A 71,783-nucleotide genomic window follows, 5' to 3' on the forward strand; every position below is an offset into this window, starting at 1 on the left:
ATAGCAGGTGGCAGGTGGTTAAAGACTTCGAGGAGGACCAGGAGAGGGGGTTGTGTCTTAGCGGTGCTAAAAATCCACCCGGAACGGAATACTGGGCCTCTTCCTCCTGGAGGCCCCCCTGCCCCACAGGGAGGGTCACAAGGGTCACCATCTCCCTGCTGCCTCCTGTCATTGCTCACGGCTGCTAAGTCCTCCCCGGAGCTTCCCTCAGGTGCCCCTCCCTGCACCCCTAACTTCTCCTGACCCGCTTAACGCCTCTGACCCAGGCTTCTCTTGGAAACCAAAGTGTCTGCCCTCTGTACTGATGGAGCATCTCGGCTTTCTCCCTTGTCTCATGCTGTTCATCCCCTGGAGGCGATGTGAGCCTGGCCCAAGGCACTAGAGTGCCATCCGCCCCCCCAACCCAATGAACAAAGTGTTCTCTTCTTCAGGGGCTTTGGATTTTTGCCTTCCTCGAGTGTTAACTGGCTCAAACCTCAATCTGCTTTTTAACAATATACAATAAAGTTATTTAAAATATATCGTTAGACTACGTTCCAAAGGACCCTTCTTTCAAAACAACTTTTCACCTCTTCACCATGAGTTTTATATTTTCCGGTGGCCCTCTGAGCCGAAATATTAAAACAGAGAGTCCACATCAATATCGCTTTAAGAATGAATACAAAATACACTGCTCCGTTGCCTTCAGAAAAGTTTATCTTTCCCCACAGGGGTCGGAGCCAGCTTCTGACCATCATGGTCAACACCCAGTGTCCAGGAAAGAACGCTAGACGGGGAGTCCAGGATTCGACCATCGTGTGGATCTTGACCCCACTGTGACTCAGATGCTAGGTCTGCTCTGACCCACTCACGCAAAGACAAGGCCTTGGCTTTACTGAGTAAGGCATTCACCAGCATATCTGGGCGCTGGCCTGAGCGGAAATGAGTTAACTTATTCATATGAGTTCGTGGTGGCACTCAAAAAAATGGCAGAGCTTGGCTCAGGATGAGATTTTCCTGGAAGTCAAGTATTTGTTTCTCGAAACCAGAAGCCTCCCGGGGGCAGAAAGGCAGCGGAAAGGAGACTGGACCTTCAGCCGTTTTTCTTCTGGCTGTAACGGTGTGTGTTAGGTTTCAGCCTGACCTTGTCTGACCTTGCTGTCGACAATTGATAAGCATCCCAATGTCGCTTTCTCATCCTAACCCTCACCACAGGGGCAGGCTTGGGTTAGGAGAGGGATATCGAAAAATGGCATTGAACGGAGAGAAGCTTAAGGTTTGTCTTTGCTGTGAACTCCCTGTCGATTGCATTCTTTTTCTTATTTATGTTTTTTTTTTTTTTTTTTTACATATATGGCCATTATTTCTTTCATGGTCATGGTGCCCATGGGAATTATGCAAAACGCACTTACTGCTAAATTTTAGGTCTTCACTGACCACCTCCTTTTCATCCAATTGTGTTACGGCTCCTGCTCGAACTTGGATTTGCTTAGAGAGCAAATAATTACAGTACCGTCAAGAGAAGAAAGACCTCATTTCCTAGATTCAAAGAAACCTTTCAACCTGGTGACATAGAAGACATGAAGAATAAACACCTGTTTTTTGATCGACGCTCCCTAATGTTCTTTTTTTGTCTGTAAAGAGACAGAAACCAGAGAGGCACACACCCCAGCAGGAGAGCTCAACGCAGCGGCAGACGATGAGAATGATTCTGGGCTTGGTTAAGCTGCTAAATTGTTGCTTGACCTTGGACAAGTAGCAATGTAAACTGAGGGATCTGATCATCCTATTGTTCTTGCCTCTAAAAAAGGTTTCGTGGCTCTGTAATGAGGGTGGTAACATGATCACCAATAGCCAATTGGGCCGAAACTCAGGAAATTCCCTGCTGTAGTATGTTAGTGAGACCTGTATGTTCTAAACTTCTTAAAGGATCCACAAACTGTAACAGGGGTAGAGGAGCAAAGACGGATCCTTTTGCCTCAGATTAACATTTTCCCTATTTCTTGTCTTAGATAAAAATAATACCTTACCGTCTTAATAACAATTCTGCTGTACTGATCAGTGCTGGAGAAGGCTAGAACAATCTGACATCAAGCTTCTCAAGGTAATAAGTTAATCCAAACTATCAGTTCTGATTCACTTATTTTCCCTTGGCCAGGTTCTGCAGAATTTCCCTTCTGCCACCTTAGAATTCCTTTAGTAACAAAGAATCCTACGAGGTTGGACCTACAATGAAAGTCTGACCTGAGCTACTTTTCCAAGATGAATTTAAGGGTGTGATTATTTTGCCGGTAGGATACAAAAGTCAAGATGATCTTAGGGGTCACAACATAGTATATGAATCTAAACCCACTTGTTTTCCTCATTTTTTTATTAAAAAGATAAATGCGCCCCCTCCCCCCTTTTTGTTCTGGTTATTTCCCAGAGTTTCTTGAATTAAGTGCTGATGTATAAGATTTAGCATAAAGATTTGCTGCCACCAAGACAGGACCGAGTTGGCTTTGAAGGTGTGTTGTGGTTCAGAGCTGCTAGATTCTGGGCTCTGTCTGCTTTTCTGATCGCGGACAAGTAAGTTATTTAGCCTAAAACCCAAGGTGCTCATCTGTAACGTGGAGATAATGTCCTCCTGCAACGTTATTCTGAAGACTAAATGCAATAACAGATGTAACGCACTTACCACGGTGCCAGGCACATAGTAACTGCTCAATGAATGGCAGCTCACCCTGTAGTAAGGTTCTCTTTCTACTCTGCCCTTCAAGACAGGCAGGAGGGAATTATTTCCACCTACAGTGTCTCTGTGAGGATGCAGAGACTCAGAAGCTCTGTCCTGCTCCAAGCACACGTCAGGTAAGACCACAGCGCCAGGACGCAGCGCAGGACTGGGCCCCACCTCCAGAGCGCTCTCTAGGTCTCACACCTTTCTGCCCTTTAGATTCTAACAAAGTGATTGTATTGGGAGTGACGCACGTGAGGGTGTGGGGTTTAAAGGACCCACGTTATCCTGACCCCTCTGTGTGAGGACCTCAGTGTGGAAAGTAGTAATGAACACTACAGGGAAGAAAAAATTGAAACGGAAAAGAATAAGTCCAAGTTCCAATATCTTCACCCCGATCTCATCATGAAGTAATAAAGCTTTCTCTGCCGAGGAAAATCCCTCTCATCCTTTAAGACTTGGCTCAAGAATTACTTAGTGAGTTCTTCCCCTCTGCATATAGCCAGGGCACATCGCTCCAACCTCTGAATGTCTGTAGAACTTTTCGCTGCCTCTTCTGGTGGGTTTATTAATGTTTTGGGGGGAGGGTTGCCATAAATATTAGAAAAATACATTCATATTTTTTGCTATATATAAAATGACTCTCCCATCTCTCCTGTCCTTACAACCTCTTTTCTACCCAAATGTAACCCTCAAATACACTTTTTCCCAGCCAAACCGCCCGGTGTGGATGAGCACGTTAAATTGCGTTAAAAGACTCACACTCAAACGTCTGCAGAGACCGGTGAAGGAGTAGAAATGGGTAAAGTAGGCCCAAGCACGGGACAAGGCAAAGTGCCTCACCTGTCTCCCCTTTTCCACTCTTGGTTGGCCAAGAAAACTGATATTTTTCTAGTATGAGAGAAATTGTGCTTGATGATAAATGGTAACATCCAGCCTCAGTATTGGTGCAAAAATAATAGGGAATGATGGGAATTGTGGCAAACTGGGAAGTGCAAGGCCTGTTTATGAGGGCGGACGTATTTTGTTCCAAGTAACTGTTGCCTTGTGGAAATCAAGGACAGTATTGATAAATATGCTCTGTTTTATTTTCAAGTAAAGCCAGACATTTTAATTTTCATAGAAAACCAGTTTTTACATTTTGACTTAGAGATTGTTAAAATTCTGTGCTGCCGAGTGAGTCCTAAGTGGCCCCAGTCTGGCCAGTTTGCAGCCTCTGATTTAAATAATGGGTCGAGACTGGTATCAACAGCAAGTACTGCTTTGAGAGATTTTGAGAAGAGACTCTTGCCCTAAAGACGTGGGGCTTATCTCAGAAATTCCACTGCTGAATTAAATAGATGCTCTGTATTCAAAATGAATCTCTCTCAGAAAGTAACATATTAAGTTATTATTAGTGATGTAAACCTTAATGTAAATGATAAAATTAGATCCTTTTAAACTATTGGATAGCTAAGACAGGTGAATAGGAGAAAACTAAGCAGAGCATATAAGATTTCAGGAACCCGCTGCCCAGGATAGGAAATAGCTAAAAACCGCATGAGAGGGTCTAAAATTAAATTTCTATCTCATGATTTGGTTTTCAGCAGTCCTTGACCTTAAACTTATGATTTTTCCAGTAAGCAACCATTGTTTTATTTTCATAAATCTTAAAACAACAAAAACAACAGCAACAAAAATATGGAGCCCTAGCGGGTGTGGCTCAGTTGGTTGGAGCATCACCCCATAGACTGAAAGGTCGCGGGTTTGATTCCCGGTTAGAGCACATACAAAGGTTGCAGGATGGATCCCTGGTCAGGGAGCGGGCGTACAAGATGGTAAGCAATCGATGTTGCTCTCTCACATCAATGTTTTGCTCTCTCTCTAAAAAAAGCAATGGGAAAATGTCATTGAGTGACGATAAAAAATTTCTTTTAAAGGGAAACTTTCTTGCTTTTGATGGAATGTTATTTCCTTTGATTAGTTCATAGTTTTCAGATGACAAGATGTGAAGAAGGGGCAAAGATTACATATAGATTTAAGTTCATATATGAAGCTCAACAAAAGCCCACCATATAAATTTCTTCTGACAGCTGAAATGTAGTATCTGTTCTCTTCCTTAGTTAAGTATAGAATCCTCGTAAAATGCATCTAATACTCCATTAATATTAGGTTGGCGAAAAAGTTTGTTTTTTTCCATCAGATGGCTCTAGTAAGTGCTTAGTTGTCTTTAATTTCACTGAAAACAATTCTGCTAGATTGCTGTTGTATCAGGGTGCATTTAAAAAAATCAAAATTGGTGAATTTTTGTGCAGCCATTTTAATATTGAAGATAGAAGAAAACACACATTTGGGGCATATTATGCTTTATTATTTCAAGAAAGGTAAAACGCACCTGAAACGCAAAAAAGAGATTTGTGCTGTGTATGGAGAAGGTGCCATGACTGATCAGACGTGTCAAACGTGGTTGACAACCTTTTGTGCTGGAGATTTCTCACTGGTCAGGTAGACCAGTTGAAGTTGAGAGCAATCAAATAGAGACACTAATTGAGAACGATCAACATTCTACCATGTGGAAGACAGCCGACATACTCAAAACGTCCAAATCAATAAAGTTACTGGTGAAAGTGAAAATTTTTTCTTTTATTTTACAGAAGAAACTAAATGGACTTTTTGGCCAGCGCAATATTTCAGCAGAGATGTTGGACTTTCCTGTGAAGCCTTGGGCCCTTGTAGGGGCAGCTTTATCTTAGGATATTTAACTTTTTTTATGGAAGGGCAGAAGGGAAGCTCCCAACCAGGAATGGAGAATTGAAAGAGTTTAAAATTACCATGTTTGTCCTTGTTTTGCTTGTGGTTAGTTTTGTGAATAGATAGGAAAATACTGTCCTTCCCTCGCCTATTATAGAAGAAGAAAAATAATAATGTTCCTTCTACTCTTCGAGCTGGTCTAATAATCAAGTTGAAATGAGACAGATGAATAGGAAAAATAATCGTTTTATTATGTATGTCCATGTGGGGGTTCTGTAAGAATATGGGGCTGGCAGGACACATCTGGTATCGGAGGCTTTGATGCCGTCTTGGGCTAAGGAGAGGCGGGCTGTGGTTTCCTCTTCTGAAAACTGTTGAAAGGCCAATTACTTTCCAGAGCTTCCTGGGTGACGGTTCCATTGCACAGCACTGCGTCTCCTTCTGCACCCATCACAATCTAGTAACATTCACCGTTCCCTCTGCACCCATCACAATGTAGTAACATTTACTGTTCCCTCTGCACCCATCACAATCTAGTAACATTTATTAAGGCCTTTGTCTCAGAAAATGCAGATCCTCCAGCGCCTCCCGAAGGCTCATAAAATGCCTTCAATAAATACATTTTAAAAAGAAAAGGAAAGCAGCCAGGGAAGATGGACTGCATTGGAGCTAACTCTCAGCGAGCTCGGACGTCAGGCCCACGTCTCCCCGCGCCTAACTGATGCTCGGCTCAGACCCACGTGGACACAGGATTCGGAAATCCTTGACATCCCGGTCGTCAGTTTCCTTCCGCTTTCTCTCCATGGCGCATGCGCGGCCCGCGGGGCGCATGCGCAGTGCGCGCGCTGCCGGGCGGGGCGGGGACCGGGCGGCCGCGGGCTGGGGGTGGGTCCGTGCGCCATGGCCGAGGGCAGCGGGGAGGTGGTCGCGGTGCTCCCCGCCGGGGCTGCCAGCGGCCTCAGCAATGGGGCCGGCGGGACTTCGGCGCAGGCCAGCAACCCGCTGTCGCGGAAGCTGCATAAGATTCTGGAGACGCGGCTGGACAATGACAAGGTAACCGGGGCTGGGAGGATCGGGGACCCCAGCGCCGCGCGCGAGGCTCGGGAGGGGGCCGCGGAGCCCCGGGGAAAGCGGCCGTGTCCTGGGCGTTACTCCTGTCTACGGAGTTTCCTTGGAGACCCTGCCCTCGGACGGTTCGGGGTGCGGGCAGGCGGAGGCGGCGGGGAGCCCGGGCAGGAGGAGGCCGCTGCGAAAGAGCGAGTGCAGACCCCAGAAGCCGCGCGCCTGGGGGTGATCGATCGCTGGGGAAACGCAGCGTTCAGGGTATCATTGCTCATCTTGGCGACCCCGGGCCGTTGTGCAGCGAAGAACCTCGCGCACAGGCCACGGCCCCCGGGTCCGGGCCCCTGGTGGCGTTTCCGGGAGGCGTTTCCTGCTAAGGGCTCCTTCGGTATTGGGGGGGCGGGGGGCTGTTTCATGGAAACACGGGGTTTGAGAATGATGTCATCGAGTTTTGGCTCGAGAGGAGGGAAGCATCTGACCGTGGACCCCGGTCCTTTTCTCGTTCCCTCCATTGCTTAGGAGATGTTGGAGGCTCTCAAGGCGCTTTCCGTCTTTTTCGTGGAGAATAGTTTGCGGACTCGGAGAAACTTACGCGGAGATATTGAACGCAGGAGCTTAGCCATCAACGAAGAGTTTGTAAACATTTTCAAGGAGGTGAAGGAAGTACGTAAGCTCTTGTCATCAAACGTGTATTGAAAACGTGCTATTTGCCTGGCTCTGCGCTAAGGGTTTTTATGCATTCGTTCGGCGTGTTTGCTCTCCATGTCCCGTGTTCTAAGAGAAAATGTCACTGCTTATTCCGGAGGCCCCTAGGTGTGTTTTCGGATTAGTATGATTTCTGGATCTGCGACGTCTGCTCCTCCTGGTTCTTAGGACGGACGTTACAGGAGTTGTTCTAAGTCGGGCAGGGAGACCGAAAGTGGGTAAGCGCTCAAACAAGCCTGGTCACGCGTTCATTGATGAGATCAGGTCATACGTACATAGCCATGCATAGTATCTCGACTTCTGGATATTTTTTAAAATTATCCATAATGAAAATTCAATGCACTAGGGGTATAAAGGATAGGGCTTAGCAGCCAGTTAAATTCATATGCATTTAGCGGGGCTGGAGGTGGGAATAGAAGAGTTTGCCTATGAGCCTGTCACCTGGAAATAAAACTGTTGGTAGTATTTTATTGTATGGCCTTTTCTGCATTCTTTTGCACATTTATATGTATTTTTTCTAAAAAATGGGGAGGCATTATGTATTGTGTCATAACACTTTTGTTTACCTTATATAGACATCTTTCCATGTCAGTAAACACACAGGTACATGCCCACACAATCAGTGTTAACGTGTGCACAGGTTTCTAGTGTGTGGTTGGAAGTGTTTCACATTTTCCATTTGTTTTAGGCAACACTGTTGATTGTATATTGTTGCACATTTATCTGATTAATTCCTTAAGATAAAGTCTTAGAATTTCTGAATAAAGAGATATTAATATTTATAAAGCATTTGCTGTTTTTTACTGTTGTACCCTCTACAAAGAAATACTAGTTGTTTTTTTTAACATCTTTTCTAACACTAGATGTACCTACTGTATTTTTCACACTACAAGACGCACCTGACCGTAAGACGCACCTAGGTTTGGAGGAGGAAAACAAGAAAAAAAAACATTCTGAACCAAATGGTGCACTAAAATATTTAATAAAATATAACAGAGTAACATTTCAACCATGTAAAGTGAACAGCAGTCAACAGCGGTATTAAGAACCATCATCTCTGTCATTAACAAATGAGGAAAGACTTTAAGGTTCAAGTGCTCGTCTAGTTTTCTGGGAACACCAAGAGCTCATCATCGCTGGTGTCAGAATCTATGAAGCTCAGTTGCTCACAGTCACTGATACCACTTTCTTCGCTCTCTTCATACTGACCAGACGCCCTGAGATTCAGCAGTAAAGAGGGACATTTAAGCGTCTCCAGGGGGTTTGCGTGGGCCCACTGCTTCCTCTCCTAGCAGCTGTCACTACCGCTGACAGGTGATACACATTATGGTCTGTGATGCAATATTTGCTCCATAAGACACACAAACATTACCCCCACTTTTGGGGAAAACAAAAGTACATCTTATGGAATGAAAAATACGGTAACTTTTTAAAAATTCATTTCCAGTCTTAAATGTGTGACCTTTTGTCAAGTTTTGGCAAAAGTATTCATGGGTGAAAAATCAGGATTTGACTAAGAAAAGAGGAATTTCTTTAACAATGTATTTAATGATGTTACTTTTCTCCTTTCTAGGAACTTGAAAGCATAAATGAGGATGTTCAAGCAATGAGTAGCTGTTGTCAAGATATGACAAGTCGCCTACAGGTTCTGTATAATGGCTTGGTTTAGCATCGCTCCTGGTGCAGAGTGAGCTTTGAAAAATTATTAGATAGGTTTACAAAATGTATGGATATCTACTACACAATGCTCTGTAGGAAGTTTGAATATAAATATGATGTTTTTCAAAAAGTATAGGTGCTTTGTATTTCTTTGGGTGATGGTTTACTAATATCGTTTACTCCAGAAGCCTTTATATTTTGATCTTGCTGGTAGAGAACTCACTGTGTAGCATTTTGATAAATCTTTCCTATAAATATCCCATAAGTCCTGCAGAAACGAATTGAGAAATATAGTTTAAAAAATTGTACAAGGCAAGGTAGCGTGGAGGTGGATTTTTAAAATAGAATGTCATCAAGAAAGATAAGCTGGCCCTGACTGCTGTGGCTCAGTGGATTGCGCGATGGCCTGCGAACCAAGTGTCGCTGGTTCGATTCCCAGTCAGGGCACATGACTAGGTTACACGTCAGGTCCCCAGTTCGGGGCGCGAGTGAGATGCAACCACACAGTGATGTTTCTCTCCCTCTCTTTCTCCTTTCCCCTCTCTCTAAAAATAAATAAATTATTAAAAAAAAAAAAAAAAGAAAAGCTTTTGAAGGAGTTATTGGGCCCAAAAAGTAGTAATTTTAGGAGCGTCCCATGGGGGCCGTCACGCTCAGCTCCATGCATCAAAAGTTCGTGATCTGCTGAACTATGTTGGTTTGAATTTACTTTCTTAAAAATATTGACTGGTTGCTGGGCACTTAGTTTGGTTGCAGGGAACACAGGCTCAAAATAGCTTCACTAGAGATGGGGCTGCTGCTCTGTCGTTTTCTGATGGGAGGCGGATCAGTCAGCGAGGCAGAACATTTATTTGACCGTCTGGATTAGGCCTCTGAGAACCCAGACTTGGTGGGGGTTGTTTCTAGATCTATTTCAGTTACGGCTCAGGCGTTTTATGAACGTGTGAGTTCTGGAGTGTGATCTCATTTGCTATATGTCTGAACTCCAGTAAGTATCAGTGTTAGTGTTTAGAGGTATAAGAAAAATTGAAATGTACTGATATTAAATATGTTTATAATTTCAGGCAGCAAAGGAGCAGACCCAAGACTTAATAGTAAAAACCACTAAGCTTCAAGCTGAGAGGTAAGCTTTTCCTTATATAGTCACACTTCATTGATTTGAAGATTAAATGGGAAGAAAATTATAGATAAAACCAAATCAAAGTTAGAATAAAAAACATGATTCAAAATTAATACAACATATAAGGTTCTAAGCTATTGTCCAAGAGTCAAATAAACATAAAATAGCAGCTTAGGAACATGAAACTTGATTGAGGTTAAGGGATTATTCCTTTTTTGGAGGCGACAATGTATTTATTGTTTGCTGCAGAATTACAAAATGACTGCTTTTAACAATGTAGGTATTTTTAGATTTTTAATAATTTTTTGATAATCACTATCTTAGTTTTTTAACTGATTAATCTTCTCTGGTATAATCGGGAGTTAGCTGTATCGATCCTTCTTGGCGTGGTTCACAGGCAGGCACACTGATCTCTGGTGACAATGAATGGGCGCGGGAGGGTGAGATCTTATGGGCGCGGGGGTTGCGGTGTGTATTAGTCTCTCAGTTCCTGTGCATTTGATTGTCTCTCTTCCTGTTACACTGGGAGCCCCGTGAGAACAACGACAATTTCTTGTTCTCCTTGTGTCTGCTGCCTGCCACACAGGTCCAGTAAAGTTTTTGAATGCATAAATACAGAGTGCAACTACTTTAATGCCAGGAAAGGAACATAAAACCTGAAACGCCAGCGCTGTGTTGGCGTTTGTAACATGTGTGGGATTCCGGTTCTCTACAGGAGGCAACATTAGAACATTGTGCTTATCTTCATACTTTCTCAAAACTATTTAGATCAGCTTCTTTTATTGTTTTTTATTTTTTTAAACAAATAAGGATTTATTTTTATCTCCTAAAAAGAAATTTGGATCTTAAGGTATATAATATTGTTAAAAGTAACCAAATGTAGTATGAGTCTGATTCAAATAAACCAACTGTGGAAAAAACGATCAAGAAAATTAGAAACTGACCGGTTCCTGGGTGATACCAAGAGGTGCTAGAACTCGCTGAGCGGCCGCAGTAAGTCCTGTTCCCAGCCAGCCGCCCGCCCCGGGCGCCCCTGCCTTCCCGGCCGGTCCTCGGGGGGCTTCCAGAGCTTCAGCGCGAGCTCTGCGAGCGTTTCCGGAACGCGTGTCCCTCGGCCTTCGCCCTTCTCCACCCAGAAGGGGCTGCTGGCACTGGACGCCGCGCGTCCGTCCGTCAGTGTGCCCCCGGGGGTGCTGGGCGGGCGGGGACGAAGGCCCCCCGACGCCGGGACCGCGCCGCTCCGCAGCCCCTGGCTGCCCGCCTCCCTTTAAGCTCCACGCCTGCTTGGCGACGGGGCCCTGGGTGGGCTCAGATTTGCTCTCATCCCTATTTATTTGACTAAAATCCAGTTTCTATATTTACGTGAAATAAAACAATGTAAAAAGGAGTGTTAACAAAACCTGTTAGGTAACTTTTCATCATCACTAATATGATGATCAAGGACGCACGCCAGTTAAGTCTATAAATTTAATGAGATGGTTCCTGTTACCGTTTGATATAAACAGAACGTTACTGCCACCTGGAGGACTTCTTCTAACGTTTTATCTTATTCGGCGGGAGCACTTGACCTCACACGCCAGAGCGCAGACCAAGCAGAGAGAACACAGGTTGTACTGTCCCCCCAAATAGCGTCCGTGTTTCTCTCTGTTCGGTGTCTCTGGGTGTGATTAGGCTGCGGGACCTTGCTGCCTTGGGATTACTGCTAGGGCAGCGCCTACGTTTTATCTGCGCCTCTGCACACCGGCGCTCCAGCAGCCAGGAGCGGCGAGGGTCTGCTCGGGCAGGTGCACCCCTCACCGGCCTCGAGGGGGTCCCCCTGCTCAGGCCTCCAGGGCCTCCTCGCAGGCTGCGTTCCAGGCCAGAGCACGCCCGTCCCCGTGGGTTGCATTCAGTTGATATATTCTAGAAGACCTTTTATTGCCAGAGTATGCAGAAGAAGCCGCGAAGGCGAACGTGGAGAAGTGACTTTAATTAGTGAGTTCTTGACTTCTCTCTCTCACCTGAAACAAAACAACGAAAACAGTAGGTCTGGTATTGGGGGTTGTGTACTTCATGTGAACGCTTCCGAGGCTTAGGAGTCTTTAGTGCCTGAGAAGAAAATAGCTGAAAATGGGCACATTGGTGAGACAGTCTTACTCTTATGAGGTGACCTATTGAGGTACCTGTACGTGGCTGAGCACTTGTAATGTGGGGACCATTTGTGAACTTCCTTCTTGTTCATAATGATTCACTTCTTTGTGCACGTATGCGAGGCGGCACGACATCAGCTCATTTTATCACCTACCTCCCTGGTCAGCTGCCAGTGTCGGAGGCAGAAATGAGGCTCTCAAAGGGGTTGAGCATCCTTCACAGCTTTATTTTAAAATTCGAAGGTTGGAGACAGAATTATTTTAAAGCCAGGCAGACGCACGGTGTGCGGGATTTTTATTGTGTGTTTCTGTTACTGTTCTAGCCAAAGATTAGAAATACGAGCTCAAGTGGCTGATGCGTTCCTGTCCAAGTTCCAGCTCACTTCTGCCGAAATGAGCCTTCTCCGCGGTGTGAGAGAGGAGCCGATCATTGAGGTGGGTTACAGTCATTGCGAGTACAGCAGTTGTAGAAGCTATCCAGAGAATTGTAAGGCTCTATTTTACCCTCTAAAGGAAGAAACTATTTTTAAATTTGGAAATGAGATGCATATTTTGTTATTTTAGTTTATTTTATTTCTTTCAAAGCAATATGTGTACTTTTTAAGAAGAAGCCAGAGTACAAGGCTTAGTTAAAAAACCTACGTTACCTCTTCCACTCCTGCCATCTCTAAATCCTTTGTCAGCCACTTTTCACCCCGTTAACTGCTGCTTTTGTAAATTGTGTTCTGGATCTGTAGTTAAAAAGAAGGTGCTTTAATGTAGTGGGCACGGAAAGGCGGTAAGTTACCCAGGCAGACACATTTCATGATTACTTTTAGTTCTATGTGCTAAACTTGGTGCTTTTCTCCTCTTGTTATTCTGGGAACAGGGGCTGTATACGATATTGATCAATTATAAAAAATAAACTCTACGTTCTTGTTAAAAAATACGTTTTGCCTGCCCTACCTGCCTGGTGCGGCTCAGGGGACTGAGCACCGGCCTGTGAACCAAACGGCTGCTGATCTGATTCCCGGGCCAGGGCACAGGCCTGGGTTGTGGGCCGGGTCCCCGGCTGCGGGCCTGCGAGAGGCAGCTGATCCGTGTTTCCCTCCCTCTCTTTCTCCCTCCCTTCCCCTCTCTCTGAAAGTAAATAAAATTCTTGAAATACTTTTCAATTATCTCTGCTAGCTATTTTCCAGTGCTTTCCCATCACGGAGTGTGAGGGTTTAGCCCCTCTCCTGTGGGCACACGGTCTCTTCCTGTCACCCCTCACCGTCTGGTGACGTGCGTTCTCTGTCTTCAGTGCAGTGGCATCCCAGTGGCCGCGTGCTCTTCCTTTGACAACGTTCTGTCCTTCCTGGAATTAGAAATTCCTTTTTTTTCTTTTTCCATTTAATGAATGTTCTAACCTGTGCCATTCTCTCCAGACTGGCCCAGAACTATAAAACCTCTCAAAATGCTAAGAAAACAGGGAAAAGCTTTATGTATTTATTTTTTACTTGAAAGACATTCAGTTTTTCCGGGAAGGAACCTCTTATTCTCCTAACTGGGAGGAGCTGTAAACCTACCCGCTGTCATCCGTGTGGGGTGTGAGGTCAGGGGAGTTCTTGAATGGGGGGTGGGGGGGGTCTCCCTGAGTGGCTTCTGAGAGCTTCCATGTCCTCTTGCCGTCGAGACTGGGATGTAACTGGTCACCTACGTGCGGGGAGTGGGGTAGGTGAGAGACTTGGCAGGGACCTTATTTATCAGTATTTGCTGCCCTAGTTGTTCAGGGAACTTGACACATTTCAAATATTTGACATCTTACCTTTTCTACACTTGGTAGAATTAACAAGCAGTATTGGAGGAGATGTTTTTTATTTAAATTCTATTCGTCAAAGAAAAAGATCACATTCATTATTTTTATGTTTAGAACACCATCTGGCTACCTGGAAACTAAAGCTCCAATTATGCTTTTAAGAAGTAAAAGCAACTTGGGGTTCAGCGTCAGTCCGCTCTGATGTATTTAATGAGCATCTTTTGTGCGTCCAACTTTGCAGTCTTCTCTTGGATGTGAGGGCAAGACCACGACTGTAAAAGACACATAAAACCTCACCTTCATTGATGAGAAAGCCATGCTTAATTACGTCATAAGATGAGTAATGCACAGCACAGTTTTCTTTATGTAGCAGTTTTGTATTTGCGTTTCTCTCACACTAGACTCTGCACTCCCGAAGGACACGGGTTTTTCAATATACATTCTGTATCCCTGGCAGCGAGCACACGGTTTGGCAGATAGTAGACCATGAGTTAACATAGGTTTTAGAATTTGAATCGCTATATACACTTGATGTAAAAATTTAGAGGAAGTAGAGACCAGTATGGAAAGGATCCGAGCTCGCGAAAGTGTTTTTCCTTTGCCGTGGTGCTTCGTTTTAGAGTAAGGTAACTTTACCGGAAACGGGGACATTTGAAAGTCGCATTCTTAATTTTACAGGATTTTTTCAAGGCATTGGGGAGAGTGAAACAGATTCATAATGATGTCAAGGTTCTCCTGCGTACAAACCAGCAAACAGCAGGGTGAGTAACCGTTCCCGTTCATACTTGCCTGGCCTCTTTTATTCCAAAATTTGAAGACATCCTTTTTGGAAAAGTTTAGTCTTTATGTATCTTTGAGTAAGGAGCGTGTGATAGCCCGATGTGCTTAGAGTAAAACCGCGGTTGGATGACTGAGGGACAGTAATAAAATTTGGCATTCGTTTAATTATAAAAATTTTAAACATTATTTCGTAAAATGATAAAAAGCTGACATGAGGTAACCAAATCCTTCTGTAATTAAATGAAATAATTAGGGTCTTAGATGTAGGCTGTTGGCTCAAAGTTTAAATCCTGATAAATTCTTACTTACTTTTTAGTTTAGAGATCATGGAACAGATGGCCTTGCTTCAGGAGACAGCGTACGAACGGCTTTACCGATGGGCCCAGAGTGAGTGGTGTCTGTCCTATGGTTTGTGAATGTCAGTGTTAGAGGTTTTTTTTTTTTTTTTTTTTTTTTAATCTTACTGGATCTTTATTTCACATAATATTTTCATTTTAGTTATCAAAAAGGATTTTTAAAAAGAAAAACAAACTTTACCCTTGAACATACTGTCTTTATGTTTGTATTATGAACATCTAATATCAGTCAAGCGATATGTTGATTAAGGATGGAAATTAAAAAATCAATATTTCTAGATCATTTTTTCTAATCTACATTAGATTGTTTTAAAGTTGATTAGACACCTCTTATTATTTACATAAATTTATTATAAATGGTGAAATAATGTTTTGTTTCTACTGTAACAAATTGCCACAGGCTGAATGGTGTGAAACAACACAGATTTATTATCTTGTAGTTTGGTAGGTCAGAAATCAGACGTGATTCTCACCACACTGGAACTGCATTGTTTCTGGAGGCTCTGAGGGGTCGTCTGCTTCCCCCCTTACTTGGTTGGTTGGCCTGATTGAGCTCCCGGAGCCAGCAGCACTGAGGCTTGAGCATCCTTGCTGGCTGTCACCGAGGGCTTTTCCCAGTTATCGGGGGCGGCCTGCATTCTCTGGCTTGTGGCCTCTTCCTCCAGCTTTAAAGCCAGCATTGGAGGATGGAGTCACTCCTCACTCTGCATCCCTCCTGACCCTTCTTCCATCTGTATCTCTGACTGACTCTTCCGCCGGCCTCTTCCACCTTTAAGCCCTGTGTGATTACCTTGGAACCACTGAGGTCACCTGGGAAATGGCCCTGGTGTAAGGGCTGTCACCGTAATCCATCTGCACAGTGTCTTTGCTGTGTACGGTAACCTGCTCACAGGCCCCAGGGACTGCGGGTCTTTGGAGGACCATTACTTTGCCTACCACACAAGGCTTATTTGCTTTAGTTTTGTTTCAGAATGTTTCATTCAATAAGCTCACAGAATTGCCTGGTAGAACCCAAGAAGGTAGTGAAGACAGCAAGAATGACCAGGAGCACAGACGTTTCAGTAGGGGTTAACCCGCTGACTGCTGGGAGGGGGAGGGATCAGACCCAGTGACCCAGTGACGCGTGTCCAGTACTGTAGTGTGGGACCGTTTCTCTGGTCCCGACGATTTCCTCTTCACTCCCAAACACGTTCTTTCTCCACCTCCCTCGTTTGCGGGTTCACTCCTATTTGGAAGGTGGTCTCTTTCCCTGTTTGTACCCAAGCCCGACCCCAATCGTCAAGGCTGAGCTTAGGTTCTGTATTTTCCTGGCGCTCTCCATGACCGCGTTTAGTCACAGTGCCTCTACCCCATCTCTGACCACTAACTGGAGGAAATGCTTACTTGACACTCAGTGATCTACTGCTCTGTTATTACTCTGTGTTTAGGTGTATCTTTGCTCTGCAGTCAGACTTCTTTCTCAGAGGAAGGCTATTTCCTCCCATTGCTTTGCGCTCCCATGACTCTAATGTAGTGGTTCCAGACTGTGGGCCTTTGACGCATGTGCAGGGACTTGAAGATGTCTCCATTTCCGTGCGTGCATATCCGTGGAAATCTATGTGCGTGCTGAGAACACAGTGCTGGTGGGAGGGCCTCGTACACCAAAGGCTGGGGGTTCTTGAACAAGTTTGAAGCTTACTCTACTCTTATTAAGTATAGTAAAATAGAGAAAATTTGGTGTAAGGACTTTTAAACGTTTAGAATCCAAACTCTTAAAACTGATCTTATTACTATATATTGGTTATCCATGTAACTAATGCCTCAGACATTCCCATGTGTACAGCAGTGGTCAGTGAATATTTTTTCATTGATTAGTTTTTAGTTTTAGAGATGTAGTTTTTTAAAACAATACTGAATTAGAATTTTGGGGTGTACCAGACAGCATAGGTGGTCATCTAAACTTACATAAATACTTAAGCTTAAAATTTTTAGTTTGGTTGACAGCATAAACCAGTTCCTGATAGGCATCTTCTCTAGGTTTTTCCAAGCCATTTCTTAGTGCGATATTGGCTGTAGACTCTAGACTGTGGGTGCACACCAGGCACTCTAAAGCCCTTACTGGAATTTAACCGGTTGTGGTGTGACTTATTTTTCAGGTGAATGCAGAGCACTGACACAGGAGTCATGTGACATATGTCCCGTGCTAACTCAGGCAATGGAAGCCCTGCAGGACAGACCTGTCTTATATAAGTGCGTGACTTTTCCTACTTAAAGAAGAAAAACGCTGCTTTTACTTGGATAACTCACATTAACTTTTGCTATTATTACATGCAGTAGTTCGCGTGGTATTTATAATAACTTACGAGGATCGTTTTATCTCGTATTATGTGTATGGATCGATGCTGGCGTCAGTTTATTTGCATGTTATGTGCTAAAGAATGCACTAGGGAGGGGACACCAAGGCGTCCCTGTGTGCAGACTTCTTCTTATACTGAGGCAGAGGTTAGAGGCTTTTCCCCCGTCTGCCCTCTCATTCGCTGCCTCGGAGCTGTGAGTGGAACTCCTGTAGCCACACTGCCCTGGGGGGAACGCGGTCAGAAAGAGCACTGAGAGGTGAAGAACGTGTAATTGTGTTAATGGGGTTCCAGAAAAGAATGGGGCCAGGTCTGGGCTCCCGCAGGTGTGCGGGCCCGTGACGGCGCTCTGGGCAGGGACCGGCGCCTCATTAACTTGCTTACGTGGTTTTTGTCATTCTGCATTTTAACTTTATTATTTTATTTCTCACATAAAATAAAAGGAAATGCTTTTTGTTTTTAATGCCTTGAATTGTATGAAACTAGGGGACCCAGTGGAAGTTAGGGTTCAGGAAACAGAAGGGCAGGGGCCGCCCTGAGTCGGCCTCTCAGTGCTGGTCACGTTTTCAGGAGACTTGCCCCTTATTCTGCTCTCTCACTGGAACACGGCCTCGCCGGTAATGAGGTTCTGGAGCACAGAGCTGGGACAGCCGTGTGGAAAGAACACGCCAGTGCTCTTCACGGAGCCCTTCCTCTGTCCGGCAGAGTTTAAGTGCGGGGGACGCAGCACCTGTAAAACGCGGCCCCCAGTTGCTCTGTTTTATGAGACCAGCTAGAAGCACGTCCATGTTGATGACCGTGTCCGCTGCTGTGTAGAGGTCACGTCTCAGGGGCTGCAGGGCTCCGGTGTCCGCGGCAGGGACAGGGGCGAACATTAGGGCGAGTTGCCGCCGGGGAGCAGGGCAGGCGCGTCCTGAAGGTGGAGTCCGGCTGTCCAGGAAGAAGGGGAGCGGACAGCGTCCTAGGCTGGGGGCCCAGCAGCTGCGGAGACGTGCACCGAGGAAGCGCGTGCAGCTGGGAGCAGCAGCGGCCCCGTGGCCCTGGCCCCGGGGTCAGCAGTGTACACGTCGCGCCTGTCCCCGTGACAGCGGACGTTCCCCGGGGGTCTCCGCCTGGACGGCTCTTCCCCAGCTGCTTCCCTTTGAGACGCTGGTGTTCGGTCATGAGTCTCACGGTCCTGACAGCACGCGGTGACCGGTTTTAGGTGGCGTGGCGTTGGCCACAGGTTCCTATCTGTGCACAGGGTTAGCCTTTCTTTTTAAAGAGAACGCCGTTGTGTGTTGTGCCCTTCGGAAAGCTCGGGTGACTTCTGCCGCGTAGACGTATCCTCACTGAGGATTGCCGTCTGACCGGCACCGCGTGACGGCGCAGGCCGTGGCTCTGAGCTGGGGCTCGGACGAGCTCTGCGCCTCGAGAAGCGTCCGTTTCCGTGGCTGAGAATGAGGGTAAAGACGGCGCCTGGCTCACGGCGCTCTTGGGGCAGAGACGCCAGGTCGTCCGCAGGGGTGGCGGCGCGCGCGCTGCTCATCACTGGGTATCAGCTGCGTTTTCGTTTTGAAAAGTGGTCAGCGGGCCTGTTGTCAGGAAGGAGGAGTGTGTGCGGGGTCTGCATGCAGCCAGGCAAAGCCCGGAAGACCGCGGGAGGAGCTGGGACCGAGAGGAAAGAGGACTCGTCCCCGAGGGGCACAGGCCAGGGGGCGGGGGCAGGAGTGCAGACGGGAGGGCGACCTGGAGACCAGGAGCCGGTGCCCAGACGCGAGAGCGGGCCTCTCGCTCAGCAGGACCGTGGGTTCTCTAGTGGTTGCTTTGACTGTAGGAAGAACTTAATGCATCATGTTAACCACCAGAGGGCATTCTACGAGCTTCATTTAAGGGTTAGGGTTCACTCGTCATCATTGTGTCCCGCGTGCGTAGGAACCACGCGTAAGAACGCGCGCGGCCCGTGATCGGAGTCCCCGGGGAAAGTTGCGATACTCGGTTTTTGTGAGACAGCATATATAACTGGATGCCGCCGCCGTATTAACTTCTGATAAATCAAGTATAGAAACTTCTTCACAGATACATTTATCACATGTGGAAATGGGAAGAATTGATGTCTTCTTTCCTTTGGTGGACCTTCAGAATATAAATTATTGAAGAGGGTAATAGGTACAGTACTGCATTTCTTAGAGAGGCTTTTACACTCTTCTTTTAGTTTTTAATTTGTTCTGACCAAAATTTTTTGTCTCTTAATTTGTTTTTGGACCAGAATTTTTCTTTTTTTTACTATAGGCAGATGTAATTTAAAAATGAGGATTTTAAATTATAATTTACCTAGAGGCATTTTAGAATATTCACAAAATTTCATTTCACTTTTGTAAATGTAGCATTTTGAGTTTTTGACTTTTGTTGGAGAAGAATCTGTTTTGGGTCAGAAAGTTTTCTAATGTCTCTGGGAAGAGATGTTTCATGTCTGCGGACACCATTGAGCATTTATGGTAGCTCATATTGTCCTCGCTTCAAATTATGCCCGTTATTGTAGGTAGCTAATGTCGCTGTTAATGTTTATTGGTGTTTCGTAGCATTATACAGATCAGTTCACTGCTGGTCAGGCGTGATGGTCCCCACACCCCTTTTAAAGTGTCACTGGTTTCTGATACAACTTTTGGTCACAGCAAACAGTCCTAGAAACAGAAGATGTATTGTTGTCTGTTCGGTCCTGAGAGTGAGGATTAGTGTTCCATGTTTAAAAAGTCGGAAGTCTGTGGATTTTGTTCTGTGATACGCAGCCATTTGATCGAAATCATTTGTTAGAATTGGTGATTATTTAAAGGGAGGCAGTTTTCACAATACAGCTTTTCGAATTGAAGAGCATGAGGGAGAAGATAGAAGTAATTGTTTGGGCTATAATTTGTTTTAAAAAATAGAAAGTGAACGCAAGGCAGTCGTATCCTTTAACAAAACTCAGCTCGATACTGTTTTCATGTTGACAGATTCTAGGACGTCACTGCGATTGCAAGGCTTCCCGTTTAACTGAAACCAAATGCAAAGCACCTGCTGAGTGGCCTTTTAAGAATTTATAGCCACCGACTACTTTGCTACGCTTCCACTTTTATTTAAAAATATTCCCTCACCAACTTGTGTTATAAAAAATCAGCAGTATATTAAAAGAGGCATTGTAGTTTAAGAAGTTCTTTGGAAACCTGTGAGAAATTCTGGTCACTTTAGTTTATACGTACAGTAATAAAATAATTCTTAATATTTAGTCTATGTGAGTCCTGTTTAGGGGTTTATCAGTTACTGGGTCTAGAATCTGCTGCCATTGATGGGACTGTGAAAACAATTTTTGTCTTCCTGGGTACTGTTAAAATAGAGAGACCTTTACATGGGGCGCTGGGTTTAAGGAACGGGGGCGATAATGGGAAACAGAAACTCATTTAGTCAAAGAAATGGGTGCCCGTGGTAGCGCCCAGTCATCCTGTGATTTTACCCCAAATGTTTGATCTTCCAGTTCAAAGCTTCCCTTCTCTAAAAGCTCCCTCACCTTAGAAAGCCCCACCCCCCCTTTTACCTACAATTGATGATGTGTAAACATGTGTAACAAGGTAGTCGCTGTGTATGCGTAGGTGGTCGGTGAATTTAAGACACATCTAATATGGCGTCAAAGGAAGCAAATTCTGGTGGTAAACTGTGATAACAGGTATAAAGCAGAGGTTTGTAATGTGGAAGGGAAAGGCTTGCTTCTGGACTGCGGAGTCGTAGTCGCCCTGAGAACCAGATACTGTGGCCTCAGGCGGGCAGGGAGCGTCCTGGGCTGGCCCGGGAGGGTGATGAAACCCGGACAGTCCAAGGGTCCCACCTTAGCCTTGTTCTTGACTTTGACCAAGTACCACGGGGTTTCTTTTCTCTTCTTTTTTTTTTTTTTTTTCATTGCCACTGCCCATGTGATTGATCCCAGATCCCAGCATTCTTTCCCAAGAGGAGTGAAAATATTTTGTTGTAGTTCACAAACGGTGGCGCTTGAGAGAGCTGTAGGAAGAAGCTTTAGCTGTCTTGCCTGTCTTAGCAATTGCAGGAATAGTTTGGTGCAGCCATTGGGAAGACAACCAACTGTCCTTCATATGACTGTTTCTTCTAGGTATACCCTGGATGAATTTGGAACAGCCAGAAGGAGTACGGTGGTCCGTGGGTTTATTGACGCTCTGACGAGAGGGGGCCCAGGGGGCACCCCTAGACCCATTGAAATGCACTCCCATGACCCTTTGAGGTACAGTAGTCAGACCGTATTGGAGTCCTCGATGTTTTTCTGAAGGAAATCCTGACTCATACGTGGTTTTTTCCATTAGGTATGTAGGAGACATGTTGGCTTGGCTCCATCAAGCCACCGCTTCAGAAAAAGAACACCTGGAAGCTCTCCTAAAGCACGTGACTGCCCAAGGTGGGTCCTCCGTTGTTGCCGCTGAGGCCCAAATGCAGAACAGAACCCCAGATGTCCCTGTTTCTGCGCTTGCCCTTGCCCTCCCCGAGGTCAGCGTCTCACGTCTGCAAGGCGCAGTGAGCACCTCAGCGCCTTCCTCCTCCGCTCTCCCGTTTCTGCGGGTAAACTGGCTTCCCCACGCCACCCACACTCTGACAGGGGCCCCCTGCCGCCCGCCCCGTCCAGGTCAGGTCCTCCCTGCCACCACTGGGGAGGGAAAGGTGGCGTCACCTTCCTCCCGGCAGGGAGTGAACAGCTGAATGACTGGCTTACGGTCACGAAGCGGCGAATTCTTCCGTTCACACTGCCCAGCCCCCTTTCCTTCTCCGGTGATGGTTTTAAAGTGTTTTTGATAATAAGGGGGTTGTGGGCAGCTAAGATGTTCTGGGGTGTCTTTCGTTTTTAAGATTTTATTTATTTGTTAGGAAAAGGGGAAGGGAGGGAGAAAGAGAGGGAGAGAAACATCAGTGTGTGGTTGCCTCTTGTACGCCCCCAACCGGGGACCTGGCCCACAACCCAGGCCTGTGCCCTTAATGGGAATCGAACCGGCTACCTTTTGGTTCATTATCCAACGCCCATCCCACTGAGCCATACCACTCAGGGCAAGGTGTCTGTTTTGGATAGGAAGGGAGAAGGAACATTGGGAGTGGCGTCGCTTCTGTTCTGCGCGGCGTGGCTCGCATCCCCTGGTTCTGCACACAATCTGCAGGAGGGGCCGGCGTATGAAGTGACAGCAAAGCCTCCCGCCTCGTTTTTGACTCCTGGGTGTTGAGATTAGACGAGCGTGCCTGTGAGATTGACGCAAAGCCTGTGCTTTTTAAAGTTGTTTTCTGTGATCCTAAGGACCCAGTTTAGGAGAACGTAGTTCTCAAAAGATGTTGCGGTGAGGTTAATGTGGGAGGCAGCCTTCAGTGGTGGGAAGAGCACAGAGTGGAGTCGGATGAAACAGGTTACCTGCGGGAATGGCTTCACCGGTCTGAGACCTGGTTCCACCATCTATAGACATGAAGTTGGTGAGGCCCTGGCCGGGTAGCTCCGTTGGTTAGAGCGTTGCCCCCAGTGCGCCAAGGCTGCAGGTTCGATCCCCGGTCAGGGCGCAGGGCAGCCAGTGAATGCATAACATCATAACCGATGTTTCTCTTTCTCTCTCTCTCTCTCTGTCTCTCCCTCCTTCCCCCTCTAATCAATTAAAAAAAACACAAAGAAAACAAAAACGAAGGTGGTTGTAAGCAGTGAATGTCAGGTGCCCAGTACACAGCCTGGTAACTAGCCAGTGTTTGGTAACTGCCAGCTTTTCCACGAGCTCGCGAGCGGTGGCTCTCACCTTCGTGCCTCAGCTTACGTTGCTCCGCGCTGCGCAGAATGACATGGTCGTAGGACAGAGGCCAATACGGCCTCTCCTCTGTGCCTCCAGCGAGTGTATTTCACAGTCTGCTTTTCCTGGGACTCAGATGTTGTATTTTTTCACAAAAAAAATAATGTTCACTTTATTAATCAACAGTCAAACGAACTAACATGGCTCGACGCCCAGATATGAACATAATTAGCAATGTCCTAAGAGATACTGAGCTTTGTAATACGAGTGAAGTTATTTTAAGTCTTCGTTATTAGTGCCAGAAGTAGTCACGTGTTATTGTCTGTTAGTTTTTTAAGGATATGTGAAGCAAAGTATAATTGGAAAAATTTTCCAGTAATGTCATAATTCATTGTAGATGTTGAAGAAAATATTCAAGAAGTCGTTGGGCACATCACTGAGGGTGTGTGCAGGCCTCTCAAGGTAAAATATGTTGTTTTTTTATATGTTATGTGGTATCTGGTTAAATTGTTGCCTTATTATGAGATTAAACGCACTGAGGACAGCTTGAATTAAAGCTGTAATTTTGTCAAATTAACACATCAAGGTAGGATAATAAAACACATCTAAAAACAACTATTGTCAGTTTTCTCTCCAAGAAAGGACATTGGAAACATGCTCAGTTTGCGCAGATTCCCTGTTACGCTTCCCATAGCTGTCTGTCAGCTGAGAAAACCTTGTAGCTAGAAACATCAGCATTAATGGAACGAATCTGTTTTTCAAGCCCATTTAAAACGATCCTTCTTTTATGTGAATGTTGTAGCCAATATTTGTGAATTTGTGAAGCGCCAGTATTTGAACTTGATCTCTTTAGTAAAAGTGGTCCCTGTGAATGAACCCTGGCGTGTGCGCGAGGCACCTGGCCTTCCTCGGCTGGGCGGGGTCTCTGAGGACAGGTGCGCACAGAGGTGGGTGGATGACCCGGCGCTGCCTGGTAGTCAGCGGGCCCTCGGGTCCCCAACGGGGGCGTGGGGGCACCGAGCAGCGCTCTGTGATGGGTGGGGAGGGGGTTTGTCATCGCCCCTTTCGGGCTGCCCCCTCCTGCAGTCCTGTCCCCTCCCCTGGCGCTCTCGCCACGGCTCCTGCTCTGGCCGCCTCTCGGGCCCCGGGATGGAGAAGCCGCTGCTGGGCCTTGGCTCCTCCCGAGACGGTGGCCAGCTTGCCTCGCTGCGTCTGGTCGCTGCCTCGGTCCCCTGTGCCGCTTCTGACCAAGGTGCGCTTTGTGGGGGCGTGTGTTACCTGCCAGGGGCCGTGCCAGGCGCTTTGTACCTGGGCCATTATCCCCGTAACTGCTTTTTAGCTCAGCTAGTAATTTTCGAAAAAGACTATTCTTCACTGTCGTCCTCGCTAGAGTCCCAGTTAGCAGCGGCTGCCAGTGCATCTGTAGTCTGTTTTACCCTTCCTGCTTCCTTATTTCTGTTTTCATATCCTGTTGTTTTTCCGACGAGTGTTGGCCTTTGCTAGACGTGGCTGGCCTTTTACACGACCGTGTGGCAAACGACCAGACTCGGTGTGTCCCACATAAACCTGATTTCTCAGCCTTGCCCTGCTGTGTTCATTGACGCTGGAAGGGGGCCCCTTCTCCTCAGAACGTGTGTGTGTGTGTATGTGTGTGTGTGTGAGTGTGTGTAGGGGAAGGTGGTTCTTTTTTCTCTTCCTTCCTCTCCGCCCTGACTTTCTTTCCATCCTTCCTCCCCTCCCCTCCTTCCCCACCTTCTTTCTCGAGGGAGTTGGAGTGAATAGGGTTTCCTTGATGCTTCACAGGCAGGGAGCCAGGTAGCTGAGATGGTGGGAGTCTGCTAGGGCAGAGCCATCTGGTTACAGTTAATATCCTCTACATCGTGCCCGAATTACTATATTAAAATTCAGAAAACATCATGTTTTAAAATTTAATATATAATTGAATTACTTTTGGAGGCCTTGGAATTAGAAACTGTAATATGGTTCTTAAATTCAGATGCTATTTATGACATAAAATATTGTGGTCATTGCAGGGTCATAAACATTAATGTAAAGACCGTTTAATTTCTGTAATGGGAGCAGTTTTGGTATGCTCATATACATACAGTTATAATCACCCTGTTGACATTGTGATGTATTCCAAAACCTGAGTACAGAGGAGCCCCAGCTTTCAGAAGTGTTTCTTGAGCATCTGTTGTGTGTGTACCATTCAGCCAGGGGTAGAGAAGTGAAGGAGGCGGAAGCGCAGGCTCGTGTTTAGACTCTGGTTAGGAAACCAGAAGGCGCGGTGCGAGCAGCAGCTTAAGGGCAGACACAGGAGAAGCTGTGAGTGAGCAGGCGTCAGCGTCCGTGCGTTCTGTTCACTCATCAGGGCTGTGGAGTAAGGGGAAGGCAGCGAGGGACCAAATTTACTTACGGAAGGTTCCCACTTAATCTGGAGACAGATCAGCCTGATCTCGAAGGAGATCTGATAATGCCCTGCTAGTCTTCTAATTAGACAACTGTGTTGGTCCTAGTTTAAGGTTTATCTGCTCTTCTGAAATTAATATGAAAAGAAACTGGGTATAATAGTTTAAAGATAAAAGTGCCTCCATTTTTACCTGAATAGTTGCTGAGAGAGCAGCACATTTGCACTGAGAATCTGTTGGGGGGATGTAGCAATTTCTTTGCAGTTAAGTCTAAAGTCCATTATATACTCGGGAAAACCCCCCAAACGACCTTATTATTGTATTGGTTACTTCTGGTAACCACTGCCTTGTACCTAATTCTGTACGTAATGGGTAATGTTTTGTAGAGTGTATCTGTGTTAAAATGTTTCTATTTTACCATCCCCTCTGATTTAGTGTTCAGAAATCCTTTACTTTAGAAGGAATTTTGTGATTTCTGCAGCAACTGTATCATTTTTTAATGCTTATAAGACGTGATTAATGAAGAAAAGTTATGCTTGTAAGAAACGTGTAATATTTTTCTCACATGTTTTAATAGGTTCGGATTGAACAAGTAATCGTTGCTGAACCGGGGGCAGTTTTATTGTATAAAATTTCTAACCTCCTTAAATTTTACCATCATACGATCAGGTAAGCGGCCCGCTTGAGTGTGCCTGTCAAATCCTGGGACCCCTCGTCTCCGTCAGAACAGAGGGAGGTTTGCTTGTATTTTCCCTGTTTCACGACTCAGTTTAACGGGGAGGACTCCACGTGGAGGAACGAACCATGTGAATTATATGCACATTCTGTGTGCGATTCTCGGGGCTCCATTGCTTCCTTTGCCTTCCTCCTGCAAACATAATTACACACATGGGCACACACGTGCACACACACACACAAGTGCGGAACGGCATGCGTCTGCAATGCGTTAGCGAAAAAGGTCCCTGGCGCCGAGAGCAACTGTGTGTTATACTGAGAATAGGGCGTGAGGCGTGACGAGCCTGTTCAGATGGAAGTAACATAAAGTCGTCTTCACCACTTAGTTTTCTGTTAGTGACGAAACAGGACCATAGCTTTATCTTCTCTAAGGAAAGCGACTTCAGCGTCTCTAAATAAAAGCTACACTATCTGCTTTAAGACAAGTGATTAGGAACCAGTTGTCTTATTTAAAATTTAATTTTGAGTCCAGAATTCGCAGTCATCTCGTTTTGCACACACTTGTGGGTGCTGTGCACTGCGCTTTCTCATAAGTGTCACCCTGAGGAGGAAGGGCTCATGGGCGCAGGCTGCAGTGGGGGTTGCTGGGGTGTGTGTGTGTGTGTGTGTGTGTGAGGGGCCTAAATGGTAATGGAAATAAAATACAGGGAAGGTTTTTAAATAGGCTGTGTTATATGTGCAGCTGTATTAAAAGTGTCCTTTCGAGCTTTATTTATGATAGTTTGCATAGTATGTTAAAAATGGTTTAAAAATCTTATCTAGTGTGACAGTATCAGGAACAGAATGGCGTTTATTAAACTCCAAGAGCATTATTGTAACTAACAGACGTGGGGGAGGTGCGGGCATCACCAGCTTGCAAAGCGCCAAGGGACCATGGCGGTGATGCTGCTGCCTTCTCGTGACCGCCACTAACCACCCGGACGCCTCCGCCATGAGCTGGGTCTCCTGTCCTGGCTGTAGGTTTGCAGTCCCAGCTAACACACCACAAAGGTGATCAGAGACAGGGTTTGGGTCAGTCCTCTGGAATTTTAAATATAAGTTTATTATCATTTGCCATGACTCAGAGGTCATCAGTTAGCTTCCATGGTAAGGTACAGGCTTCTAAAATGAGAGAATGATAATACAGACTTAGCGCTGAAAGGAGCCAACACACGGCTTATGCTGTGTTATGCAACAGCCGTGGGAAAATAGTTTTTAAGTTATCTATTTAGTAATGCCCATGTGGTACTGTGTGAACTTCATTATTCAAAGGCAATGATAACTCAGTTTCTAATGTAGAGAATGCTGAGATTAAAGTCATTTGGGTTCTGAACACAAAGATTGGTTTTTACGGCTCTGACAATGATAATTTCCCCATATTTGAAGATGATAATTTTGAGGGTGACAGCTAAGATCTTTTGATACAGTTTTGCATGTACTTTTGTACTTGTTCACACGTTTTCTCCTTTAGCTCATTAGAAAGATGACGATGAGCGCCACTCTTCCAGGTTCTAAGGCAGTGGCGGTGCACAGAACCGTTTACACTGACGTTCTGGTGGCAGAGACCAGGCGAGTGTGACGTGCTCTTGGCGAGTGCGGTGAGGGCTGAGGAGGAGGAGGCAGGTCGGAGGGGTGGAAGGTGGGAGGGGTGACTGCAGACGAGCAGGTATGTGTGTGTGTGTGTGTGTGTGATTCGTTTGATTGTGCCCTTTGAGGTACAGAAGTTTTAAGTTGTCTTCTGTGTGTGTGTGTGTGCGCGCGCGCACGTGTGTGTGTGATGGTTTTTGAAGGTCTTTCGGTGGAGGGGGTGTTTAAACAGGGACCTGAATGACACAAAGGAGCGGGCGTTGGGAAGGCCTTGGGGAAGAGGGCTTGCCGTCGGGTGTACCCCGGCGCTGCGGCCGACTGGGTTTGCCCTGGAGGGGACCTGGCGGGAGGCTGGCGGCTGCAGTGGGACAGCTTGGAAGGAGCAGGGGGTGAGGGGGGGACGAAGTCACAGCGGGAGGCAGAGGCCGGATAATGGCTTTGTAGGCCGTGGTGAGGAGTTAGACGTCACCCTGAGTGGGTGGGGAAGACGTGGGAAGGTTTCGGGTGCCTGGAGGGGATTTACGGAGAAGGTGGCTCGGGTACCCTGTGGGTACTCTGACATGGTGACTGGGTACCCTGCGGGTAGGGGAAGGTAGTGACTCCGGGTACTCGGTGGGTACTGTGACATGGTGACTGGGTACCCTGTGGGTACCGTGACTTAGTGACTGGGTACCCTGTGGGTACTGTGACATGGTGACTGGGTACCCTGTGGATAGGGTAAGGTAGTGACTCCGGGTACTCGGTGGCTACTGTGACGTGGTGACTCCGGGTACTCGGTGGGTAATGGGAGGTAGTGACTCCCGGTACCCTGTGGGTACCGTGACTTAGTGACTGGGTACCCTGTGGGTACTGTGACATGGTGACTCCGGGTACCCTGTGGGTAGGGTAAGGTAGTGGGGCAAAGTGGGAACAGAGAAGGTATCTAGGAAGCAGTTTGTGGTTCTGAACAGGGATGATGGTGAGTTAGACAAGGATGATGGTCTTGGAGGGGGTGAAAAACAGCTGGGTCTGGAGCTATTTCGTGTTGTGGCCGGTAGGACTGTATATGGACTGACGAGGGAAGGGTGGGGAGTCCAGTATGACTCCGTGGCTTTTGTGTTAATCGGGTGGGTGGCTGGCATTGTCATTTGCCAAGCTGGGCGGTGCTGGAGAGCGGGTGGGTAATGAAGAATTCAGTTCACTTTGGGCCGTGTTAGATTTGACGCAATTTGAAAAGAAAATAATGAAGCAAAATAGTAAAAGATGGATTTACATTTCGATGATAAATCAGAAATAAAAAACAAAATCGATTATGTGTTGAAAAGAATCACTAAATTGATAACCTCCCAACAGTTCTTCCACCCAGGAAAAAAGTAATAAAATATAATTTCAGAGATAAGAGTCAGTTACCAGAGATGAAGGGTAAAGCCTGCTAGAGAGCACCATATTAAAATTTATTAATTTTCTGCTGCAATAATCTGAAAATCTGATTAAAAAGAATGATTTTTATGCCCTGGCCTGGAATGTTGTCCAGTACACCAAAAGGTCGCTGGTTCGATTCCCAGTCAGGGCACATAACTATGTTGCAGGTTTGGACCCTGGTCAGGGCACGTACCAGAGGCAACCAGCCAGTGTTTCTCTTTTGCATCAATGTGGCTCTGTCTCTCTTCCTCATCCACCCTCCAAAAATCAATAAACATATCATTGGGTGAAGTTTATTTTTTTTAAGTGATTTTTAGAAATGTAAATTAACAAAAATGATTTGAAAAGAAGTGGAAATCTCATGGACATGGGCAATGGAGTAATTGTTTTTAATTTATAGGTTATTGTCTGTATAAAAACCTTTATTTAAGTCTAGATCTTTCTAAAGAATTCCTTGTAAAGAACTGAATTGTTTTAGCTGTTTTGCAACCTGAAATATTCTTTGCTTTTAGTGGCATTGTTGGAAATAGTGCAGCTACACTGTTGACTACCATTGAAGAAATGCATCTGCTAAGCAAAAAGATATTCTTCAATAGCTTGAGTCTTCATGCAAGTAAATTAATGGACAAGGTATGTTTGAAAAATGCAGTTCTTACACTATGTGAATGTATAGCTTTCACATTTAACGTTCTGCTGTTTTTACGCGGGTAACGATTTTTACCCATTCCATGCATTGTTCTTTTGGGTTCTTCCTACGAGCAGCAGGATTCATTCTGAGAGGGCTTGCTGGGTCTAGGTTAGTAGTCTGTGTTCCTGGAAGAGTAGAGCATGCAGTCATAAGTGGAGACAGAATCTCACGCCCTAGTTTCATGACCATTTTTCTGTAACCAAACGTTTGTAACTAAGTCAAACTTACTGTATTTAGGTCAGGGCTAAAGTGACATACAGATCAGAAACCTGGAACTCGTACTAATGTGTTTCCTCAGCAGCTGACTTGTGTTTTTACTCCTTGACGATCCAGCTTCGTCCTTTTGAAATTTATGCTCCTTTGAGTTAAATGCTATAATTAATTATGAGAACCATCAAGATAACAGCCCCTCCCCCAAGGAATAAGACCGAGTGAACACGCCGACCAAACCCTGAGAGAAGGCTGCGGGAGCTGGTGTTTGAACTTGGGCCGCGTGTGGCGGCAGGACCGGAGGGGGTTGGCTTGTCACGATCAAATCTTTCATTTTGTTTAATAATTTTTTACATTCTTTTAAAAAACAACTTTGATACAGCACATACCATGTAATTTTTAAGGACTCAAGTTTTTAAAGGATACGTCATGGTCACTATCCTGGTTTCCTGTTCTTTCTCACAGCAATGCTGTATCCCGTAGCTGCGTCACGTCGGGCACAGGTGTGTAATGGAGTGCAGCTGTCAGACTGAGGGTCACTTCCCACACCCCTGACCCGAGAGCCTTAAGCAGTGCTCTTTCTGACCCCCATACACGACTCAGAGTCTTTTGGAAAAGCAACCTGAATTGGTAGAGCTGGAGCATTTATCTAATATTTTTTCCTGCTTTCTGTATTTGTCTTTGCCCAAGCTCACTAGCAGTCATTCAGCTCTGGTTATGTACACATGTTCATAAGCATTTACTTGTACGTTAATAGTTAGTGGAAGAATAGAAGCAGTGGATGAACCGTACCTTATTTTAGGTTGAACTGCCCCCACCTGACCTTGGACCAAGTTCTGCATTAAATCAGACGCTCATGTTGTTGCGTGAAGTTCTGGCCTCTCACGGGTCTTCAGTCGTGCCGTTGGATGCCCGTCAGGCTGATTTTGTGCAGGTATGTTGTCAATTTATTCTTATGATTGCTTGTTGCTCCTCTATTGTAAATTCTGTTGAAATTCTGTGATTTTTGGACCCATGTATTTTGGCAGACCCTCTCATTTTTTCTTCAAATATTAAATCAGTTCTCTTTAAAAAGTTTTTATCCAGTGATGCTCATTTGAAAAACTAATCTGATTATTGTACCATTTAATCTTTTTTTATGTGCTTCTGTGAGTTGGCCCCCTTCCAGTTATAGTTTGGCCTTCATTCTGAAGCGCCATTAATGCAGGCCTGTATCACTGTTTGGGAATTAAAGAGTAAATTTTATTTTATTTTTCATTTATAGGTTTTATCATGTGTCTTGGATCCCCTCCTCCAGATGTGTACGGTGTCAGCCAGCAATTTAGGCACAGCCGACATGGCCACGTTCATGGTCAATTCCCTCTACATGATGAAGACGACATTGGCTATGTTTGAATTTACTGACAGACGTCTGGAAATGCTGCAGTTTCAGGTTAATTTTGCCCTCCAGTGACTGCTCACTGGGATGAAATCTTTTTTCTGGATGTGATCTGTAACTGGCTTTCTGCCCTAATTCCCATAAAGCCTTTGTTATAGCCTGATGGAAGGCCACACAGTTGTATATACACACACATGCTATAAAGCCTTTGTTATAGTCTGATGGAAAGCCATGCACAGTTGTGTATACACATGTGGGCACACGTGCTATAAGGCCTTTGTTATAGCCTGATGGAAGGCCACACATAGCTGTGTATACACACGTACACACACGCGCATTTTCATCATTTCAGGTTTGTTTTGGAGAAGTCAGAATATGCTGTGAGTAAGATAGTATATTCGATCCACAGTCTATGATGGTGCACTGGAGCTTTTCTGAATAATGTGAGCATTTACTCTGTATGCAGGTTTCAGTTTCTGAACTGTGAACAACATGCTCTGTCTTTCAAGCTGCTGGGCTAGCGCAGGGGATGTTACCAAGGACAGATGTGTTTTCATCTGTGTGTAAACCAGTGCCAGGCAGGACGTGACACTTTGTTATACCAATCGCTGTCCTTAAACCAAATGGTACCTCTTAGGGGCTCATTAAATGGCTAAAACAAAGCCTTTTGTCAAACTTACCAGATACTTGGATTCTGATTTTGAAATCGTGATTTTTGGTAGATATAATTTTTTTTAAACTTTGTGCTATCACAAGTATATAAACAGTTTGGCAGTGGCTGTAGTACAAATTCATTTGTAAAGTTGTGGGGTTTTCTGAGGAATGAGTATGATCCATCTAAATTTGTGATATTTTTTATTTAAAAAGAAGTATAATGGAGTATTAGTTTTCCTTTTTGCATCACTTTCTTATATAGAATAAAATCCTTTTAAAAAAATTATTCGTTTTTGCTGTGTTTATGATTAGTTCAACTCCATATGCTTCTGTTTGTCTAAGTCTTTTCTCAGGCTGTCCGGGCACCAGGCGACCATGCGTTCTGTCCCCAGTTACCTGCGTTCCTTAGACAGCCACAGACATTGTTTGCGTTTCCGGAGAGCAGGCCCCGCTGTGTGTGTGCCGATGAAGCCTGTGCCGGCACCACGCTGGTTGGTCTTGGCAGGGAAGGCTGTCTCTCCCTTTTGGGAAGGACTTCTTCTGTAGGGAAGGAAGAGCCTAGTCTCCTGGCCACTTCAAGGAACAGCGCCTCGGTGAAGAACTGAGTTGTCTGCTTCTCCTCTCGTTAGGCTTACAGCTCACACTATTCTCTTTCTGCTGTGGTTTATTTTAGATTGAGGCGCATTTGGACACCCTTATAAACGAGCAGGCTTCTTACGTTCTAACCAGAGCGGGCCTGAGCCACATCTACAACACCGTGCAGCAGCATAGACCTGAGCAGGTAAGCCCACGGGCGCTCCTGGTTAGAGAACTATTCCAGCCTGCAGTGCGGGTTCCAGAGCTGGACTCGGGTTCGAATCTTGCCTCTGCCACTTCACAGCTGTGCTTCACTCAGGAAATGTCGTAGCTCTCTGTAGGCGAGGGATGATAACGTGTGTTTCATAGGGTCGTTCTAAGATGGGGACAATACACGTGGAGTTCGTAGATGATTACCATAGCGCCCCAAACTGTGCGGTACCCTTCTTATCATAGACAGCTTGGGTTAAAAGATATGAAAATATACAAAAATTAATATTCTAAAGTATGTGAAGACTATTCATTCTGGAAAAGCTTTAGGGTCATGTCGCTGCCAGTTGACTGCATGCATACAGGGCCGTCATCCCTTCTTCATTTAGCAGAGCATGGGCTGTTACTTCGGAAAGGTGAACTCTTCTGTGGCCAGCGCGTGATCTTGGTGTTACAGGACTCCAGTACGGAGTGGTGGAAACTGGAAATCCAGGCAAACACCTTTAAAATCCAAAGGACTCTTTTAAATGATACCAACACGAGGAATATTTTACAGTCTAGGAATTCGTAAATGAAGCTCTCAAAAATCACAAGGTCTGAATTTTTTCTTTCGATAGAGTAGTAAGCAGATTTCTACCAGAAGGAACCAACTCTGTTGTCTTGTTTGTCATCTAAAACTATCAAAGTTTAACCTGAGAGTCTCCGTGTCCCATTGCCATTTTTTTCTGCTTCTGGATCAGTCTGAGATACCCTGGTTTTCCCGTTGTTAATAAACGTACGTGCATTTCACTCCCTCCAGCAAATGCTGCTGAGCGCTCCTATGCTGCTTGTGCGGGAATGAGCAGACCACGGCGCTGCTCTGACCGGGGCTGGGGAAACGCCTCGCGTTCTTGGGGAGTGAGCGCAGCTTCCCAGTGTGGGCAGTCCACCAGTGGGCTGTGTTTCACAAATGACGCGATATGCATAGCTTGTTTTCTGCATCCTGTTTTCTTCCCTCTTCTGTCTTTGTTTTTTTAGGGTTCTTTAGCCAGTTTGCCCAGCCTAGACTCTGTGGCACTGAAGGCTGCAATGGTGAGTGCCCATAAAGCATTTCAATGGAGGTTTCCCTAGGGAACTTTATTCTGTTTTAAAATTTTATTTTTAAATTACAGTTGACATTCACTATTACTTTGTATTACTTTCAGGTGTACATCATAGTGGGTAGACAGTCATATACTTTGCACAACGATTCGCCTGATATTTCAAGTACCCCTCTGTATGATCCATAGTTATTACAATATACTCCCTGTGCTGCGCTTCACGTCCTCATAGTTAACAAAGCCAGCGGACTTGAGAAAGTTCCGTAGACTTGAAATCGGACGGCTTTACTTCTTGTTAATATTACTGCTCAGCAGCTTGGCGAGGGAGATGAAGATGAGTAGCCTAGACTCAGAATTTTAGAAGGAGGTGCTGCTGGCTGGATGTGACTACTTTACACAGTTGACACTCTCGGGGAGTTTAGTTTGAATGTTTAAGAAATAGTTCATTTTGATCACAAAGAACTTGTTGTTTGGAATATGGGCTTTTGCCTAAGACTTAATCCTTAGAAGACATGCTAATATATTCGAGATGAACTGTATTTGACACTTGGCTGTTTCGTTCAGGTTCAATTTGATCGGTACCTGTCGGCCCCGGACAACCTGCTGATGCCGCAGCTGAACTTCCTTCTGAGCACCACCGTGAAGTAAGTGCACTTGGGTCCCAATTAGTTGCTGAAGAATCACATATTTTTAAATACGAAGCACATTTCTTTGAAAAAAAATTTAGTTTTATGACGAGGAGATTTACCATTGAAGATCTGTAGTTCTCAACCTCTTTTTCTGCCCCAACACTTCTAAGAGATTTATGCCTATTTCTTGCATGAATATAACTCCAAAATCTTTACTTAGTGAAGGATTTTTAAAATTAACACGAATATAATCGGAGCTCTGTAGCCATACTACCAGATGTTCCCTTATGTTGACTAACGTCTGGCAACGTTCCATGCCAGAACGACATGGAATACGTCGTGGAATAGCAATAGCATATTCACCGTGCAGTGCAGATGAGCTACTTATAGACTGTTTTGGACCTCTGCCGTCTCTGTAGATATATTATAAAGTTGTTCAGTACCATATATTTATCAGGAATGTGTTCAGGACAAAGAACTCCGTACGTTAAAATATTAGGATATTACAGTTGGGCGAAACTGGGAACAGGAACTCGGGAGAGGAAAACACGGTGGGTCAGTCAGATGTGGGAACAAATCAATTTATATTAAAATGTACAGCAAGGAAAGAACTCTCAGACTTGAAAAAGTTACTTCAGATATCCCAACGGAGGTAACGGCACTTGTTTTCCGTTGTTTAGAGGGTAGCCGACAGCAGTAAAAAAAGTAAGGAGGCAGATCGTCACCCAGCACGGGGGAGAATTTAATATTGGTTAGAGTTGGCGGAAAATGGGGTGGACCGTTTCTCTCTCAGACATAAGGAAGTCCCCCATGAAGTGTGGTCAGAGGAAATGTGATTAGAGCCAGTGACTAAGGTTTTTTAGTTTTATTATTCTAAATCACCTCATACTATCTACAAAACCAGAACTCCGAAGGCCTGAGAGGTTATAAAGGAAACTGCTTTGCCATGTCTCAAATTGTTTGTGTCTTTCTTAAATTACTTAGTTTTTAAGTCAAGTACATTTAACTATTTTAGGTTTAACCATGTTTCAGTCAATACGTAGTATGTGAATGTTCAGTTGTATGAGTCATCACCGAATATAAAAGATGCCATTATTCTTTTCATAATGTAGTGATTGAGGGGACATTTTAGGGTGTTTTAAAGAGTGGCACGTAGCCCAGATGCCGCCGCCATGAGGAGAGGGGCAGGTGTCGCAGGGAAGCGAGTCAGAACCCTCCTTCTGGTGGAGGGTTTTCCCTTCATTTTATTCAAGGGCAGCGTCTGTGAAGCACAGTGAGGCAGAGCACACAATGCAGCGAGGTCTGTGGTGTAAGTGAAAACAGTTTATCGTGACTTATTCTGAGATCCGAGGTGCTAATAAGTTTGGGTAACTCTTAGCCTCTTCCTTCAATGTGTCATCGGGGAGGTTGGCGAAGCCCGTACGCTGGTGGTGGGTGACAGTTCTGTTTCCCGGTCAGGGACCCGCTGTAGGTCAGGCTCTCCGCCGGCCCTGAGGACACAGCAGTGGGCAGAACGCAGGGCCTGCCTCCTGAAAGCTACACACTGATGGGGAGATTTAACAGAGAAATAGCAAACCTAAGAAACATTCTTACCCCCAACCCAGATAAGTGACTTGCGTGGAGGTACAGTGGCTCTTTAGGGCTACCGATGTATAATTATGAAAATGAAATGCGTAGGTTCAGAAATGACGCTTTCTTACCATCCTGAGTATGGGAAGGTTATGTTTTCACATTTTGCGTGTTTTTCGGTAGAGAGCAGATCCTCAGACAGTCTACAGAGCTGGTCTGCAGAGCCTACGGGGAAGTGTACGCTGCCGTGACGGACCCAGCCAGCGGCTACAAGGAGCCGGAGGGCATCCTGCACCGGTCCCCGCAGCAAGTGCAGACCCTCCTCTCCTGACAGACGGTGCCCCCCCAAAGGGCTGGGGCAGCTCCTCAGCGTGCGGTCTGTTAGTCTTCCCCTTGGAATTTGATGTTGCGGTTTTCTTTGTATCATAACATCGTAAGTCCCGATCATTGCTTCACTGGGTCCCAGGCACGTGGCAGGAAGGGACATACGTTGACCTGCATTGCTGTTGCTCTGTCTGCTCTGTGTAGAGATGCTCTGTTCTCTGCAGGCCGCCTCTCCAGCTGGGCAGGCTCCCTCTCTTCTGGGATCTAATTATACGGGGGAAAGTGGGATGAGAGGTTGGAGGGGGTTTTAAATTACCTATACATAAAAGATTAAATTTAAGAATTAGTGTGAGGATATGACTAATAAATACCTCTTTCCCTAAAGATTCATTTGCTTCTCATCAGTTATTAATGTGAGTAGGTATAATTAAACTGAGCAGCAGAAATATGCACTCAGGAAAAAGGGGGGAAAGAGAGAGAGAGAAAAAAATAATTTAAACAGAGTGCATTCCACTCTGTGTCTGCCCTGGGCTGAGTCCAACATGAAGTTTAGCTGTGTAAGCGTCCTGTCTAATACTCAAAGACACATATTTGTCATAGAGTGCAGACGCTAAATTCGGCCAGGTACAACTTTCGTGTGATGTTCAAACTGAAGACATAACGATCTCCTCTGACCCTGGGGGGAGGTGCCAGAGACGCGTTGCTGGTGGGCAGAACTGGTGTCGGTCCCCGGGGCGGCCCCTTGCCAGGAATGGTTGGGGTTCTCACGTTAGAATTTTCCATGCGACCCTGCTTTGTTGGTAAGATTTTGAGGAGAATTCTTATTAGCAAAATATCTTAATTTCTGGTAAATCAACATTAAGAAGTGAGTCCCTAAATTATAAATGAGAAAACTGAGGTATAAGGAAGAGTTGACTAAGTTAAGATATTTTGAAAAGTAGTAAGATGATATTAATGCTTATGTAACAAATATATAACAAATTAGCATTTATAAAACATACTGATTCATCTATCTGCAATTTATTATCATTTATATTAATATGATTCTTTTGGAGCAAGAAGAGTATATAATATTGTTATAAATCTGTAGTTTTAGTTTTTTCCTTCAATGACTTTGTGTAATGTATAAAAGACAGAAAATTAAGTATGATATAAATCAAGAGCTTAAATTTTATATAATTTATTTTTACTGTGAAAAAAGATGTCTATCTTATTAATAGTGAATTCCCTTGTTTTCTAGGAAAAAAGATGTATTTGACCTTTTACCTAGTTTTCTCAAATAAAATATTAAACTGCTTCTAGACTAGCAATCATTACAGCATTTTTAGACATCTTTTTATAGTGGTTTTAGAAAATGTCCCAATAGGAAGAAAGTACAGTGTAGGGTCAGACTGAGATAACCAATGGAGGATGGATGCAGAGAATATGGTATCAATGTGACCTTGATACGAAGTCACAATAAGAGATTATAAGTGTTACTCCATCCGTGTAACACTTATTTGCCGTAATACTTCCTAGTTTGCATTTGAACTGTTCTGATGTGGCACAGGTACAAGCTTAGACGGTGCACGCCAGCCTTTTCCTTCAGAGAGAAAAGGTATTTAGCAACACCCCCTAGGTGAACTTTTCCATTTCTGCCTCTGAACAAGTGAATGTTCACTGTAGGGGCTCAGCAGTAGGTTTGTGCAGGCAGAAGAAAGAATCAGCAAACTTGAAGGTAGGTCGTTGAGATTATCCAGTCTGATGAAAAGGAAGAAAAGGTAATGAAAGAAAATGAACAGGCCCCCAGGGACCTGTGGGATATTATCAACAGTATAACAGTTTCCAAAGGAAGAGAGGGGAAGAAAAGAGCCAAAAGAATATTTGAAGGAATATTGAGAGGAAACTTTCCAAATTTCATTTAAAAAAAACATTAAAATACATATTCAAGAAATTCACCAAACTCCATGTAGGATAAACTCAAAGAGAGTCACACTGATACATACAAACTGTCAAAAGCCAAAGACTGGGAGGGAATCTTGGTAACAGTGAGAGAGGTAACCATCATGTCTAAATGATTCTCAGTAAGATTAACACCTGATATCTCATCAGAAACCTTAAAAGCCAGAAGACATTGGATGATACGGTCAAAGTGCTGGGAGAACAGAACTGTTAACTTAGAATTCTATATCCCACAAAACTGCCTGTGAAAGTCCAGGCAAAATTAAGACATTCTCAGATAAAACATGATTAGACCTTGCCTATATGAATGTTGAAGGGAGTCCTTGAGGCTGAAATGAAATGATATTAGAAAGTAACTAGAATCAATAAAACAGAGAATAGCAAAGAAGTAGACGGGCTAGAGTTAATAGATATCTATATAGCAACAGCAGAGTACACATTTCTCTCAAGTGCATGGGCTACATTCTCCAGGATCGATCAAATTAGGCCACAATCCACATCTCAATAAATTTAAAAAGATTAAAAATTGTATCAGGTATGTTTTCCAACTACACTGATAGGAGAAATCAATAATGAAGGAAATTTAAGAATGCATAGATATGTGGAAATTAAATAAGACACTTAAATAGCCTGTGGGTCAAAGAAGAAATCACGAAGGCAATCAGAGAAAACTTTGAGATGAAGGAGAGCTTGGTGTGAAACAGTGTACCAGTTCTTACAGGATGCAGCAAAAACTGCCCAGAGGAAAACGTTTAGTCTACATTAAAGAAAGAGAAAAAAAAAGTTACTTTAATCTTACACCTAGAAACTACAAAGAGAAGAATAAAATAAACTGAAGGCAAGAAGGAGATAAAATTGTAACAGACATAGGGAAAATATAGAATAGAAAAGTCACATTTCAGTGAGTGGGTGTTTTAACCATCCTGTAACACAGGTAGAGATGTGTTGGAATACAGCTGTTTGAACACATGTAAAAATGTTGTTAAATTTTTCCTGCACAGTCTATTGAGAAGAGTGTTATCTTTGCGACTGTCCGTGCGGACCATCGTGTGATGCAGACAGACAAGTGTCTACAGACACATGTGAGAGGCTGTTTCCAGGAGTGCTCCCTGCTCAGTCATATTGAGATTGGTGTTATTTCAGTTACTGGGTGTGCTTACTCTCAAGCATTGCATGTAGAAAGGTGTTGAAATAGGTACAAAAAAAAAGAATAGGAAATTTAGTGCTTTGAAATGATAAAAAAAAAAAAAAAAAAAAAAATTACTAGCCTTTAGGTAGACTGACCCAGAAAAGAGAGCAGACTCATATTACTAAAATCTGGTACGAAAGAGGGGACATTACAACAGACCTTACAGAACTAGGTAGGGTGACAGAACCATGAATAATTACCTGTCTACAATTAAATAATACAGATAGAATGGATGAATACCTATAAAAACTCAAACTAAACGGACTCAAGGAGAACTAGAGACTAAACAGACCTGTAGCAAAGAGATTGAGTCAGTCATCTACCTTTTCAACAACAAAAAAGCTCAGGTTCAGATAGCCTTACTGGTGAATTCTACAAAATAATCAAAGAAGTAATAATATGAATCCTTATCAAATTTCCCCAAAACAAGAAAACCCAAAAACAGAAACGGGGAGCACATTCTAACTTACACTGTAAAGGCAGTATTTGTTATCCTTAAAGCCAATACAGGCATCACAGGGAAACTACAGACCAATATCCCTTACGAATGCACAATCCGTAACAACGCTAGCACGCAGGATTGTTTGCTACAGCCACGTGGGTTTACCTCAGGAACGCAGGGTGGGTTGGTCAATTTAACATACGCAAGTTAATGCCTTAACAGAGTAAATGAAAGAATGATTATTTCAGTAGGTGAAGAGAAAGCATTTTATAAAATCTAACACTTGTTTCATGAACTAGGAACAGAAGGGAGCTTCCTCGAACTGTTACAGGACATTCAGGAAAAGCCCGTAGCTCCCATCGTGCCCAATGGTGAAAGCCTAAATGTCCCCCTCCTGAGATCACAGGTGGGCTATGATATCCGCTCTTGCCACTTCTAGTCTGCATTGTAGAGAAACTCTAGTCAGGGTGATTAGGTAAGAAAAATAAAGAAAAGGCACTCACGTGGAAAGGAAAAAGTAAAACTAGGTCTATTGCAGATGACAGGGAAAATACACATAAAATCCTAAAGAAGAAGAAAACTCTTCTCACTAACAAGTATAGCAACATTGCCGTATAGAAGACAAATATGCAAAATCTTGCATTTATGTACACTAGCAAAGAACAATCTGAAAACTAAAGTAACAAAACAATTCCATTTCCAGTAGCACCACAAAGAATAGAATATTAGGAACAGGTTTAACCAAGAAAGTGAAGTATTTATCCACTGAAACCTACAAAACACTGTCGCAAGAAATTAAAGGTGACCTGAATGAAAGGAAAGGCATTTCAGTGTGGATTGGAAGACTTACTATTGCCAAAATGGCAATACTCTCCAAATTGATACACAGAGTCATGCACTCTATCAAAATTCAAAATTCCATCTGCCCTATTCTTTCCAGAAATGGATAAGCTGATCCTAAAATAAATATGGACATACAGGGGAACCCGAGCAGACAAAATCTTGAATCTTCTCAGTTTCAAAACTTAAAAAAATGCCACCGTGGTCAAAACAGGGTGACACTGGCCTAAGGTAGACACACAGTTCAGGGGAATAGGATTCAGAGCTCAGAAATCACACGCACCTACTGCGGGCTGATTTTTCACACGGCCACGAAGACCATGGATGGGAGAGAATTGTCATTTTAGCAAATGGTGCTGGGACAACTGGACATTCACGGGCAAAAGATTCAAGCTGGAGATGTATCTCGTCCCATACACAAACATTAACTCAAAGATCTAAATACAAATTTTTATACAAACCACAAAACAGAAGAAAACGTAGATATGAATCTTTTTTGGCCTTGGCTATCAATTTTATCTTTTATACAATATGGGTTTAATAATAAGTAAGTAAAAAGCAGCCGCATAATGTTACAGACTTGGCAGCAATCTGTTTTGATATCGAGTTAAATGTGCTGTTTAAAATATTACAGCTAGGCCTACATATGGTTATTTGGAGGATATAATTGTATTTTAAGCACAACTACCTTGAAAATACATATTTATTTCTCCTCAGATGTGCTTTTGGAGATAGATAATATAATAATGTATTTTTACAGATCCAAATATAAAGTTACTATAAATGAGCTAAGAAGTGAATATAATAATCATATTCATAACAGCACGCTAATCTTTCAAATTCAACTAACGTAAATGCCAGTGAATGTGAAAAGTAAAAACTTCTGTAGCAATGATAATTGAATCAGTAAAAATAGCTGCTACTAAGCTTATAAAAATGAGCTGAATTGGGGAAAATTTTTGATCGGGCCAAAGGTTTGCCCATGAAATGCTTGATTTGACAGAGCATTTTGTCATTGCACACTTTAAACAGTGACAGTCCAAGCCAATCTAGGATTTTCAAAGTTTATAGCTTTGCTGCCAGGCAATGAATTCTTAAATTCTATTTCCATCAGTGCCAAGATCTGAAATTCCACGGGAGCGAGCATTCGATTTTTGCCTGAGAAAATCAAAATCACAAGACGCAAGAACGGTTTTTCTTGTGCCAGCTGCCATCAGCAGCTGGGCCTCCTGTGCTGAAAGGCCACTGGCCTCTCAGGACCTGTCCCCTGTCGGAGTCCCATCCGCAGGGCTCAGACCAGCACTGGCGCTGTGGGTAGCCGGGCCGCGGAGGGAAGGCAGAATGGTAACGAGGACTGAGCTGAAGTAGAAAAACGCATTTGCTGTAGAAGCCAAGCCTTAAAAATGGAACCCAAAGATTTGATTAACATTCCACGGACTCGGAATGTGTATTTAAGAGCAGACCATGAATCTTCTTGCTTAAAAAAAAAGTATTAGTTCCTTTTCATAAAAATGTAAGCAAAGCAAACCTTCAAAGGCAAGAAAGCTGTGGTTAAAAATCAAAATAAAAACAGCCTATCGAGGTACCCTGCCTTTATTCTGCGTCTTACGAAGAAGAAAATCACTCACCCAGCGTGTATTCACAGGTGACTGCTGTAATGAATCATATGATACTAAACCATAATGGAGCATGCAGAAACCAGAAAATGGGCCACTGCCCCTCATGGTTGACTGAAAGCCTCTCTCTTTGCAAGTGGTAAAGCCTTAGCCATACGTGGTCTCTGGGGATGGTGCAGAATTAATGTGGCTCCCGACCTTCTGTGACAACTGGGTGGGGAGGCTCGTGCCATCTCTGTCATGAATCCAATTTCCATGTGTGTGGAGACTTTTCTGGATCTTTTCTGCATTCTTCTTATAGGTTTATGTATCCCTGCAGCAATGACAAATGTCTTAATTATTATACAAGCTTCATAGTCAGCCTTGGTATCTGGCAGGACGTTCCACTTTGTTTTCTCCGTCTAGAGTTCCTCAAGCGTTCTTGGCTTTTTGTTCTCCACTTAGGTTTTCGGGCCACTTCTATTTCCCAGACAGCGATAGGGAACATGCTCGGGATGATTTTGAATCAATATATCGATTTGTGTAGAATTAATATCTTTATGATATTACATATCCAGTCATCGATATGTTAAATTTTCCCTGTTAAATTAAGGTAGTTGTGTCCATCAAATATTTTCTCCGTAGAAATCTAAGAAAACTTTGGTATATTGATTCCTAAGAAACTTATAGTTTTGTTCATAATGTAAATGGTATCTATTTTTAATTACGTTTTTAAATTCTTTGTTGCTGTCTATAGAAATGGAACAGACTTTTGTATATTGATTATATTGGATGCAAACACCTTTCTAACTCACTTATTCTGATGATTTTGCTTTGGGTTTCCTGTAGAGGCATTTATACGACTTGAGACTGGAGATAACAGTTTTCTTTCTTTCTTTGCACTCTATATGCCTTTTATTTTATTTCTTAATATACTGGCTATAACCTCCCACACGATTTTAACAAACAGAAGTGATAAGGGACATTTTTCTTAATTCAGACTTTTTGACTTATTTATTTTTTGACACTATTGCAGATGTTCCCAATATCTCATCATTAAGAATGACGTTTGGCTGTAGGTTTTCAGTATATTACCGGATGGAAGCCACTCACGGGTATATGAGCTATTGGCAGCTCTGATTGCTTTGGTCCCATGATAAATCAAGCTAAATCCTCATAGCATATTGAGACACCATTCATATTATTCATTTCTATTGAGGCAGAATAGGAAGAAGCTAGGAAAATCTCTTGGCAAGTGGAATGGGGAAGCTGAGACACACCCAGATGCAGAAGGTCACCAAGCTGAAAAGCCCCGGGTGCCTAGCAACAGGCAAAGCTGGCACTGGACCTCGACCCCGGGGTGGCTTTTCCTCCCCTGGCGTGTCACTGCTCTAGCGGTTTAGACCTCTGAGCTTTCCTCCCTAAAAATAACGTCTGGGCCTCCGTGGTATTTCAGCGCCAGGCCCAGAAAAGCAGCAAAACCAGGACCACCTGCAATGACGAACGGCCCCCTGACCTGGTGCAGACCAATCAGTAGAGACCCTGACCCTGAAGGGGCGCACCTGGAGAACTGATGAATATTCTACTTCAAGATAGTTTCTTGAACAAAAAAAGGAGGCAGCTCTCTTGCTTGGTAGATATTCTGCTGTTTATAAAACTATCTTTCATATGAAGTATAAGCTTAATGTAAAATTCAGTTTGGTTTATATCCAATAGCTTCTGAGAAGCTTTCAGAGAATTTTGGTGGTCGAAGTATTGGAATAAAAATATCACAGCTTCTGTGCTGTGTGCAGATACTTACCCAAGGCGATGAAGGAATTGCTCTTTAACCGGGCAATTAGGCGCAGTGCCAAAGCCATTGAAGCCCAAATGCCAAGTGCCTGCAGGGAGGATCTGTTACAGGACTCTGCCACCAGCCCCCGGCTCACTTACCAGAGAGCGACTCTCCAGGCTTCCTGACATCTGTGCCAGCCTGGCTGGGTCTCAGCCCTGCCACCTGGCCACGGCTAGCGTCTCGATCCTCTCCCCAGCGCCGCCTCTGTCCCCGCTCTTCCTGCCCATCTGCCCACCATGCGCCTGCCGCTCCAGCAGTGGCTGCCCAGTTGGGGACAGTGAGCACATGGAGCCGTGACACCCAGCTGACACACTGTGCTCTCCTTCAGTGTGCCTCCCTCTTGCCTCCTGAGGCATCCAGACAGCCAAGGAAACTGGGCACGGGGTGACAGACATCCGGGTTCCCCTGCCCTGCACCCATACAAACCCTGGGGGGGACAAGAGGAGCTGACATCTCGTTCTGTCGTTTTCCCATCCCTGACCCACAACCCCCCCGCCAAAAAAACAAAACAAAACACCAGAGCAGTGGAATAGCTTAACAATTTGACTTTTATCCAGAACTGAGGCTCTTTATTTGTTAGAGCTAAGCACTCGGTCCAAGATTTCCTACTTCTGTGGGAACCTGACTCAGCATCCCGTCCCCAGGCTCCCACGGAAGAAGCAGATGCGGACTTTGGCAAGGCTGAGGAGTCTGGGCCTTGGACAGGTTCGGCGTTCTCGTTGCCAGGCTGAATTGCTTGTAATTAAAAAAGCTTATACTCCTCCTTTTGTGCTCTTCTGAACTTATCTGAGGGATCAAGAGAGTATTTGATAATGCACCAAAACAAATCTGTCCATGTACGTGAAAATCTGCATTTGAAGTCCGGGGCTTACCAGTGGGGGTGATCATGGGGCACACGCAGCTGGCGTTGTGCCCCCAGATGAGGGCTGGCTGTGGACCGTCCCCTGTCCCCCTGTCTCCTGCCTCCATCTCCTTGCCGGAGTTGTGCCTTCACTGAATACTCCGGACCGCGGGACTCTGACACAGGTTTCAAGTCTCATTCGTGACACTGTCACCAGACCGTTGACATTTATCTGCTTTCTAATCGTGAAAAGAAAACACATCACTCGTCTTGACATTTTCAAGGTGCCAGGGTTCTCAGACGAAACTTGACTTTGCTTCTTCCAGACCACGTGGTTCTTCTAATCGCCAGCCTAACCACCGGAGGACCAAGCGAGGCATGACCATTTGCGGCTGTTGGCCTCATGCAAGGTTATTTTCAGGAGAAACTTCTTTTTCCCTTAAAGCTGGGATTTTCTCCATTTAGGAGCTCTTAGATGGGGGGTGGGCAGCGTGGGGGAGGCAGTGGCAGGAGGTGTCGGACTGAGCACACCGGCCAGGGATGAGGAGCATGACTCCACTGGGCCTGGCTTGGCGGCACTCGCTGGTGCGCACCCTTCCGGCGCTCGGGTGGGCTCCGTCCCCGGTGGGCCCGGGCTTGCGCTGGTGCTGGGACCCTTGCCCCCGCGGTCACGCTCTGATTTTTAGGGTTCCCTGTCACACAGGCAGGCAGCTCCAATCCCCACTCTGAGTTCTGCCTTGAAGGCCACCAGTCGTGAAAAGCGCCAACTGGACAGCTTGCTTGGGCAGCCGCGCCGGGTGGACCCCAGAGACAAGAAAGGGACAGCACAAAGTCTTTCCTGCACAAGACTAGAGCACATTCATTTCTAATGATTATGGAAAATGGGAGCTGTTGAAATGCAGAGTTGCAGCTGAGACTGATAACAGTGAACTATCAAAGCTCAGCCTGGGGCACAGCCATGGCCATTCCTCTCCCGGCCCTGAGAGTCCCCTTTGCTGAGAGGCCGTGGGGTGCAATGAGCTCCCAGACCTTGAGCCCCATCCTGCCCTCCTCACATGCTGCCTGAGGTAGGTTACCCCGGGAAAGTAACATAGTCTTTTGGTGCCTCAATTTCCTGTAAGGTGGGGGTGATGGTTTTGTGACTCATACGTCAAGATACAGAAAAAGGGTAGAAGAGTGCAGGGCACAAACTAATTTAGATGGGAGAAAAAAGAAAAAAAAGACACCCATCAGCTGACCCTCTTGTGTCTCTGGAGGCTAGGTTCCTCGTCACTAACATGAGAGGCTTGTTAGAGGGGCTCCCTGTTCTCATCCACCTCTGACACCCTAAGATCAAGCTCGCATGTCTCAAAAACCCTCATAACTGAGTTATTTTTAAATGTAGCATCCCATTTTCATGTATCAAACAAAGATAAATCATCCAAATGCCAGCAAAAGTGAAACCTGGAAATATTCTAAAACAACCTCTCAGAGATACTTCTGAAAGATGGTTTCTCAGCAAAATTCTGATCAACCAAGTGTTGGAAAAATAGGACGGAATTAGAAAAGCTGAAGGAAACAACTACAAGAGAATAAGACTGTCAGCTCTTGGTTCTAGTGCCTGCCTTTGTTTCTAGAACTATTAGCTGGAAAAAAAAGAGGGAGAAGAAGCAGCTGGAGGAAGAGGAGGGGTGAGGGAGCAAGAGAGATGAAGTACAACTTGTCTGTCATGCCTGGTGGCTATTTTAAGAAAATGTATTCTAACCACTTATATTCGAAAAATAAATCAACAAACACCCAGTAGCAATCTGCCCCAAGAATTCTTTTTCTGCCTCTAGACATCAGAATAATCAGGTTGTGCTAAAGAAAGTTTGCAGTGAAATGCCTGTGGCCACCTTTTCCCGAGTTACTGTTAAATGCCAGCCACCCTGGGTCTCTGCACTCCCCTGGCTTAGCGCTGTCGCCTAAGTAATGGTTAATATGTGCAAGGAAGACAAACCAATATACCACTAGTGTGGTGCAGCCTTTTATGAATATTTTATGAATCAGAGAAATTAAAGATGAAAAAAAAAAGCAACCCAGCCAACACCCTGACTGACGACGGCTGCCCACTACGAAGTGGTACGTTGGGTCTGGCTTTTTTTCTTTTTTTTAAGTTTTTTTTTCAATTTATTCAGTGCTCTCAAGGAAAAAAAGAAAGTAATTTGCACTGCTTGACCTTTAAAGTAAGTGTTATGTTAGGGATAGGATATTGTTTAATTGGAAGGGAGAGAAGAAAGTCAAGCCACATAATAAAATATCACGGGTTCAGATCACTTAGAAAATTCCAGTGAATAAATATTACCGAAAAGGACCTTTTAACATCCCCAGCTGTGGAAAGTACATAGGTTTCCTGGCTTCCGGGATCCATTCTGCACCGAGAAGTTATTGTAACCAGATCAGATTAAAAACTAGCAAAAAGCTGAATTTAGTGGCTGTCCGTTAAATTGCCAAATAAGGATCTAAATTAATTGCTTATTCACTGAATTTCCTTTGAGGCTCAGGAGTAGTAGATATATACAAATAAAAGAGTTGATCACCTCAGAGTATTTCAGGGCAATAAAAATATACAAAACTTATTTTTGGCAACATAGTGTAAGTCCACAGAAATAAATACTACCATAATAAGAACATCTAAACCACAAAAATGTATTACTAAAAAATGTACAGACACCACGGCCTGCATGTCTGCATCGCTTTCTGCTTATGAGTCCAAACACATGGGCCGCCCTTCATGTACAGACCAGGCGCTGCAGACCTTTGCTGTGCAAAGAACACAGCTGTGTGAGTGGAAAATCGGCAGCAGCTGCCCGGCCAGAAGCAAAGCGTTCTTAGTTATGAGATTCTCTTTATAAAAAGGACTTCAGTGTCTAAAGAGACCCTACATTGTTAAAAAGATGCTTGCTTCTACTTTAGAAGGTTCGAGTCTATAGTCTGAAACATAAGTGAGACACGATTCTGTTCTGGGGAAAAGTGCCTACTCTCAGCCCGGCCACCGCCGGGAGGCTGGCCCGCGGGGAGATACACTGTGACCCCAAGGGGCTCAGTCCGTGCCTGGCAGTCTTGCCACCTCCCCCCACCCTCTGTCTGTTCGCGTTCTCAGTGACTCAGTTTATAGGCATCAGAACCACTTTCCTCGTAAAAACTCTCTAGCCTGTTAAGAAAATGCATCAGATTCCCCCTGCTTTGTTTAATTTTCTAATCAATCTCGTTTGAGTTAGCTTATTTAATTGCGTATCTTTAGTGTCTCCAGACTCTTCACTGTCTTCTGTGTGTGTTTTCTGTTTCTTTTCTTTTCCTTCAGCTTTCCCTCCCCCCCAGTTGTTGCCAGGAAGAAAGCAAACCCATTTTGGCTGGTGGGTATGTCAGCAACATCGGATCACTGGTTTCATTCAACAACTTACCAGTAACAACACACATGAATCCCTTACTCTATCAGGTGCTGTGCTCCGTACTGAGCATACGTGACCTCATTTGTTAGGCACCTCCTCTGTGCCAGACACCAGGAATGCAAAGCTAACAGAGGCAGAGAGGTTGTGACCCTGACACCTCTCCAGGCGAGGAGCCGCGTGCATCGGGACTCCAGGGTCAGGTTAGCTGTTCTCGGTTGGAATAGCTTTAAGGCCACCTGTCTCCCTTGACTCTAAGTAACAATGAAGCTACTTACCAAGTACCTCCTAAGTCTCAGAATGGATGTTCCAAGTACATGGGTACTGAAAAGTGGGTAGTGGGGGACTCACCTTCACCGCTGTAACCTTATTAATTATATTGTCGCAGGCGTGTCTAAAGCAATGCGCTAACGGAGAGGTATTATCTGCCTGGAGCATCCATTCACTGAGAACATCCAAGGGAAGGGGGCTCACCGGAACCTTCTTCAGCTTGAATGACATAGTCCTTCCCGTTATGGAACACCTTCTTTTTTCAGGATCTGAGGTCATCAAATAATATCCTTTTTATCAGTAGAGGCATAACTATATAGTAGCAAAGAGGCCCCTGGGCTGGTATCTCGGCTCTGACACTTAGAGGATTCATGAATTAATCATCTGTGGATACAGAACAACGTATCCCAAGCCTAGCAGTTCAGAACAAGGAACGCGGACCATCTCAGGACGTGGAAGTGGCTCAGCTGGCTCAGGGTCTACCATGAGCACGCTTTCACCTGCAGGCTTGACGGGGGCAGGGGGACCCACTCCCGGGGGGCTGACTTACTCGGGGGGCACACTGGTGCTGGTTGTTGGGCCTCCCATGTAGCCCTCTCTGCAAGCTGCCTGAGAGTGCTCGAGACATGATGACTGGCCTCCCCGAGAGAGAGCCAGGAAGGAGAGGCAACGTCTTTGATTCCAGCCGAGGAAGCTGGTGCCATTTCTACCATGTCCTGTTCACTAGAGTTGGGTCTCTAAGTCTGACTCCAGTCAAGGGACGAGGGGATTTCTACTCCACTTTTTGAAGAGAGGCGTTTCAATGAATTGTGCATACAATCTTACACCAGGGAAATGTAAGGTAATTTATTTAAAATATCTGTGCTCCAGTTTCTTCATCGGCAGCATAGAAATATTTGTTATCTGCCTTATAGACCTGTTGTAAGAATAAAATGAATTAATGTAAAGACCTTAATACAGTGCAGGATACATGTATTAGCAGTTGTGGTGCTGATTACTAAATCTATTCCTGACCTCTCCGGCCTGTGATGGAGCTCATCTGGAGGCAAGGACCACATTCATCTGCTGACCATCACTAAAAGCAACAGAGCTCTCTCCAGGTCCTCCTGTTGCCTAGGCTGGGAATCCAGGATAGGCAACTGTTTTCTTCTTTGTTGTAAAGTCTCCTTATTCTTTTCTCACCAGAGGAAGTGGTCTGCCAGGGTGCCAGCCAGACTCTGTGACTTCTGAGGTCGCGTGGCATGGAGGTGAGGAAGGTCAAAAGACCTCTAGCAGTCTTGCTGAAATCAGAGGTATGAATCTCAGCTGTGAGCCTTCGGGGGCCATCCAAGAGCCCTTGAATAGATTCTTTCAGCTTCGCAGGGTGGCTTCATTGAGCAAGGACCTCTCCGAGGCTCTGTCCTGAAGTCACCCCAGAAAGCTGTGTTGCTGACATCACAGGAAAGGGATCCAGGACCAGAAATTATTTCAAAATCAGCCACCTCCCTCTCGCTTCAGCGAATTGAGCTATCGGGAACAAATATTGCAGGAATGTTCAAGAATCTGGCGACCAAACAGTCCTTGGAGACATTATCTCTGACTCCATGAAATTAAGAAATATGTGTTAGGTATCTATTAGTGAGTTCTGAAAGTTCCTGAACTGGAGGAAACTTTCTGAGGAATGAACAGAACAGAACGTTAACCCCCGTGGGGTCTTAGATCAATTGCTGTCTCCTGCAGTCAAAATTCACGGTCCTGTTTGAAGAACATGTGTTAGCAAGTTAACCATGGAGAGAGTCCTGAATTCTTTACTTACAAATGCATTGAGTTTAAACTAGAAACCAGTATCACGACCCACTCCTCATCGTTACAGCCTTCAGACTAGCAAAACGAGGAAGACCAAAGAGAGGGAAGAAGAACTCGGATAGTGTCAAAATATCCCAATTCCTAACACCTAACCAAATTAAGTTAAAAGTCCAGAACTTTGTTTTTAAACGTATAAAGCAACTGGTTCCGTGGAAGGCAAGACCGCCAGGTGGCTGACCCTTCTGGGAAAGAAGTGTTCCTTCTATTCCAAGGCGGTATCTGGAAAGAAGTATGTTCATTTAATTTAATTTAATTTAATTTCTTTTTGATTTTAATGCAACAAATGAAAATTACTATTTCTGGTCAAGGGTTCCTATTAATCCGGAAGAAATGAAATAAGAGAATCCAAAGTTTCCTTAGCTATTACACTTGCGGCTAACTTGATAGGAGACCCGGCTTCAGGATCAACATGTGTATATTTTATCCGCACCCACTTCCTTAGGACATTTGGAGGCAGAACATTATGATCAGGTTATACCACATAATTGCCACGCAACATTTACATTTTTCGAGTGGATTGCAAACCACCTCATTTCTCCTGTTCTTGCTCCTGTGGAAGAATGCCACACAGGGACCCAGACAACGGGACAAAGCGGAGCCTCTTCCTCGCTGCCTTCTCCCCATCAGAGCAGGGCTGGCAGCTGCGGGCAGGGGTGCTGGGGAGGCCGGTGTCTGCCTGCAGCTCCCTTTCTCTGTTGGGGGGCACTGAGGGATAAATTGAAGTCCAAGCTTTGAATCCTGGCAGCTTGTGCGGGGGTTTCCAAGACACTGCTGATGTCTGGGCTCTTGATTTCTGTGACAGTCTGTCAAGCTGTAGATTAAAAAGTGTGACATTTTCTCTATGTGTAAGAAGCCATAGAAATAAGCCTCTTGGTCCATATTAATTATAGCTTTCTTTTCCTTGGTCCTGTTTTGATCCAATGATTACTTTATTATAGATGAATTTTTCATGGTGCTACTAGAGGCCTTACATAATTTCAAGTAACAGCAAAGAATTCAGTCTTCATTCCTGCAGGTGGAGACAAAGCTGTATCATTGAAACCTGTGGCCCCTGTCAGGAAACCTCTCCTCCATTAGAAAGAAGTATTCTCATTGACCAAAGTCTGCTGGTCTGAGCAAGTAGGGTGGCATTTTAAAAGAAATTTACTGATGTTCAGCAATGTAAAAACCTGGCTTTTTTCAGTGACGGCAAGAATAATATTTGTTATGGGGGTTTGTTTTAAATTTTAGTTTTCCCTTTTTCATTCCTAATGTCATAAGTGAACACAATAACATTTTTAAAATGTGTTTACGCTCTTCTGTGTTTCCTGTGAAGCTCTCGGAGTCCCCAACTGTGTCTTTTCTGTTTAGAGTGACTTGACCGTTGGTGGCACCCCACATGTGCCTGTGACATTGAAAGGACAATACTTTCCGGAGTTCTTAGACTACAGACCAGTTCAGACTAACTCTAACTGGCCAGATACCTGATATTATGAAGTAGGGTCCCCCTTTGGACTCCATGCCAACAAAGGACCCAGAATACACCTGAGTTTCACCCCAGGACAGCTGAGCCCTGTCTCTCTGTTGACCTAGACCTCCCCCAAGCTACAAGTGCCCACACACCAGAGTAATGCAATTTTCGCGTACATGTTCAACTTCTGGGGTTACTGAGAGGAATTTTTCATTGCTCTCTTGTTGAAGATTTTTGCAAGTACAGGAAACCCCAAGCCAAGCGAGATTATTTTTTGTACTAGCCTAGAGGAGGTGGAAGCTGGAGGTGTCTCCAAATAGCACGGAGCCTGGGGAGTGGAACTGGGGTGGTCAGGGAGGCAAAGTGACTGCAGTGTGGCTCCACTTCGGGCTGGTGCCTTTTGGCCCACTCCAGGTAGGACACCTGACATTGACAAAGGGCCACGAGCAGGCTGTGCCTGGAGAAGTTGCCGTCCCCTTCACGGTCAGCTAGGAGCTCACATCTGTGGAACTCTTAAGAGCTACCTGAAAGCATCCATCTGTCTGGGTCAGAGACCCGCCCACCTGACTTCACCTGCAAAGAGGATGCACATGCGGGACCTTCAGGGCAGCATGCTTTGAAGGACAAGGATGCTGATTAGGAATAGCCTTGGGGAATGAGCGTTCGATTCCAGGAGCAGCAGAGGCTTGGATCAGTAGGGACACTCCCGCAGAGAGCCGGAGGAGACCACGGCCACCTGGAGGGAGAAGGTGGCCTCCGGGGCCCCCCACTCAACCAATCAGCATTTCCTGACCATGTGCTTTGCCCTGCGGGCTGCAAACATGGGACACAGGAGGCTCTTCCCTGAGTTGGAATCAGTCAAAACTTTAAATAACAGGAATTTTAAGTTTACTGTGAGAGAATGAATCGTTCATATAGCAGTTTGTCCACATGCCTACAAGATTTTCAACTCTTTTTCTTTTAAAGGGTCAACAGTAAGGAAACCTGTCTGGATGAAGAGTAGCCTTAACCAAAGCCCGGGAACAGGAGGGAACAGTGCGTTGCTCCAAATAAATTTCCTGCAAAGGTAGAGAGAGAGAGGAACCTGTGGGTTGGCTCCTACCCCAACCTGGATGCTGAAGGAGGGACAGCGCTTTGGGAGCCCCCCGAGCGTGAGTGCTGGGGTGTACCCTATGGGGGCAGTCTGAGGAAATAGTCTGAAAGGATCACACATTGAACCCAGGCTCGCTTGGCTGTGGGCACCCCCGTGGGAGCAAAGAGCCGCGTGGCCTGGGCAGGAGTCGGAGTGAAGGCCCCGTCTCAGGCCACAGCGCTGGTCTTGACCAACCACAATGCACTTCGGTCTTGTGGTCACGACATGGCCACCAGCGAGACACTTTGTCTCTGCCGGCAAATGCCGCCGTCCCAGTTTTAAAACGGACTTCCCTCTACAGCCCTGTTCCTGTCACTACTCAGGACTTTTCTCCTATAAGCAATATATCTTTTAAACTGTTAAAAGCATGTACTTACTCTCCTCCGCCCAGAACAAAGAACATCAGAGAATGTGCCCTAATCCAGGTATATCTGCAGATCCTTTTATTTTCAAATCGTTCGATGTTTTAAATATTTAGTGTACGCATAAGAGCTCGCGGCTGGAATACTGTACCTCACGCAACAGTTCGCTTTCCTAGCTGTGACTGATCATTCCTACTAAACCCTTCGGCTTAGAAGACACCGTCCTCAAATCAAAGCAGTGAGAGAGCAGGCTCTTTTGCCCTGGAGGATGGCGGATGTTCCGTTTTGCTCAGCTTTGAGGAATGAAGGAAATCCTTTATCAAAGTAGGGGTTGACCTCAGTGTTATACCGGGAGGGGGGCGTCCCCGGAGGTGGGTCGGGGCAGAGCTGTTTACTGCCCTAGCTCAGGAAATCCTGTGCTCTGAGGGCAGGAAAGGGGAAGCAGGCTGAAACCCCAGGGCTCACAGAGGCTCCTTACCCTTGGGGGAGGGGGGCAGCCTGAGCAAAGGGAGCCCTGTGAACTCCTGCGAGGAAAGAGGGGGAACTCAGTTCCCCAGCACACCGGGCGCACAAGGAAGCTGTTTTTCCTTCGGAGGTGACAGGAAGCGGGTCCACACCTCTGCAGGGACGTGCACAGGCCGCCACAGTGGGTGGCTGGACCCTGGCGCTGCCAGGTGTGTGAGCAGTTCCCCTGCCATGGAGAGGGGCGAAGAAGGGAGGGGGGGCTTGGGAAAGGGCCTGGGGCCCTGATGAGGGCAGTGGGACCCTGCGGCGTCAGTTGGGGGCACAGCTGTCAGGGCCAGCTTAAAAATCACATCTCTAGAAATCCGCCACCCCGGCAGGGTGCTGCTGAAACAGGTCTTGCCGAGAGAAAATGGTGCTCGCGTACGCTTGCGCTTCTTATTTATTTTCTTGTTTTAAAATATTTCATTGTTTTTGCTATCACAGCTGTCCCACTTTCTCCCCCTTTGCCCCCTCCCCCCAGCCCTCTCCCCACGGCCATAGTCAATCCCTACGCCGTTGGCTGTGTCCGTGGGTCCTTCCCGCACATTTCCTGACCGCTCCCTTCACCTTCCTCCAATCAGTGCCCCCCCCCCCCCCCCCACCGCGGCAGCAGTCAGTCTGCTCGTGATTTCCATGCCTCTGGGTCTGTTTTGCTCGGGCCTTTAGTTGGTTCATTAGATTCGTTTCATAGGTGAGAGCATACGTATTTGTCTTTTGCCACCTGGCCTATTTCACTTGGCATAATCCTCCCCAGCTCCATCCACGCCGTCACAAAGGGCAGGAGTTCCTTCTTTCTGTTGCAAAGCACTCCCTTGTGTCAGTGTACCCGCTTTTTATCCACTCGTCTACTGACGGGCACTTGGGGGGCTTCCACATCTTGGCCTTTGTAAAGAGCGCTGCTGTGACCGGGGGCGCCTATGATCCTTTGCATTGGTGTTCCAGGATGCTCCAGGTATATTCCCAGCAGGGGAATCGCTTTCTAAAGTTCAGCCTGGCAGCCACAGAATTTGAGACAGGCACAAAATTAGAGTCCTGTCTTCAAGTGCTCCCCGGAAGGGCCACCCTGCAGCACCCACCCCGCTGAGCTGAGGTCTCCTGGTTTCAGAGGTGACCCTGACTCCCCCACGCCCCCCCCCCCCCCCCAGCAGCACTGGTCATTAACCGTTGCTTATGGAACGACCCGTGGATTCCTGGAACCCCTCTGAGGCTGTAGCCCGCGTGCGAGGGGAAAGCCCTAGGATCACGCCGCCTCCCTCCCGTTCATCATTTAATGACCGCGTGTTCTTAACACGCTCCTTCACCTGAAACACTCATGGCGACTGAGACACTGAACACTGCCAATCGCGGCGTGAGCCCCAGGAGACTGCTTACTGGAAAGTGGTTTGAGGAATTTACAGATGGGAAATGAAAGGCACCACAAGTCTGCTGGCTCCCGGCCCATGGTTTTCAAAGGTAGGAAATGGCCCCGGTCATGGGGAGATTGGCTCCCCACGCTATGAATGGCGGTGAGTAGACGGGGTCAAGGGTCAGGGGAGTGGGGCGCACAGAAGGCTGGGGGTGGTCACTGCCCAAAAGGCAGGTTTCAGGCAAGACGTGCAAGCGTGGCTGTAGCAATGTGCTCTTGGACTGCCTGCCAAGAAGATGGGGTTAATTGCGGAGGCAAGTGTAGGAGGGAGCTGATGTTTAGTGGAACATTTAACTGGATTCTGTATCAAGTGGAGTGCATGTGTGTGTGTGTATTTAACCCTCCCAGCAACCATGGGTAGCTGCATTGTGCAGAGGAGGAAGCAAACTCAGATTAAGTCCACTTGCCCGGGGGCGCAGATATATTGAGAGGCACAGTAAAGTTTAGAACAAGTATCTGACAGTGACGTCTGTGCTTTTATTCTGCTAAAACATTCACTCTTCTACTTAGTGTTAGGTCTCTCTCTGTATGTAGATGCATATATATATTTATATACATACATTTATATATGTGTAATTTACATCTAAAAAGCAGAGTTGGTCAACAGAAGACAGCAGTGCTTCCTTGTGGAATTTCAGGCACTTCGGATAGAGGTGTGGCGAAAAGGATTATGGAGTGAGATTGTCACCACTGCACTAATGAGCTGTAGGCAGAGGGTCCAGTTGCCCTCTTTATCTTCACGAGTCCGTCACCCCATGGGGCTCCGATAAATCTCTCTCTTAGTCCCCACGAGAACACTCAGGAATGTGGAGAATTCAAAGCAGGAAACTGCACCGTCAGCAACATTGTCTTTGCATGTTGACACTTGCTCAAGGTCAGGCCGCCCCCTGAGGGCCACCATCATCATCCCGGGACCTGCGCAGGTCCTTGTGCTTCTAGAACAGGTCCAGGGCTGGGAAGTGATGACGTCTGGGAAAACCGCCGGGCTTGTGGAAACAGGGCAGGTGGTTTTGTCTTCTGCCCCGTCTACACGGCCGCTCTCGGTGGAATGGAACCGGGAGGTCTGAACCAAACGGAAACTCAGATTCACTCCTTGGAAAACTGCAGAGAATAACACGTGCATACAGCACGTAGGACTGCTGTGAGCATTTAACAAATAAATATACTCAACGCACGTAAAGCACACGCATTGTCCGACCAACCGTACGCACGATGTGTGTTAGCCATCATTCATGTTCTTCTCTTAACTGTGTGTTACTTTCTAAAGGATTTCGAAGTTTATAGATTGTTGAAAGATAGAATGACTTGGGGAAAATGACACCCTAAAGGTTCATTTCTTGAACCACGCTTTTCTCACCACCCTTTCCTTTTCTCTTACACTGGACTGTTCCCCCGTGTGTTTTCACAAAGGTGGCTTCCTTCAGTGACAGAGATAGTGTTCTGCAGAGGAGGATTAAAATAGCCTCACTTCTTGTTGGTTTGGAACTTTATTATTTGGGACTAGGTCATAGCATGTATTCTGTAAAAAAGTTAAGAGGTACAAGAGGACATACAGGGACAGTTTTGTCCCCCTCTCACCCTGGACTTCTGTCACCCAAGGTTTCTTCCCCCGAGGCAGTCCCTGTTCTTGAGTGTGCCATAGAGCAAGTCCATGTGTATACGCTCAGACCACTCCCACTTAGGTAGCATCGTACTTACAGTGTTCTGTTCCTTCCTTTCTATACTCAGTGATGTATAATATTCCACAGCTGAGTACACACTAATGCCCAAGATGTTAGATGAATATATAATAGTCCATACTACGATTTACTGTAGTTTATAGTTTAGTTCTTAATGGATATTTTGATTTTGTTATTACAAATAATGCTGTAATGATATACGTGTTCTTTACTTTTAGTTTTTGGTCATTTAAATATTAAATCTTTCATCTTCCTGGAATTGATTGTAGTATTCCTTCACTTATCATGGGTATTATGTTCTAGACCCCCCCTGCGATAGGTGAAAATCTACAAAGTAGGAACCTTACATTTATTTTAGTATTTATATATATTTTAAGGCTTTATAAACCCTTCCCACACACTTGTAAGCCGTTCCCAGTCCCTTATTAACCTTTCCCACTCCCTTATTAACCTTTTCCACACCTTTATAAACACTACTTATGTTCTTAAACATATTCTACACTCTTAAACCTATGTAACTTTAACAGCATACATATATAGTACCGCAAAATCCCGCGATATAGCAAAAAATCTGTGATAAATAATTAAATATAATATTTTTAAAAATCCCGCGATACAGTGAGGCCGCGGTAAGTGAACCGCGATATTGAGAGGGACGGCTGTATTTTAATAGATATGAGGCAGGGAGCCAACCTCATTTTTTAACCAGATATATGATGTGTTGAATAATCAACCTTTTCCCCAATGATTTGAAATATACCTTTGTCATATACTTAGTTCTCCCATATGTTCAGGTAGTCAGCCATGTATCTGAGGGTGTGGACTCTTCAGTCCATCTAGGTTTGAAATTTCGCACCTCCACTAACTAATGGTTTACACTTGAAAAAATTTTTATTCTCTTTGCCTCAACTTTTTCATCTAATAAGTGAGAATAAAGGTAGTAGCTGTTCCATTATATTATTGATAATATAATGAAAAGCAAACATTGTACAAGGCTTAAAATATTGCCTGATACAGTCATCCCTGGATATCCTCAGAAGATTTGTTGCCAAACCCCTATAGATACCAAAGTCCATGGATGCCCAAGTCCCTTATATAAAAAGTGCTACAGTATTTGCATATAATCTGGGCACATCCTCTCATATACTTTAAGTCACCTCTAGATTACTTACAATATCTGATGCAATGTAAATGCTGTGTAAATAGTTCTTACACTTTATTGTTTAAGGAATAGTGACCAAAAGGCTGTTATGTGTTCAGTACAGACACAACCATCCTAGATCAAACTATATCGTACACATCAGCAACCACGTAACTTTTAAAAAATATGTTTTTGATCCTTGGTTGAATCTGCTGATACAGATGCTTCAGATATGGAGGGCTGACTGTATAATAAACTCTAGATAACATTAGCTATTATCTTTTCTCTATTTATTAGTATTTCTGGCCTCATAATGTTTTTTCATTGCTCTTTCTACTCTTCATGAGTCATGAATCTAGTATTCATGAATCAATGGATTCATGATTTAATTAATGTAGCTTTTTAATATGTTTTAATATCTGCTAAGTTCTGTCCTCCCTCACTACTTTTCTCTTTCGGGAATGTCTCATGAAGAATCAGCTTAGGTAGTTAAAAAATATTGTTTGCATTTTTGTTGGAAATAAACTAAATTAGAATATATTGACTTAAGGAGAACTGACATCATTATAATAGTGAGACTTCCTATTCAAGATTTGTTTGCATGTCATATTTTAGCCTTTGTTTATGCCTCTTAGCATTTTAAGGTTTTTGTTATAGGCTTATTTCTACTTCTCATTGATACGTCATCTGCTTGGCTGTTGCTTGTATCTATTTCAATGAATTCTCTTTTTATTTATAATATATTTTTAGATGATTATCTTAGGTTGTTCAGAGAAGCAATCTATCACTTGCAAAAAATTATTTTTCCTCTTTAAGTTTTATACTTCTGTTTTTTCTATTGTCTAATGGCAATGACTGATTGCTATGGGACAGTATAACAATATTGTGGACAAAGGACGTGCTTTCTTGTTCCAAATTTTAAAGATAATTCTTTGGCAAGAGGCTGGTATCCATCCACTGATACATCCATATATATATATATATATATACATATATATATATATATATATATCCACCCCCTCTTTTTTCTTCTGTGTATCTGTATCTAGATATATAGCAGTAGATAATAGATTTGTGGTGTAATTCATATTAAGAAGTAGCTATTTTTAATATTTAGTATTTAACTTTTAATCTGAATAGATATTATATTTTATTAAAGGTCTTTAAGCATCTATGGAGATGATAATATGAGTTTTCTCTTGTAACTAATATGATATCTATAGTAATATAGTAATAGATTTTCTAATATTGAATGATTTAGGCATCATTGGAGGATCCTGTTTGCTGATATTTTATTTAAGATTTTGCATCAATATTTGTAAATTAGCAAAGTCTGGGATTTCTCTTTTTTTTATGTTATCTATGGAATTTTTGTAGTTGAACTTTGTAAGAATTTTCACAGTTTTCTATTTATGAAAATATGGTGGATTATCTGAAAATATCTTCTTGTTACAGAACACATGAAAATGTTGAATAAAATAATGGGAACATTATGTTTTCTATCTTGTCTGGTGTCATTTTTAGAAATGTTTATCTTAATAAAGAATCATGCATTACATCTCAGTTCCCAAATTCATTTTCAGAGAGTTGAAATACTCTTCTATGATTCTGTTGAAGTCTTTGTATGTATAATCATTTTCTATATTTTTTAATTTTGTGCATTTTCCTTAATACTTATTTTCTTTATTAAATTAGGGACTTGTTTACTCATTTTATTATTTTTAATTTCTAGCTCTTGAATTTATTAATTTTATTACCTTTCTGTTTTGAGATGATCAATTTCAACTTTAATACTTAACAAAATTTTCTTATTTCTTTACTTTTGTCCTTTACTTCCTAGTTTCTTCAGAAAAAAAAAATTTCACCATTTTATTGAGGTAAATTTTAAACATAGAACACAGTTGAAATAATTTTACAGGGAACACATAAATTTATCTATCTCATAGATTCTACCAATAACAATTACTGTTCTTTCTGGGGCAGTTATTTGTAATGATGTATGTGGGAAAGAATCAATGTCATGTTTTAGGCTAGCGGAAGTTCTTCTTGATATTCAGGGTTGTGTGTGTAAGTGACGCACTGAAGCTCTGTATCTCTCTAACTGAATTCAGTGTCTTGCCTGCTACTTTGATGGACAGACTATTTCCTGCAAAGTGGCTTGTCTGTGACCTCTCATTCAATCTTACCGTCCATGATTCCTGAAGCTACCAAGAGTATCTATGCTTCTTTCTTCAAAGAATAGGTTTTGTCCCTCTAAGGGACAGACTTCATAAAACTGTGCTCTGCTGATTTTCTGAGGTCTGCATCTGTGAGCATTCCTACCTGCTATCTTGATTTTTTACTGCGTTGGTCAGCTCATCATACGATTACATATAACTCCTAGTTTGTCATAGATGGAGTGTGCATTGCCATTTCTTCTCCTTGTTTTATTTACTTTGCCAGTTTTCTACAATTCCAGTGCTATTTGACCAATTTTGAAAAGACCTAGGGCATTATTAACATTAATATTTTAAAAAGATCTTTTCCTCCTCTCCCAGATATCTCTGCAATAACAACAACAAAAAAGAAAAAAGAAAAGGAAAAAAAAAAAAAAGGAGAAAGTTTTGCTGTTTATTAAGGGGTAAAATGATGAGACCAGAAAGCCAGCTGCGATCCTTGAAATTTTAAATAAAACACCTCAAAGAGTCCGTTTTCATGTAGGAGTGGTAGGAAAAAAGAAACAAGAAGCTGCCAGTCGGTGGGTGCACATAGGTATATATTCATATTTACAGATGACGTTGGATCTAACGGGACTAGTATTTGTTCTGATTGTCAGTCTGCACTGTTCCATTTTAATGCTATAACATTTTAAACCATATTTTGATTACTCATCTACCCAACACAATGTAGAGCTATGTCAATTGTTTGAACACTTTCGTCAGGGAGGACAGACAATTTGGAAGGGTTCTTGATTTTCCACACTGACTAAATGACCCAGGTAACTGCCATATTTCCAAAGTATTGCCTGGTTCTGACACTAGCTTTCCCATTTATTCTTCTTATTTCTTTGACTTCGCAGACAAATTAACTCTGTGGTGGCATTGCCTCTTAACCAAATATTTTATTGATGAATAGGACCCTCTGATTCATATTTTCTATACTGCCAAAGCAATGTTTATATACAAACAGTAAACTGGACTGTTTATGTGGGACGGCCAGCCCGGCCTGTCATGATTTCAGGGGAGCCTTTCTTGGGACATGAAAGCTCCAGTGTTGGAGATCAACAAACTCTTTCAGAAGCCGGCAACAGTAGCCAAAAACCCTTTCGGTCCAGCCAAATCTACTTGTGTAGGTCCTTTTCTCCATCAAGGACGAAGGAAACAAAAACACCCTATTGAATCATACCCCTGGACTGTATTAAGCCAATCTATGTTGGAGAACTAGGGAGGGTTGTAATGGCCTTCCAATTAGTTTTGTCCTCCTTCGGTGTTCATCTGAGATGCTTCCACCCCACCTCCCTCTCAGCCCACCCCCCGCGCGAGACTCGCTGAATTCACATCTCCTGCGGCAAGATTCTGCGGCACGATCATTATGCTACCCGATGATGACCATTTACCATGATCCAGGAGCTGTGAGTTCCGCGCCTTAGCTTGGTTACCCCTCGGGACAGCTCTGTTAAGATGGAACCGCTGCTAACCCAGGTCACGGAATGTAAATTTCTAACGTGAGGACACTGAAGGCGAGAGAGGACAAGCACGTGGTGTGATGTTGTACAGCTACCCTGGGCCCTCTGACGCCACCGGGCAGCGCTGCCTCGCGTCTACTCAGGCCTCTGTTAGTTCTCACTGCCTTCCTCACCGGTGGTTTTCCATCCTGGCCGCGTGGTGGAATCACCTGTTCAACCTTTACGCAATATTCCTTTCCAGAGATTCTAATTTAATCAATTCAGATGGGGCTCAGAGCGGTATTTTAAACAGTTCCCAGAGTTTAAGAGCCATGGTATTCACCATACAATTTTAAAAATTAAATTTATCGGGGTGGCCATGGTTGATAAGGTTCTATGTTTCAAGTGTACATTTCTATGATACGTGACCTTTATAATGCATCATGTGCCCACCACCCGAAGTCAAATCTTTCATCACCACATATTTGACCTCCTTTGCCCTTCACTACCCTCCACTGCCCCCCTCCTTTCCCTTGGTAACCACCTAGTGTTTGTCGTCTGTGTCTATGAGTTTTTGGATCTTGAGTCTCTCATGCTAAGCAAAATAAGTCAGACAGAAAACAGTCAAGAACCATCCGAGTTCAGTCATACACGAGATATCAAACTGAAAACAACAAATGAACCATAGGTTTTTAATGAGAGGGCCTGGATATCAAACATGGTGATTTATTTATGGTTAGGTCCCCAATAAGTGCACCCTGAAGTGAAATAGAGGACTAGAGATTGGTATCTGATTTAGTTAGTAGAGTTTGTAGTACTGCTGTGTACCGTGAAAAGTAAATGTCTTAAATCATCAGTTTCTTTTATCATCGTAATAAGACATCATTTGATTTTTCATTCCTGTTGTCTTCATGAGCGTACAGCGGAGGTTTCCTGAGGCTCCAAGATGTGAAAGGACATTATCATTCCGACAGAGAAGAGGATATGTGCCGGCATAGTTGCCTGTGTTAAAATGTTCTCAGATCTAGTTTTAAATATGGCAGTTGCAGATACAGATAAACTGTTTGTGTTCCACAGAAGTTTTAAGGAAGGTAAAGGGGATTCTGAGACCAGGACGCTGGGGAGCTGCCACCTGAAACGGTGCCCCAATGGCTTTAGTAAGTAAATACCCATCTAGAAATTGCGAAGATTACGTGCATCTGCACTCCCAGCAGGGTCTGAAATCTCTAAAAGTCCTACTACTCAACACAAAGTTAGTGGCGCAGGAGCAGAAGCGTGCCTGAGAGCGTGGGAGAAATGCAGAATCGTGGGGTCACCACTGACTTCCTGAATCAAAACTTTTTAAAAAGATCCCGCATTATTTACGTGGACAGGATGCTCCCAGAAGCACCGGCTCAGAGAGTTCGCTGTATCGAGTATCCTCGTCATTGCGCCACGTAATTTTCATCATAGGTAACAGCACCCAGACTTGTTTTTTCCTTTCATTTTGAGCATTATAGCATTGTTTCATTGACTCTTGTGTGGAAGTTCATAACAAGTATCAGCATCTCAAAATACAGAAGGAGAAACTGAGAAACCAAATGTTGGAGAGGTCCGACTGTGTCCCAGGGTTAAGTCAGTGCCAGCCTGGGAAGCAAATGCAGAGCACCTGGTCCAGGCCCCGAGGCGTCTCCTATTAAAGGACAAAGATGGAAGCCTCAAACCCACAATGTGGAAACTCCCGCCTAAATAGGACCGTGGGATCTTGTCCTTGTAAGGGACTTAAGACCACCTCCAAACATGAAATAGGCCCATTCAATGGTAAGTGCATTTAAAGTCTTCCTTCTCATTAACCCCATAGTGCTCTATGTTTCGGTCTACTGAAATAGTGATCATTTTACATTAAAAAGTTGGTTTATATGTCTATTGCACAAGCCGGACTCTGATTCTTAAGATCAAAGACTATGTCTTATTTTTCTTTCACTTTTACTCTTTACCCCAGTACCAGGCACATAGAAAGTATTCAATAAACACTATCTTAGTCAGATCAGGCTTCCATAACAAAATGTCATAGACTGGAGGGGGCTGAAACAACAGATGTTTATTTGATGGCAGTTCTAGAGGATGGAAGTCCAAGATCAAGGCTGCAACCTGGTTAGTTGCTGATGATGATTTCTTTCCTGGCTTGTTTATTGGCCTCCTTTTTGCTGTTACCTTATATGTGTGAGAGAGAGAGAGAGAGAGAGAGAGAGAGAGAGAGAGAGAGAGAGAGAGAGAGAGAGAGAGAGTTCGTTCTCTGTTGTTTCTTCTTATAAGGGCACTAATACCATCATGAGGTGCTCACGCTCATGACCTCATCTAAACCTAATTATCTCCCAAGGCTCCATTTTCAAGTTACACTGGGGTTTAGGGCGTCAACACGTGAGCATTCCACTCATAACATATATATATATATATTTAATAAATGAGGTAAAATAGATAAAAAGAGAGTAGATTCCAAGGACAGCTAATTAAAACACAATTGGAAAGCTATAAAACGTTCTGGAAAGATAGATGCTGCAAAACTAAGATCTACCACATTGGTTTGATCCCAAATAAACTTCAGAGGCTCACCTGGTTTTATCCTTTCAAAGTTTGCTTCCTTCCTGATTGTAATCTCCAAAGTTTCCAAATCAGTAGTGTATCGAAGTATTTATCCCAAGTCTTTTATTATATTTAATGAACAAATACCCCAAATAATAATTTTACTTTTACTTAGAAAATTGTTTCTTAGAAAAGTTTGACATATAGTATGGAAAACAGTAGAAGTATTAATGAAAAGGCTGTGGAAAGAATATGTTTTATATTATCTCTGCTTTTTACACTATTACAATTCATCAATAACTCCTATATTATAACTCATTCTTTCTGACTATTCGGGTTCCATTTCAATGCTCATGGAATGAATGTTTATTTTTTTGCGATTTAGCTAGCATTATAAAATTTTCTCAAATGTTTCTTCTTATTTTTCTCACAAACTTAATCATTATTATTTCTCTTTCTCTGATGAACTGCGCTTTTACACAACTCCAGTCTAAATCTTTGGTTTTTCTTACTAATTAGATGGGCTAACATAAATTTGTTAAGCAGAGTGAATTACCCACCGAGTTTGAGCACTTGTCTCTTGAAGTTCCCAGGAACTTGTTGGAACTCCAGAGCTTTAACCTGCCGGTATATAAAAAAAGGGATTATGAAATTGTCCATAGTCTTACGTTTTTCCTGATTCTTTGTTTCATTTCAAAATAGGTTTGGAATTGGATTCACCATCTCTGTTCTTCAAAGATAAAATGTACATTCCCCAGAAGAGAAAAACACTGAGTAGATAAAAAAGCACCTATTTGTTTGAAAACTTAATTGGTTAGCTATTACGGATTACCCTCAAAATTTCATTATAAACTGTAATTACTAGCCACAGGTCAGTCTTTGCGGAGACTAGATCCTTCCACCTCACACAGCATGACGCTGAGTGTGAAGAAAACACACTTCAGATTTTATTTCCCTTTTCTTTGTTTATTTTGTGCCTTTATGTGTGTTCCTGTCTCAGCACTTTCTGTTTTTAAATCAATACTTAATACCCCGATCTATATTCGGATGCACGCACGATCAACATCACCTTCAGCGAATCCCGCGGCATTTTGCAACCAATGGCAGGAAATGACCTTGATGTCTTCCAGGAGGACAGATTCATAAATATGGAAACAGAAAAGGCAACCCGCACAAGGCAGCGAACGGCTCCGCGCCGCTTCTGTCGCGGGACGAAGACAATCCCCAAGGCCGGCACACTTACGAAAGGTACGATAAATGGTCCAATGCCGCACGTGAGCGCCGGTGTGAACCTGTCGTTTTTCTCGACGCTGGCAGTTTGGATACATCTCAGTCCTCACGCGCTTTACCTTTAGGGGGTTTTTCCATAAGAGCTGAACATGCTAGAGAGAGCGCCTGGGTGAAGCTGTCACTTAAAATCCTGCTTCTGCCGTGTTATGGATGCTTTGTGTGGAAAGGAATAAGACCAACCTTTATTTTTTTCTTCTAAAGAGAGAGAGAAAACACTGATGAAGGAAATCCATAAATATCACGGCCCCCCTCCGTCCCCAATGGCCACTATTGGACCCTCGTGACTCAGGAAACATCTTTACCAGAGCAGTTAGCCATTAGACCGGTAGGTTAGTGGGCATGCCGCCTGGCTTTTATTTTTCCCTCACTTATCCTTTGACAAGCATAGGAAGGCTACCTGGTTAAGGGAGTGAAAGAAAGTACTGGGTAAGGTGTACATGAAGACACAGCCATGATATGGACAGCTCCGATTTTCCCTGGGGACACACAGGGCTCCTTCTAGGGGCAGCCACTCCTCAGGCTCCTCCTCTTCTCCTCCTCCTCGCGGCAGCCCTGGCCAGATCAGTCTGTGTCCACCACCGTGTGCAGGTCCCTCCACCACGCACTCTGCCCCAGGAATTCACACCCTCCTCCTGCTCTCTCCTCAAGACTTATTGGAGAGAGGACCCGATACATCAGCTACCCTGGTATATGTTACTCCCCCAAAACTGCTCCTCTTAAAACGGTTTAGTGGAGAAGGGGGAGATGCATGAGAAAGACCACATGACCAGCATGAGGGGCCCCCATGTGAGAAGCATGGTGCAGGGGCTGTGTGTCCCTGTGGGATTCTGTCCTTCTGTGTAACTCTCTGAGACAATCATCGCCATCTCTTGAGGAGGTTGGTGATGTCCCTCCAGGTCACTTGAATGCCCATGGTCTGGCTCACGTAATGGTGTCTAAGGACGTTGCAAAGCCAGTGGTTTGTGGCTCCCAACCAGAAGCCCTCCTTTGCCTGTTTCTTACCAGCACCCCTCCTGCTTAAGGGTCACCACCACGGAAGGACATGCTGTGCTTGCTCTTACTTGGGAAGATAAGTGACAAATGACAGTCTCAGGGGAGCCGTGCCAGGGGACAGCAGGTGGCATCTTCCCCCACCGCACTTCAGCTTATGTCATCTCCCCTAAGTTTCCCACTCCCTGGCCTCTAGCGGCAGATGACGTCGGGGCTTCTAAGGTAGTTGGATCCGAGTCCTCAAAAGCAGGACTGCGTATGCCTTTTCCATCGAAAGGGAAATGCTGACCTTGTGAAGTGACGGTTGGCCAGCAGAGAACGTTTGAATGGTGGCTGTAAGGCCCCAGTAGGCAGGTGTTCACGTCCTTCCAATAATCTCACGTTGTTTGTGGCACATAACCCGTGGACGTTTGTATGACAGAGATGATCATGTAGCTGTGAGTCCCCACTTGACACCAGTCTGCCCCCACCGCAGGAGTCATTTGTCATTTTGCTTAAGAGCAAGGAGGCAATGAGTAAAAGTAGAAAAAGCTACATCAAACAGTTTTTGGGGTGGGGAGGAGGCACCATACCTGACTTGTGTTCATGTAACAAGATGTCATACCCTGAGGAGACAGACAACTCCCCGCTGTTGCATTCATCTGCTGGCGGCCTGAGCTTTTGGGGATCCCAAAGAACATGGCTCCCATGTGCCAGCAGTAGCGGGCAGAGGCAGGAAAGGCTGGTCCTTCGTCAGCTCAGGCTGCTGTGACAAGATACCAAAGGCTGGGGGCTTCAGCAAGAGATATTTGTTTCTCCCAGCTCTGGAGTCCGGAAGCCCGGGATCAGGGTGCTGGTGGATTCGGGTGCTCGTGTGGTAGAGAGACAGAGGAAGCAAGCCAATGGCCCCCACCCCGTCTACCATCCGGCTGAGGATTAGGGTTCTGGCCTGTGAACTTGAGGGGGACAGAAACATTCAGGGACCAGCAGGCAGGGTAGGCCTTGAAGAGGCCACCGCAGAACCTGGCCCAGGGGTGGACGGGTGGTGGTTGTGACTGCATGGCCCTTAGAGACGCCGTGGCTACAGGAGGCAGGGCTGGGAAGTCTTCTTGTCACTCAGACGCAGTTACTGACATAGCCCTACCTGGAGAACAGTCAATTCAGTCCTGTTTCCCCAGGACACAGGCCCACGTCTTCAGGAGCTGCAAGACACCAGGAAGATTCATGGGCTGAACTTCCTCTCCTGCAGCACAAGGTACGCGGGGATCGCTGTAAATGCACGTCACTCACAGCCTGAGCGCCTTTTAACCTTACCGGACTCTTGCCTGATCAGCCGACAAGTGTGTACTGATGTGCCTGATGTCACAGTGGGTTAAAAACATCAGACGTATTCCCCATTGGCAAAGGCCGGGCGATCTGGTTCATCTACGGGGACCTGGGGATTAACAACAATGAATGAGGAAGTGTCACAAAAGCTCCCTCTTCTTTCTCTTTCCATCTCGGACTATGAATACCTTCAATGTAGTTGTCTCTGCAAATTTTTCTCCTTTCTGCTTTGCTCTCCTGACTTTTAACTCTCTTCACCCTGGGTTGCCACCGTGGACTCTCGGTAGTGTCGTGATTTTTTCAGAACCCCGTTCGCCTCCCAGCCTTACTCTCTGTCTCACCTTCAACAAGTTACTCAGTCTTGCTGTGCCCCCGTCCATTTACACTGTGCGGTAGCCCCCTGTAGCCGCAGGTTTGTCTCCCCCTGCTTTCAGTTACCTGTGGTCAACTGTGGTCTGAAAATAGTAAATGGGAAACCCCAGAACTGCATAATTAGTAAGTTTAAATTTCGCACTGCTCTGAGTAGCGTGATGAGCTCCCTTACTGTCCCACGCTGTCCCACTGGGCATGTGACTCATGCCTTTGTCCGGTGTCTGCTCTGTCCAGCTTCCTGCCCATTAGTCACCTAGTGGTGGCTTCGGTTATCAGATCGGCTGTCATGGTGTCAGGACTTATGTTCAAGGAACCCTTATTTTACTTACTAATCGCCCTAAATCTATTTGCATAACTTTTATTACAGTACATTGTTAGATTGTTCTATTTTATTGTTGTTATCATTTCTTGTTGTTCGCCTCTATTATACCTAGATTATAAGTTAAACTTTATCATAGGCATTTAGGTGTATGAACAAACTATATATATATATATATGGTTCTCTTCTATCCATGGTTTCAGGCATCCGCTGGGGGTCTTGGAACACATCCCCCATGGATACGGAGGGACAACTCTATGTCGTGGGAGTAATATAAGTTCTCTTATAAAACTTATTGTGAACATTAAGTGAGAAGATCAATGTGAAGAACTTGGCCTGGTTCCTGGGACCTGTTAAACAGTCAGTAAGGGTTTGCTATTGTTTTTAAACGAGACGATCATTAATTGTCATCGTGGCCACTTCCCTTGGCCATCGGCGGCCGCGGCCGCAGCGCTCACACCTGCACTTGGCAGCGGTGTAAGCAGCTCCTGAGAGGGTGGGACTCATCTGTTCGGGGGACTGTCCTTCTAGCTGACGGCTGGTGGGTTGATCCGGAATCGTGAGGGAAGGGAGGAGAGCGGGTCCCGCTCTGTGGCACAGGGTCTTTTAGAAAGTGACCAGTTTCCGCAATGACCCTACGTGGCTGCCGGACACCACAGCCCTGCCTCTAAAGGTGAGGGAGCCACAGCGGGAACAAGTTCCTTTCAGCGACATTAACATTAAATATTAAAGGGTCAGTGTGTTGCTTGTTGGCACCCGTAAAGCACTTCCCCATATATTTGTTCATCCCGTTTGATAGGTGAGAAGATGGAGACTCTAAGATGGGGCTTTTCCTCCCAACAGGAGGCCGAAGCATAAATTTAAAATCTATACTAGAAAACTGTCCCTGATGACACTGTGACCCTTTCTTTGATATCATGTGCCACCAGATGTCACTCCTTTCTTACAGCTATTTTTTTTCCTCTTCAGTATTTTCTCTTTTTCTTTTGGGCAGAGTTACCTTGGTTATTATCGATACTGATTAAGGAAGACTCATCAGTAATTTGACACTTGATTACTATCTTTTAATTCTAGGATGACAAAAAATTATACTCTTTCAAGATCAATACTTCAGTGCGAAAAGCTGTGATGGTCACTGAAAAGAAACCCGTTCCTTTGTTTATTTTAAGAGGTGTGGTGGGCAAAGTCCGGAGTGGACTGCTCTGCTCTGACAACCTTTAGAGCATTTTATAATGTCCCTTACTACACATGTTGCAGCTATGTTGATGATAAGAATATAAATATCAATTAATAATGAAAAGGTTTCAGTAGGAATAGGTATAGGTGTATACACACTCACATATATATATATTCACAAACATGCATTTATATATAAGAAAAATACAATGGATTCAATAGAACGATAAAACTCTGACCTTTATTTTCCAGCTTTAGAAGAAGGTTTGCTTCTCATTGCACTTGGACGGCTGATTTCTTTTATACTGTAAAGAGCCTTCACTGTGGTCGGCTGCTCAGCATCGTCATTTCTATCAGTAAGAAATTATTCTGATCGCCCTCTGCAAGGCTCTCTGATTTCAGTTGTTTGAGGAACACGGTGCCATTCAGATAACGTTCAGAACGGCTGTTATTCCTAGGAGGGATGTCTGCAGAAGGCACTTTCCCACATTACACTGACGGAAAAATAGAAGCAGAAGTATGATAATAGTCCATGGGCATAGAAGAACCACAACACTGGGAGCGTGGCAGCTAAAAGTGCAAACGAGGGCGGGAAGATAGTGCTCTTGTTGTGGGTTCTTACAAGTCAGCGGTCTACCCTTGACTGTGCTGATGGTCACAGAAAGTCAAAACAACAAAGGGCTTTTTGTCAACTCTTCAGCTTTTCCTTGGAGCAGGTCAGTATATGCTCCCTGATGTTTATGATCAGAATGTCTAGCCCTTGCACCGGGTTATTTTTAAGCATCTGCACAGATGTTTGCTTCGTCAAGCTTGGGGACTCCGGATTTCCGTTGTGCCAAAGCACAACGCCAGCTGTTCAGGTCATAGATGGGGGCAGAGGTGGCTCAGTGACCAGCGAGTTGCTGTAGTTAAGGACAAAGAGTGAATGAGAGCCCATCAGGAAGACTGACTCACAGGATCTGTCCCTGTAAGACCAGCTCCTGAGCACGTGACTCCGTTGGAGTCAACATGCCCCATTTTGGGGACTATGAGGGCAATTCCTAATGAGTCAGTCCTGTCTCTTTGTGTTGTTTGTCTACGAGGAAAATAAAGCAGGATGTTTCAACCTTGGCACTGCTGGCATTGGGACCAGACCATTCTTTGTTGCAGGGTGGGGCGGGGGGTGAGAGTGGGGGGGGTAGCCTGTGCTTTATATAATTTTTAGCAGCATCCCTGGCCTCTACCCACTAGAGGTCAGTAGTAGCCCCCAGTTGTGACAATCCAAACTGTCCCCAATCATTGCCAAATATCCACTGGGGTGAGGGTGCAGAGCAAACTTGCTCCTGGCAGAGAACCATTGATGCTGGACTTCCTTAGTCATCAAGACAAATAGTTCTACATTACTGACTCCTAAACTTTGTTTTCCTCTTGCCTTCAAAAGGGAAGTGATCAAGCTTTACAGTTATATGGCCCCTAACATGTATTACATTTATTTAGTGTTAATTTTTTTTAAAGAGCAATGACTACCTTATGAAGATAACTCATTTTTTTTAAAGAATCTGTTTGGAGGTTGTCACAGGAGCCTTATTCCTGTTATTTTTCTCTTGCCTTTCTTCCCCCTTAGCCCAATCCTTCCAGAACCTCCAGGGAACATGAAAGGAAAGGAAGTGGCCACTGCCTTTGTAAGGTTGAAGATGTGATACTGCATTTTGGGGAGATGGTTAGATAT

The 71,783-nt window shown here is 44.5% G+C and overlaps 1 protein-coding gene across 1 annotated transcript; it reads left to right on the forward strand.

Moving 5' to 3' along the window:
• Positions 1-6,300: 6,300 nt before the first annotated feature.
• Positions 6,301-36,931, forward strand: COG6 (component of oligomeric golgi complex 6). Its single transcript, XM_090258089.1, has 19 exons — positions 6,301-6,475; positions 7,004-7,147; positions 8,763-8,834; positions 9,913-9,971; positions 12,421-12,532; positions 14,553-14,635; positions 14,971-15,041; positions 17,146-17,239; positions 21,461-21,589; positions 21,669-21,760; positions 23,512-23,576; positions 26,100-26,191; positions 29,737-29,854; positions 30,925-31,056; positions 31,387-31,554; positions 32,828-32,935; positions 33,958-34,011; positions 34,584-34,663; positions 36,401-36,931. Exons 1-19 carry the CDS (start codon positions 6,323-6,325, stop codon positions 36,546-36,548), a joined length of 1,974 nt encoding a protein of 657 aa, XP_090114215.1. The 5' UTR covers positions 6,301-6,322; the 3' UTR covers positions 36,549-36,931.
• Positions 36,932-71,783: the final 34,852 nt, after the last annotated feature.

Source organism: Furipterus horrens, unplaced genomic scaffold, assembly GCF_987537825.1.
Source record: "Furipterus horrens unplaced genomic scaffold, mFurHor1.1.pri manual_scaffold_12, whole genome shotgun sequence".
In the NCBI taxonomy this organism is placed as follows: domain Eukaryota; kingdom Metazoa; phylum Chordata; class Mammalia; order Chiroptera; family Furipteridae; genus Furipterus; species Furipterus horrens.

What these genes read in the sequence shown, in the direction of transcription:
- COG6 (XM_090258089.1), top strand. Translation starts at nt 6,323, where the DNA reads ATGGCCGAGGGCAGCGGGGAGGTGGTCGCGGTGCTCCCCGCCGGGGCT. An exon ending in CACTCCCATGACCCTTTGAG is followed by an intron (nt 21,590 to 21,668) that starts GTACAGTAGTCA and finishes TTTTTCCATTAG; the next exon opens with GTATGTAGGAGACATGTTGG. An exon ending in TGGCACTGAAGGCTGCAATG is followed by an intron (nt 34,012 to 34,583) that starts GTGAGTGCCCAT and finishes TGTTTCGTTCAG; the next exon opens with GTTCAATTTGATCGGTACCT.